This window comes from Lampetra fluviatilis, chromosome 36 (assembly GCF_964198595.1).
Source record: "Lampetra fluviatilis chromosome 36, kcLamFluv1.1, whole genome shotgun sequence".
NCBI lineage: Eukaryota > Metazoa > Chordata > Hyperoartia > Petromyzontiformes > Petromyzontidae > Lampetra > Lampetra fluviatilis.
Genome location: NC_136310.1, coordinates 11,383,508 through 11,455,596, shown reverse-complemented (window position 1 = coordinate 11,455,596; position 72,089 = coordinate 11,383,508). Strand labels below are relative to the sequence as shown.

General features: G+C 52.3%; 2 protein-coding genes across 3 annotated transcripts; one reads left to right on the top strand and one right to left on the bottom strand.

Moving 5' to 3' along the window:
• The first annotated feature begins 27,682 nt into the window (after positions 1–27,682).
• On the top strand, positions 27,683–53,122 carry LOC144945119 (GDH/6PGL endoplasmic bifunctional protein-like). 2 transcript variants are annotated; one of them, XM_078873390.1, is made up of 8 exons: positions 27,683–27,783; positions 35,273–35,827; positions 36,774–36,972; positions 37,742–37,846; positions 43,062–43,179; positions 44,638–44,913; positions 46,484–46,941; positions 47,357–53,122. In XM_078873390.1, exons 2-8 carry the CDS (start codon positions 35,301–35,303, stop codon positions 48,152–48,154), a joined length of 2,481 nt encoding a protein of 826 aa, XP_078729516.1. In that variant the 5' UTR covers positions 27,683–27,783; positions 35,273–35,300; the 3' UTR covers positions 48,155–53,122. The 2 variants fall into 2 exon arrangements, with proteins under 2 accessions (XP_078729516.1, XP_078729515.1); XM_078873389.1 differs by having other exon boundaries at positions 37,709–37,846; positions 47,357–53,121.
• A 5,335-nt stretch (positions 53,123–58,457) lies between these two features.
• Positions 58,458–70,012, bottom strand: LOC144945118 (kelch repeat and BTB domain-containing protein 11-like). Its single transcript, XM_078873388.1, has 3 exons — positions 69,521–70,012; positions 67,030–67,389; positions 58,458–62,325 (listed from the first exon to the last, which is right to left on the bottom strand). The coding sequence occupies exons 1-3, from the start codon at positions 69,563–69,565 to the stop codon at positions 60,925–60,927; spliced, it is 1,806 nt and encodes a 601-aa protein (XP_078729514.1). The 5' UTR covers positions 69,566–70,012; the 3' UTR covers positions 58,458–60,924.
• Positions 70,013–72,089: the final 2,077 nt, after the last annotated feature.

Here is a 72,089-nt window from a genome sequence, read left to right as displayed (position 1 = left end):
CGTGTGTGTGTGTGACAACGTGTGTGTGTGTCTGTGTGTGACAACGTGAGTGTGTGTGACAACGTGTGTGTGACAACGTGAGTGTGTGTGACAACGTGTGTGTGACAACGTGTGTGTGTCAGCGTGTGTGACAACGTGTGTGTGTGTGTCTGTGTGTGTGTGACAACGTGCGTGTGTGTCTGTGTGTGTGACAACGTGAGTGTGTGTGACAACGTGTGTGTGTGACAACGTGTGTGTGTGTGACAACGTGTGTGTGTGACAACGTGTGTGTGTGACAACGAGTGAATGACAATGCGTGTGTGACAACGAGTGTGTGTGTGACAACGTGAGTGTGTGTGTCTGTGTGTGTGACAACGTGTGTGTGTGTCTGTGTGAGTGTGACAACGTGTGTGTGCGTCTGTGTGTGTGTGTCAGTGTAACAACGTGTGTGTGTCTGTGTGTCTGTGTGTGAGTGTGACAACGTGTGTGTGTGTGTCTGTGTGTGTGTGTGACAACGAGTGCGTGACAACGTGTGTGTGTGTCTGTGTGTGTGTCTGTGTGTGTGTGTGAGTGTGATAACGTGTGTGTGTGACAACGTGTGTGTGTGACAACGTGTGTGTGTGTGTGTGTGTGACAACGTGTGTGTGTGTTTGTGTGTGTGTGAGTGTGACAACGAGTGCGTGACAACGTGTGTGTGTGTGTGACAACGTGTGTGTGTGTCTGTGTGTGTGTGAGTGTGACAACGAGTGCGTGACAACGTGTGTGTGTGTGTGACAACGTGTGTGTGTGTCTGTGTGTGTGTCTGTGTGTGTGTGTGAGTGTGATAACGTGTGTGTGTGTGACAACGTGTGTGTGTGACAACGTGTGTGTGAGTGAGTGAGTGTGTGACAACGTGTGTGTGTGTGTGACAACGTGTGTCTGTGTGTAGTGAGTTCAACCGAGTCGCAGACGTACTCTTTGGAGGCAACACATTTATTGATACCAACACAAAGGGGTAGCCGCCCCTTCACCAGATAACACACTGTGGTGGTGGTGGACCATCAGGCTAACCACGCTAGTTACACTGCGAGTAGCTACAACGGACAGGACCCCGGCTTGACTCCAGGTCCACGTGTTGGTGACTAGCTCTTCAAGATGACAGCAGCAACGCTGAACCCCGGTCGCTCTGGGGACCCGGCTTCTAGCCTCACTGGTCGCGGCTGGCTCCACCCTTGGCCACGACCACCTCGAATCCTGGAGCGGGATCTCCCCCCGACACGTGACCATCCTTAGCCCTCACCTGGGGGCCCCTGTGTCGACTTGACCAGTCACGTGTCCTCCAGGGTCAACCAGAGTGCCATGGGCCAAATGTAACCCCATTCCATGGCTGACACTCTCACACCCCATCCTGTAGGGGTCGGCACTGCACGCCGAGCCTGGTGCCACTCAGCGCTATCCATCAGTGCTCGCCGAGCCCCTCCAGGGCCGGTACTACACCCACATATACGGGGTGTCCGCGATGTCAATACATCGCACGCCGTGCCTCTCTAGTGCCGGCATTACACAGTGATGTCCGCGATGTCACTACATGTGTGTGACAACGTGTGTGTCCGGCAAAACAACCCCCTACCTCCTCGTGGTGCCGGACGGGCAACGTTGTTGTGGACAGTGCTGTGGGGGGGAGGCCCAATTCCGATTGGCCTTTCCCCTCAGGGCGTTGGTAACCACCACAGCGGCCAAATGGGGGCTCTGGACGGGTGCGAGGGGCTGGTAACCCCTCCACCTTCAATAAATTACCACAAAACCACGTAAAACATATCTAATGAATAATTTTGTGCTGAAGACCCCGGGGGGACAGGTGTCTATGACGTCTCACAGCCAAACCCCATTTGGCGGAGCCAGGAGATTGAATCGTTACCCTCGGGGCTCCTCCAAAAACAACAAAAAGCCACTATGGATGGCCACGTGGAATGTTCGAACGCTCACTGCGGAGGAGAGGCTACCACTCTTCTGTCGGGAGATGGACCGGTACGGCCTGGATCTCTGTGGCATTCAGGAGGTCCGGTGGACCGCCTCTGGCTCCTGCCACCATGAGGGGTGGACAGTCCTCTACTCGGGGCAGGAGACTACCAAACAACAGGGAGTGGCTCTTCTTCTGAAAAAAAGAATAAAGGGGGCGTGGGAGCGTGGCGGTGAGGTGTGGGAAGCTGTAAGCCCCAGGCTACTTTGGGCTCGCCTTCCCATCAACCGGAGGCGAGGAGTGGTGGTTGTGGTTACTTATGCCCCCACCGAAGACGAACATCCTTGGAGGGATGCAGGCAAGGCCGGTGAGTCAGATACCTTCTATGACCTCATGTCACAGGTGCTGGCTAAAGTGGCCCCTCGGGATAGAGTAATCTTGTTGGGTGACTTCAATGCCCGAGTTGGTCATGATGCTGGCACCTGGTCTGGAGTAATTGGAAGGCATGGGCCAGATCAGCTCAATAACAACGGCTGGAGGCTGCTAGATTTTTTTTCAGCCCATGGGCTTGTAATTACCAACACGCTGTTCCGGCATCGGCGCATCCACAAACATCATGAATGCATGCCGGGTCCAAGCAAGAACATCTACTGGACTACATAGTGATGGAACAGTGGGTGCGGGCCCATGTCCTTGACACCAGGACCTACCGTGGAGCTGATCTGCCCTCTGACCATCGACTTGTCATCTGTAAGATGCGCCTGCCATTCTTCCACTCCGGTGGTGGGTGTACACCCAGGACCCCATTCAAATTCATAGTGGCCTGGTCTCAGCTATCTGATTAAAGTTGCAAGCGAGAATTTCATCATCGCTTGCGGCTGGGGTTAGCATCGTCCCCCACTCCTCCAGATGTCGAGGGTAAATGGGCGAGGTTTAGGACTGTGACTCATGCAGCTGCAATGGCTGCTTTGGGTACGCGGTCCAGACCTCCCTAGAGACCCTGGCTGACAGAGGAGGTGTTCAGGATGGCTGAGAAAAAGCGACAGGCCCACTCTAATCGTCTAAAGCATCCCACGTCAGAGAAAAACTACGTGGCTGGGAGTCGGAGCCATTCCATGTTCACCTTGCGGTGCGACAGGGATGTTCCCTGGCTCCCACATAATTTAACATATTTTTCGACCACGTAGTTCGTGAAGCCTTTGATGGCGGTACCAGAGGAATTTCCATCTGGTACAGATACAATGGGAGGCTGATCGATGCCCGGGTGCGGTCAAGGAATGGCTCCCTATTGTTCAACCACGTTATGTATGCCGATGATCTGGTAATTGCCGCTCACGCAGATGAGGAGTTGGAGGCGCTGCTGCTGAAACTGGAGCGTGCCACTAAGAGGTGGGGCCTTACCATCAGCCCCACCAAAACTAAGCACCTGTCTGGGTATTTTGTACCATCGGGCAACCCACCCCCACAACTCCCAATCGGTGATGGGGTAGTTGTGGAGAGAGTGGGGTGTTTCCCATACCTGGACAGTGTGCTCATGACCGGCTCCGGTTTGACAGCAGAGGTCTCACTTAGAATCAGTCGAGCGGCATTATTTTTTCATCGGTTGCGTAACGCTGTGTGGAAGCTACCTGGTCTGTCGCTCCGCACGAAGCTTCAAGTCTTCTCGGCAATGGTCATTCCATCCCTTATCTACGATTGCAAAACGTGGAGCCCCCTAATGGAGCATCTTCGCCGATTGGAAACATTTAGGTTGGCCTGTCTACGAACCATCCTGGGTTTAACCAGGCTGGATTGTGTGAGGAGCTGACAAATCCTTGAAAGATCCGGGCAAAGTCCTATCGTGAGCTCCTCCGACAGGCAAGGCTGCTTGGCTGGTTCATGTAGCCCGCATGCCAAGTCACCGGATGCCTAAACAGTTTTTGTTTGGCTGGATAAAGGGGGCTAAACGGGCACGGCACAGGCTAGAGAAGAGATGGAGTGATGTGGTACAGGAGGATGTGGAGCTGAGTGGACTTGCTGATGACTGGTACCGGCGGTGTCAAGATCTGCCTCTGTGGAGGAGGCTCGTGGAAGACGCTACTGGGCAGTTGGAGGCAGTCGCCCTCCAACAACAATGGAGGGCGGAAGAGCGGCGCTCACAACAATGAGCGGAGCGCCGGGTTGGCTAAAGCACAGCACGTTGGCACAGTAGAAGGCACAGGTGGTGCATCAGCCAGTCATCTCAGTCAGTCGACCCGTGGCACCTGGGTCTGCCCCGTGACCTCCTGCCAGCGGGCGTTCGACACTTCACGTGGCCTCAAGGTGCACATAGTCTGGCACAAGCGTCGTGGTGACGTCACCGCCACTTAGTGGCGAATTGCGGTTGTTGTTGTTGTGTAGTTTAGCGGTAAGCGCACTGCGCTACGAACCTGGCGACACGGGATCGATTCCCGCTCACGGCCAACAGCAGTGACGATTATCTGAACCGGTACTGGGCCTCCCCTAGGTCGACTCAGCCTCAAATGAGTACCTGGTGCGGTGTGTGAGAACATCACCACTGGGGATACAAAGGCGACCGAGCGTGGTTGCTGACCACCCGTGCCGCCCTTCATAGGTGCGACTCCCTCACAGCCCTTGGCCCAAATGTCTGTTTAGGCTACACGGGAATCTTTGTCTCAGTATGAATGCAATGGGACCGTGCAGTGAGTGAGCGGGGATTTCCAATAAAGTTGCATTTTTTATTATCCAGTTAGCGTCGCATAATCATCGCCCGTGAGCTATCCACTGCTGGATGGACGACGGCCTGCGTGCGATGTAACGATGCGTCGAAGCACCTCGGGTGGACGTTCGTGCGAGCGAGCGGGCCACTTCTCCGTGGGTTCCCACTGCGATGGCGACGACGACGATGAGCAGCGACTCCGTTTGGATGTCTTCTGTGGTAGCCAGATCGCTTCTGAAAACGAAGCCACTGGCCCAGTGGGCTTTAACCTGGTAACATAATGTCATGGTTTATTTTGTTGGAGTGGTTTGATAACCTTTCCTATGCTTGGCACTATCGTGTTTTGTTGTTGCATTGTTGGTGTAACCGTGCCCCGACTGAACATTTGTAAAAACAAAATAATGAGCTTTATAGCTCATCGGATTCCTCCAGGGTAAATAAAGATTGTGATGTGTATCGACCATCACCATCACCACCTTCATTTCTTCGAGCGGCGTATTCTGCCCAAACCCCATTCATGACCTTACATTTCGGCACAGTCAACATTGGATTTGACCTGCATAATAATTAATAATAATTTCATTAACATCCCATTTTTCATCAAGGATCTCAAAGTGCTGCATGTAGGACACAGCAGCAGCAGACACTCAGCTTGAACATTATTATATTATTCATACATTTTAAGAATCCCATTTACTCCAATGAATCATGACTTAAAGCTTTCGTGACTGCAGGAATTAATATTATTTTGGTCTTTCGGTAAAGTCACTTAGATAGGTTCAAAGAAAATAACAAAAAACTACGACGTTTTGATCGCAACACAAGCGGACGTCATCAAGACGACCGCTTGTGTTGCGATCGACTTTACAGAATGACCCAAATAATATTCTAATGAACTAAACGTTTAGTAAGAGGAAGGGTATATTAATAAAAAAAATGCCCACAGGCTCAGAGGGATCACTGATGTCTCGTGGGAGAGCGATCCGTGGCCTGGGGGTCACACGGGGACAACGCCTCGGTCACCCACAGAGCGAAGACGCCTCGTCCTGGGGACACAGAGACAACATCAGCACCACCACGTCTCAGGGGCCTTGAGGGGGGCACGTGCGGGTGCAGCATGGCAATGATGGAGGCTGGGGCAAGATGGTGATGCAATTGTAACTGATATTCTTTATTTGTTTAGTGGGCGCCACGGTGGCGAGATGTCATCTACCTCGCCTGGTATACAGGCCGCCGTGGGTTCGATCCCGACCCTGACGCCTGCTGCTGCTGTATATTTGGAGTTTGCGTGTCTCTCTTCGTGATCGCGTGGATTTTTCTCCGGGTCCTCCGGTTTTTCCCTCCACATTTAGAAACACGCGCTTCGACTATTGAGATGATTTCGCTGCTATAAATGTCCAAATGATGGGCCACTTTGTTGAGCTGTCATTTGTGGCCAGGCCGCTTCTGAATAATATGTTTAAACCTCAGTAAGCTTTCTCTGTGTAGGATGGGGATGGTTTCGTTGCATGTGTATGTGTTTGGGTGATTTGTTTACCTCTCTTGTACGTTGCACTATTGTCGTGTTTGTCTCCCGTTTCTTGTTGTAACGCTCTGACCCCGTGCCGCTATTGCACATCTGTGAAAAAAGAGCTTCATAGCTCATCGGATTCCTCGTGCAGTATAAATACAGATTCTCATTCAAGTTAAAACAATGATCTTTAACGTTATTCTCCGTGAAACTGGAAGGCAGTGCAGGGAGGCCAACACGGGCGTACAGCAGCAGGAATCCGATGAGCTTCATAGCTCATCGGATTCCTCGTGCAGTATAAATACAGATTCTCATTCAAGTTAAAACAATGATTTTTAACGTTATTCTCCGTGAAACTGGAAGGCAGTGCAGGGAGGCCAACACGGGCGTACAGCAGCAGCAGCAGCCGCCCCATGCGTTCTCTGAGGCGCGTGCTCCTCAATTCTGGAGGCCTTCGGATTTTGGGGTCGTGATACAGATCGAGAATCTCAGACGGGTTTTCGAGTCCGGCACGATGCCCGACGTTTCGGCCCCGCGTGCTGCAACGGAATTCGTCTCGGGGGGGGGGGGGGGGGTAGACGGATGGTGAAGATTTCGGGTTGAACTTCCCGCTGGGGAAGTTGAAGTAATTTCGCGTTCAATTGTTTGTTGTTGTAACTTCAACCAGTTGAGAAGTGACGAGATTCAGGATGATCGGGGCGTCACTAAGCATGACAATGAGAAGAAGAGGAATACGACGAAAAAGGAGAAAAGAAGAAGAGGAATAAGAAGAAGAAAATAAATAATAATAATAATAAGATGAATAATAAGGAGAATATTAAACGAATTAGAGCAGCACAAAAAGTCAACCGCATCTACCATCACGATGAGGAATTTGAAACCATTGCACGCGGTTCCACGCCGATTTTTCGCAGTGCAAATCGATTTCCCCCACCCCCTCTCCTCCGTGTTTATTTACCGCAGCACGAGTTGACAACACACCAAGCTGCACAGAAACACGCAGCGTGGGACTTCTCTACTTACGAACATTCAGAGATTCGAACAAAGCTGTCCGTATGTCATGTAGATGCCACGTGAAAAACCAGTGGCATCTATATCTGCAGAACGTGAAGAACCAGTGGCATCTACATCTGCAGAACATGAAGAACCAATGGCATTAACATCTGCAGAACGTGAAAAATCAGTGGCATCTACATCTGCAGAACGCGAATAACCAGTGGCATCTACATCTGCAGAACGTGAAGAACCAGTGGCATCTACATCTGCAGAACATGAAGAACCAGTGCAATCTACATCTGTAGAACGTGAAGAATCAGTGGCATCTACATCTGCAGAACGCGAAGAACCAGTGGAATCTACATCTGCAGAACGTGACGAACCAGTGGCATCTACATCTGCAGAACGTGAAGAACCAGTGGCATCTACATCTGTAGAACGTGAATAACCAGTGGCATCTACATCTGCAGAACATGATTAACCAGTGGTATCTACATCTGCAGAACATGAAGAACCAGTGGCATCTACATCTGCAGAACATGAATAACCAGTGGCATCTACATCTGAAGAACGTGAAGAACCAGTGGCATCTACATCTGCAGAACGTGAATAACCAGTGGCATCTACATCTGCAGAGCATGATTAACCAGTGGTATCTACATCTGCAGAACATGAAGAACCAGTGGCATCTACATCTGCAGAACATGAATAACCAGTAGCATCTACATCTGAAGAACGTGAAGAACCAGTGACATCTACATCTGCAGAACATGAAGAACCAGTGGCATCTACATCTGTATAACGTGAAGAATCAGTGGCATCTACATCTGCAGAACGCGAAGAACCAGTGGAATCTACATCTGCAGAACGTGAAGAACCAGTGGCATCTACATCTGCAGAACGTGAATAACCAGTGGCATCTACATCTGCAGAACATGAATAACCAGTGGTATCTACATCTGCAGAACATGAAGAACCAGTGGCATCTACATCTGCAGAACGTGAAGAACCAGTGGCATCTACATCTGAAGAACGCGAAGAGCCAGTGGCATCTACATCTGCAGAACATGAATAACCAGTGGCATCTACATCTGAAGAACATGAATAACTAGTGGCATCCACATCTACAGGAGATTATACAACTTTTAAAGCCATTACCTGTGTTTAGTGTAAATTTCCATACAGCGTGTTTGGAATCGACAGTAGTAAAGTTGGACTTTACGAACAAATCAACTTACGAACAGACCTCTGGATCTGAACTCGTCTGTAAGTAGAGGAGTCCCTGTAGGGTGATTGGTAATTACTGGGTTGATGCCGGGTGAGCTCCTCGCTCGCTCGCTCGAGATCTGAGCCTCCCCCCACCCGCCCTGTTCACAGCCCAATGATTGCCAGCCAGCGATGTTAAATAAGCTCCAACGTGGGTGCCCGCATGCATTGCTGTGAGATAAATTACTCTTCAACATCAACATTAACCACACATATCCCCTGGTGGTGCTTACCGAAGCTGTGATATAGTTACATGGCCATGTTTGATTTCGTGATTCGTTGGCTATGTCGGCTGAAGGAGGGTTTTACGACAATACAAAGATGACCCTGTATAGCCTATAACAGACTGTTGGGGCAATTGCTGTTAGCGAGCATCTGTGAAGATCGGAACGGCACGCTAGGGGGTGGGTGGCCAGCATCACGCCCGGCCGCCTTTGTGTCTCCAGTGGCGATGTTTACACACCGCGTCAGGTACTCATTTGGCTGCAAAATTGGAGATTAGGACAAGATGTGGGCCCCACACATATGCTCCAACACTTGTGCAACAAATCTTCACCAGTGGTTGAACAGGAAAAGAAAATATATGCTTTTTGCAGTGCCAATGATTTGGAGAGAGCCAACAGATCATATCAGCCATTGTTACTTCTGTGTGTCAAGAACAAAAAGTGGACTGTGCACTATCCAAACATTCCATGAGCTATACGCCAAGTACTCTATGGAGAAGGACTGGCGGTTCCTGAGGCACCAGAATCATTCTCACTTGAGTTAGACGAGGAAGAGGATGAAACCTCTGGTCCTGAACCATCAAGGTCACATGACCCAGAATTTCTCCCATACTCCTCCTCTGAACCACACAGAAGGTGAACTGAAAGACCTTGTCAGGGATTTGGAACTCCCAAGATTAAAGCAGAGTTGTTGGGCTCCAGACTGCAGCAGTGGAATCTCCTGGCAGGTGATGTTAGGGTTTCCATGTTCCGTGACAGTCAAAAGGATCTTGTCCCATTCTTCTTCATGGAAGGTGATCTTGTAGCCTGCAAGCCCTCAACATCGTTCGTGATCCAGATGAGTTGAGACTGTTAATTGATTCATCGATGATGAGTCTTAAATATGTTTTGCTGCATAATGGCAATGTTTTGCCATCAATTCCAGTTGGTCACGCAGTCCATATGAAGGAAACCCATGAGAACATGAATCAACTTTTGAGGTGCATAAACTATGACCAACATCAGTGGCAGCTTTGTGGCGATTTAAAGTTGTTGCTCTCTTGCTTGGTCTGCAGACTGGATACACAAAGTACTGCTGTTTTCTCTAAGAATGGGATAGTCGTGCGAGAGATTCCCACTACATGAAGATAGATTGGCCACTCCGACAGTCATTGGAGCCTGGGAGGAAAAGTGTTCAGCATCCACTACTTGTTAAATCAAGGAAGATTTTGTTACCACCCTTACACATCAAGCTGGGTCTGATGAAGAACTCTGTCAAAGCCATGGACAAAACACAAGCAGCTTTCAAGTATCTCCGTGGAAAATTTCAAAGGTTAAGTGAAGCTAAGATAAAGGAAGGTGTCTTTGTTGGTCCTCAGATTCGTGAACCTCTTCGAGATGATGCAGTTGACAGCGCACTGCGTGGCAAGGAAAAGACGGCATGGAACCCCTTCTAGTTAGTGGCAACAAATTTTCTCGGAGACAACAAGGCAGACTACCAGGACATTGCAACAATGGAGAAACGCTATCAGGGCAAATGGAGCCCATCAATGCTCGCAGACTTTTGATGGACAGTGACACGAGATGCTCCGTTTAATGAATACAAGAGACAAGCCAAAAAGCGCCGAGTAGACACTGCATAAGGACTAAACTACGTGCTTATATATACACAGAATAATTGTGTGCCTTTTGTTTAATAATACATTGTATTTATATAATCCTTTTAACAGATTTTTAAAGTGTCACATGAACAGGACAGGTGACATGTTATCATGTAAAGCAACCATAAACACTTGAAAACACCGAGGTTTACAATTTATGAGTAAAACACAATATCCATAGACGTACAATGTAAAAACTGAAATATCTTGGGAACAGTAGCCGATCGGTTGTTTTAATTGTCATATTTGAATTCAGCACATCAACATCCATAATAGACAGCACATGTCATCTCTGAAGCAGACGACGGCTAAAGAATTGTAGACCACTGTCATTGAGGCGGTTGACGACTCGCGGTCGCTGGCGATCGACCCGCCGTTGGCTCTTGCGTCTGCCGAACGAGCGAGGTGTGTCATTATCACTACGTGTACAGTGTGTATGTATATGTTTATATACATTCAGAGGTATGCATCATCATCATCCATTTGGGGGAGGGTGGATGGAGTTATGAGTTACACGTCGAGTTGCTATCAAAACCGCCATGACCGGCGTGGTGAAGTATGGTCAAACAATCCCACGTATCCCAGCAGTTTAATTTACAAACGAGATGCGCGTTCACATTACATTAATACAAACTATATGCACGCGTACGTGTGTGTATGTACACGTGTGTTTGTGTGGGGAGCGGTGGTGCAGCGGTTAGCACGCTGCGCTATGAACCCGGCGACCCGAGTTCAATTCCCGCTCACAGCCACCAACACCAGTGACGATCATCTGAACGGGTCCTGGGCCTCCCCTAGGTCGAGTCAGCCTCAAATGAGTAACTGGTGCAGTGTGTAAACATCGTCGCTGGGGAGATAAAGGTGGCCGGGCGTGGCGTTGGCCACCTACCCCCGTCGTGTTTCGTGCCAGCCTTCATAGGTGCTGCTCGCTAACAGCACTTGCCCCAACAATCTGTTAAGCTATATGGGGGATCTTTGGCTTTGGGGAGCGGTAGTGCAGGTCCTAACACGCTGCGCTATCAACCCAAAGACCATCAGGAGGACATCGTCATCATCATCTTTCACCACGACCACCACCGCCACCACCGCTACCATCGTCATTGGGTCTGCGAATGGTCTTGGTGGATGAGTGGTTGAGTGAGTGAGTGGATGAGTGGTTGAGCGGATGAGTGGTTGAGCGGATGAGTGGTTGAGCGGATAAGTGGTTGAGTGGATGAGTGGTTGAGTGAGTGAGTGGTTGAGTGAGTGGATGAGTGGTTGAGTGAGTGAGTGGATGAGTGGATGAGTGGATGAGTGGTTGAGTGGATGAGTGGGTGAGTGGGTGGTTGAGTGAGTGGTTGAGTGGGTGGTTGAGTGAGTGGTTGAGTGAGTGGTTGAGTGAGTGGTTGAGTGAGTGGTTGAGTGAGTGGTTGAGTGGTTGAGTGAGTGGATGAATGGTTGAGTGAGTGGTTGAGTGGATGAGTGGTTGAGTGAGTGGTTGAGTGGATGAGTTCAATTCACGGCTACTAAACTGGCCAATATTTTGCACAGGTCCCAGGCTCTCCTCTATGTCGACTCAGCCTAAAATCTGCATCTGGTGCGGTGTGTAAACATCAAGCATTGTGGAGACAAAGGCGGCTGGGTCTGGTGGTGTTGGCCACACAACCACCCTCATCCTGTGACGTTCCGGTCTTCATTGGTGCTGGCGAACAAGAACTTGCCCCAACAGTATTTCAAAGGCTACCCAGGGGATCTTTGCCTTTGTGTACTCGTTTGTGTGGCCACGTGTACACGTGGACGTTAATAAAAGTGGTGGTTGATGACGGTGATGATGATGGTGCGTGCACTCTCTGTGTGCATGATGGCAGCCTGTCCTATGAACGGGGTGACCTACATCACACCTGCGGTCACTACTTTATAGACGTTCTGAGCCCCCGTCATGGGAACATGGAATGTCCAGTATGGGCTGAGGGCCGCTAGTCGAGATAAACGCCGCCATCCGTACGAGCAGTGCGGGCGCGCCGTTTTGGTTGAGGGATTTCTTTTCATTTTCTAAATATATATTTTTCATGGAAATTCCACATTCCTGCGGCGGGGGATGGTGGGACGGGCAGGGAGGGCGGGGGGGCTGAGTAACAATGTGAGCGCAGTCGCTAAGGGGTTTGTTGAAGTTGCCGAGTTTCGTGGGAACACGCGCTCGCACCCCGGGGGGTCGAATCGGGCAAGCCGCGACTCGCCCCCAGCTCCCCTTTAGTTCCCCTCCTCTACCCCCCCCTCTACCCCCCCCCCCATCTCCTCCACCTCCCTCTGAACCCTCTCTCCTCAGGCTTACCTCTCGCACCTCCATCTCCCTCCTCACTTTTAACTCTCCCCCCGCCCACCACCGACCCCCTCCATCTCTCCCCTCACTTTGAACTCTCGTCTCAATACCCTCGGCCCTCGCTCCTCACCCCCGACATCATCTCGCTCCACTCCCATCTCTCTCCCATCTCTCTCTCACTGCAAACTCTCTCTCACCACACCGCCGTCGACCCTCTCTCTGTACTCACTCTCACCAACACATCTCTCCTCTCTCTTCTCCCTCTCTCTGTTTTTACGATCAGAGGAAACAAGAAGATGCTCGGTGTAGTCGGCACTTTGCTTCGTTCATCATTTTTTTTGTTTTTTATAATGCTTTGCTTTGTGTCACCCCCCCCCCCCCCCCTCTTTTTAAATGAAAGACTTCACAAAAGATGTCTCGCTCTGCTCTCCGTACCCCTTCCCTCTCTCTTTACCCCCTCTCTGCCCCCCTCTCTCTCTACCCCCTCCCTCCCTACTCCATGTCTATGTTCTCCCTATGTTTTCTATGTAATACAGTATTTGTAATATTACTATATAATTTGTTTTACGACAAGTGCTGCATCTGCACCCAGCCCTTCTCACACTCTCTCTTCTCCCTCTCTCTAAATAATATTTTCCTCCCCCCCTCCCTCCATCTCCCCCTGTGCCTTTCATCTCCTCTCTCTTCTTTATCTTCTTCTCTCCTCCCTCTCTCACCTCTATCCTCTCCCCCCTCTCTCTCATCTTTCTCTCCCCCCTCTCTCTCCCCTCCCCCTTCTCACCTCTTTATCCCCCCCCCCTTATCTCTCCTCTTTATCTCCCCTTCCTCTCCATCGACCCCCTCTCCCTCACCTCTCTCTCTTCCCTCTCGATCCGGCAGCCGGGTTCTCGAGTGAGGGCCTCAGCCCGGTCACTGATGACTGCACAAACAAAATTAAACAAATCCCTGATCACGGTTTCATTTTACTCTGCACTTCATTTTGCCTAAATTTCAACTTCGAGAATTTGAAATACGCATCGAAAATAATGTTGTGTTGTTGATACTGCTACTGCTGCATTGGCAGTGGTAACGCAACCACAATTAAATATCAACAAACAATTAAATAACTCAACACAATCGTGAATAGCAACACACATATTTTTTAAATAGACGACGTTTCGGGCAATCGCACCCGTGGTATGCGGGAAAGTGCTGCCACCTACAGTGTTGAACAGACGTCACTTAAAGAAGAAGGATAACTCAGAGGTAGCTCTATGATATCCGCTTCCGCAGATCGTTCTGTCTGACGAAGGGGGGTGCGGGGGGGGCGGGGGAGTTCACAACGGATTTATCATCTCTTGACACCGATGTGTGTGCACACCATTGTGATAACATTGGGTGGGACAATGGATTAGACAATGGATGGGACAATAGATGGGACAATGGATGGGACAATGGATTGGACAATGGATGGTACAATGGATGGGACAATGGATGGGACAATGGATGGGACAATGGATGGGACAATGGATTGGGCAATGGATGGGACAATGGATGGGACAATGGATTGGACAATAGATGGGACAATAGATGGGACAATGGATGGGACAATGGATTGGACAATGGATGGTACAATGGATATGACAATGGATGGGACAATGGATGGGACAATGGATGGGACAATAGAGGGGACAATGGATTGGACAATGGATGGGACAATGGATGGGACAATGGATGGAACAATGGATGGGACAATAGATTGGACAATGGATGGGACAATGGATGGGACAATGGATGGGACAATGGATGGGACAATGGATGGGACAATAAATTGGACAATGGATTGGACAATGGATGGGACAATGGATGGGACTGCGTCAAATCACTGCACACCCTGAAATCCTTTGCAAACGAGATGTTTCCATCTCAAGGGATTAACCCCGTGCAGGTGAGGTGTATTCATTTATAAATAACGGTGACAATAGTGATTGTTTTGGCGACCAATATCATGATACGTTTCTGACTTTTGGCTCAGATCACGCGTGTGTATGTGTCATATGCTGCCCTCGAAACGCGTGACGTCGATTCTAAATGTGAAGGGAAAACTGGAGGACCCAGAGAAAAATCCACGCGACCACGGGGAGAACTTGCAAACTCCAAATATACAGCAGCAGGCGTCAGGGTCGGGATCGGACCCACGATCTCCTGCATACCACGCGAGGTAGTTAACATCTCGCCACCGCGGCTCTGTGAGTTTCACAGAGCCACCTCTCGATTATTATTATCTCATTATGAATGTTTTATTCCGATTATTGACCCAACGTGAGCCTCAGTGACCCTCAAGACTTCTTCATTAGGAGGGTTGTGCCAAGTTTCCGCAGTAGGGAGATGGTGGCGTTGCTGCTGCTGTTCCTGCTACTGCTGCTCCTGCTGCTGCGTGATCCCATTGGAGTCGTTTGTTGGTATTTCTTTCAGCATTGGGATGTTTGGTTAATGCCGGTTACCTTGCGTGCGTTTGTTTCGTAACGAGGGAGGAGGAGGAGGGGGGTGGAAGGGGAGGAGGAGGAAACCCACGAACCACACACCAAGATAAAGACCCCCCCGTACAGCCTTAACAGACTGTTGGGGCAAGTGCTGTTAGCGAGTAGCACCTACGAATATATGTATGCGATCTAACCCCCAAAAAACCTTTATTATGCATAATATTGCTCGCGAAAGCCTACGTGTTCCATAAGCACGCATGAAGGCCGGTATGGCACACGAGTGGGTGGGTGGCCAACACTAAGGACAAAGATCCCCCGTGTCACCTTTACCAGACTGTTAGGTCAAGTGCTGTTAGCCAATGGCACATATGAAGGCCGGAACGGCACACAAGGGGGAGGGAGGGGGAGGGGCAGCACAACGCCCGGCTGCCTTTGTCTTCCCCAGCAAGTACTCATTTAAGGCTGAGTCACCCTCGAGGAGGCTCTGGACCGCCTCGAGGGGCCGCAGTGCGCTGTAACCACTCCACTGCCGCTCACCACACTCACTGCCGAACAGGGGGAGGAAGGGGAAGAAACATGAAACTCCACACAGATAGAAGGGCACCCGGGTCGGGGAATCGAACTCAGCCTTCCGTGAATCGTCTCAATGAGCCACAGCTCCGTGTAGTTAAGATTCGTACGGTGCAGTCGCAAATGCGCGACGCTGCACGCAGAAGCCGAGCTGAGACATTAAGGAGGATTCATTAGTAAGCAAACAGACGCCCCAGACAGACACGTCAGCCTAAGCGGCAGCCCTGCCTAGCCCGAGCCACTCATCCTGGCACTAACACTCACCCTGTCACTCACCCTGTCACTAACCCTGACACTCACCCTGTCACTCACCCTGACCCTGACACTCACCCTGTCACTAACCCTGTCACTCACCCTGTCACTCACCCTGACACTCACCCTGACACTAACCCTGACACTCACCCTGTCACTCACCCTGTCACTCACCCTGACACTCACCCTGACACTAACCCAGTCACTAACCCTGACACTAACCCTGACACTAACCCTGTCACTAACCCTAACACTCACCCTGTCACTAACCCTGACACTAACCCTGTCACTAACCCTGACACTCACCTTGACACTAACCCTGTCACTCACCCTGACACTAACCCTGTCACTAACCCTAACACTCACCCTGTCACTCACCCTGTCACTCACCCTGACACTCACCCTGACACTAACCCTGTCACTAACCCTGACACTAACCTTGACACTAACCCTGTCACTAACCCTAACACTCACCCTGACACTCACCCTAACACTAACCCTGACACTAACCCTGACACTCAACCTGTCACTAACCCTGACACTCACCCTGACACTCACCCTGTCACTCACCCTGACACTCACCCTGACACTAACCCTGTCACTAAACCTGACACTCACCCTGACACTAACCCTGACACTCACCCTGTCACTCACCCTGTCACTCACCCTGACACTCACCCTGACACTAACCCTGTCACTAACCCTCACACTAACCCTGTCACTCACCCTGACACTCACCCTGCCACTAACCCTGTCACTAACCCTGTCACTAACCCTATTACTCACCCTGACACTCACCCTGACACTAACCCTGTCACTAACCCTGACACTAACCCTCTCACTCACCCTGACACTCACCCTGTCACTAACCCTGTCACTAACCCTGCCACTAACCCTGACACTCACCCTGTCACTAACCCTGACACTCACCCTGACACTAACCCTGTCACTAACCCTCACACTAACCCTGACACTAACCCTGTCACTAACCCTGACACTCACCCTGACACTCACCCTGACACTAACCCTGTCACTAACCATGACATTCACCCTGACACTCACCCTAACACTAACCCTGTCACTAACCCTGACACTAACCCTGTCACTAACCCTGTCACTAACCCTGACACTCACCCTGACACTAACCTTGTCACTAACCCTGACACTAACCCTGTCACTAACCCTGTCACTAACCCTGACACTAACCCTGTCACTAACCCTGTCACTAACCCTGTCACTAACCCTGTCACTAACCCTGACACTAACCCTGTCACTAACTCTATTACTCACCCTGACACTAACCCTGTCACTAACCATGACATTCACCCTGACACTCACCCTGACACTAACCCTGTCACTAACCCTGACACTAACCCTGTCACTAACCCTGTCACTAACCCTGACACTCACCCTGACACTCACCCTGTCACTAACCCTGACACTCATCCTGACACTAACCCTGTCACTAACCCTGTCACTAACCCTGACACTCACCCTGTCACTAACCCTGACACTCACCCTGACTCTCACCCTGACACTAACCCTGACACTAACCCTGACACTAATCCTGACACTCACCCTGACACTAACCCTATCACTAACCCTGACACTAACCCTGACACTCACCTTGTCACTAACCCTGACACTCACCTTGACACTCACCCTGACACTAACCCTGACACTAACCCTGACACTAATCCTGACACTCACCCTGACACTAACCCTAACACTAACCCTGACACTAATCCTGACACTCACCCTGTCACTAACCCTGACACTCACCCTGACACTGGCACGAACCCTGACACTAACCCTGACACTCACCCTGACACTACCTCTGACACAAACCCTAACACTAACCCTGACACTCACCCTGACCCTGACACTAACCCTGACACTCACCCTGACACTAACCTTGACACTCACCCTGACACTAACTCTGACACTAACCCTAACACTAACCCTGACACTCACCCTGACCCTGACACTAACCCTGACACTCACCCTGACACTCACCCTGACACTCACCCTGACACTGACACTCACCCTGACACTCACCCTGACACTAACCCTGACACTCACCCTGACACTCATCCTGACACTAACCCTGACACTAACTCTGACACTAACCCTGACACTCACCCTGACCCTGACACTAACCCTGTCACTCACCCTGACACTCACCCTGACACTAACCCTGACACTAACTCTGATACTAATCCTAACACTAACCCTGACACTAACCCTGACACTGACACTAACCCTGACACTAACCCTGACACTCACCCTGACCCTGACACTAACCCTGACACTCACCCTGACACTCACCCTGACTAACCCTGACACTAACTCTGACACTAACCCTAACACTAACCCTGACACTAACCCTGACACTGACACTAACCCTGACACTCACCCTGACACTCACCCTGACACTAACCCTGACACTAACTCTGACACTAACCCTGTCACTAACCCTGACACTCACCCTGACACTAACCCTGACACTAACCCTGCCACTGACCCTGACACTAACCCTGACACTAACCCTGACACGAACCCTGACCCTGTCACTAACCCTGTCAATCACCCTAACACTCACCATGACACTAACCCTGACACTAACTCTGACACTAACCCTGACACTAACCCTGACACTAACCCTGTCACTAACCCTGACACTAACCCTGACACTAACCCTGCCACTCACCCTGACACTAACCCTGACACTAACCCTGACACTCACCCTGACACTAACCCTGACACTCACCTTGACACTAACCCTGTCACTCACCCTGACACTAACCCTGTCACTAACCCTAACACTCACCCTGTCACTCACCCTGTCACTCACCCTGACACTCACCCTGACACTAACCCTGTCACTAACCCTGACACTCACCTTGACACTAACCCTGTCACTAACCCTAACACTCACCCTGACACTCACCCTGACACTTACCCTGACACTAACCCTGACACTCATCCTGTCACTAACCCTGACACTCACCCTGACACTCACCCTGTCACTCACCCTGACACTCACCCTGACACTAACCCTGTCACTAAACCTGACACTCACCCTGACACTAACCCTGACATTCACCCTGTCACTCACCCTGTCACTCACCCTGACACTCACCCTGACACTAACCCTGTCACTAACCCTGACAATTACCCTGTCACTCACCCTGACACTCACCCTGCCACTAACCCTGTCACTAACCCTGTCACTAACCCTATTACTCACCCTGACACTCACCCTGACACTAACCCTGTCACTAACCCTGACACTAACCCTGTCACTCACCCTGACACTCACCCTGTCACTAACCCTGTCACTAACCCTGTCACTAACCCTGACACTCACCCTGTCACTAACCCTGACACTCACCCTGACACTAACCCTGTCACTCACCCTGACACTCACCCTGACACTAACCCTGTCACTAACCCTGACACTAACCCTGACACTAACCCTGTCACTAACCCTAACACTCACCCTGTCACTAACCCTGACACTAACCCTGTCACTAACCCTGACACTGACCTTGACACTAACCCTGTCACTCACCCTGACACTAACCCTGTCACTAACCCTAACACTCAACCTGTCATTCACCCTGTCACTCACCCTGACACTCACCCTGACACTAACCCTGTCACTAACCTTGACACTCACCTTGACACTAACCCTGTCACTAACCCTAACACTCACCCTGACACTCAGCCTGACACTAACCCTGACACTAACCCTGACACTCATCCTGTCACTAACCCTGACACTCACCCTGACACTCACCCTGTCACTCACCCTGACACTCACCCTGACACTAACCCTGTCACTAAACCTGACACTCACCCTGACACTAACCCTGACACTCACCCTGTCACTCACCCTGTCACTCACCCTGACACTCACCCTGACACTAACCCTGTCACTAACCCTGACACTAACCCTGTCACTCACCCTGACACTCACCCTGCCACTAAACCTGTCACTAACCCTGTCACTAACCCTATTACTCACCCTGACACTCACCCTGACACCAACCCTGTCACTCACCCTGACACTCACCCTGTCACTAACCCTGTCACTAACCCTGTCACTAACACTGACACTCACCCTGACACTAACCCTGACACTCACCCTGTCACTCACCCTGTCACTCACCCTGACACTCACCCTGACACTAACCCTGTCACTAACCCTGACAATAACCCTGTCACTCACCCTGACACTCACCCTGCCACTAACCCTGTCACTAACCCTGTCACTAACCCTATTACTCACCCTGACACTCACCCTGACACTAACCCTGTAACTAACCCTGACACTAACCCTGTCACTCACCCTGACACTCACCCTGTCACTAACCCTGTCACTAACCCTGTCACTAACCCTGACACTCACCCTGTCACTAACCCTGACACTCACCCTGATACTAACCCTGTCACTCACCCTGACACTCACCCTGACACTAACCCTGTCACTAACCCTGACACTAACCCTGACACTAACCCTGTCACTAACCCTAACACTCACCCTGTCACTAACCCTGACACTAACCCTGTCACTAACCCTGACACTGACCTTGACACTAACCCTGTCACTCACCCTGACACTAACCCTGTCACTAACCCTAACACTCAACCTGTCACTCACCCTGTCACTCACCCTGACACTCACCCTGACACTAACCCTGTCACTAACCTTGACACTCACCTTGACACTAACCCTGTCACTAACCCTAACACTCACCCTGACACTCAGCCTGACACTAACCCTGACACTAACCCTGACACTCATCCTGTCACTAACCCTGACACTCACCCTGACACTCACCCTGTCACTCACCCTGACACTCACCCTGACACTAACCCTGTCACTAAACCTGACACTCACCCTGACACTAATCCTGACACTCACCCTGTCACTCACCCTGTCACTCACCCTGACACTCACCCTGACACTAACCCTGTCACTAACCCTGACACTAACCCTGTCACTCACCCTGACACTCACCCTGCCACTAACCCTGTCACTAACCCTGTCACTAACCCTATTACTCACCCTGACACTCACCCTGACACCAACCCTGTCACTCACCCTGACACTCACCCTGTCACTAACCCTGTCACTAACCCTGTCACTAACACTGACACTCACCCTGTCACTAACCCTGACACTCACCCTGACACTAACCCTGTCACTAACCCTCACACTAACCTTGACACTAACCCTGTCACTAACCCTGACACTCACCCTGACACTCACCCTGACACTAACCATGTCACTAACCCTGACACTAACCCTGTCACTAACCCTGTCACTAACCCTGACACTCACCCTGACACTAACCCTGTCACTAACCCTGACACTAACCCTGTCACTAACCCTGTCACTAACCATGACATTCACCCTGACACTCACCCTGACACTAACCCTGTCACTAACCCTGACACTAACCCTGTCAGTAACCCTGTCACTAACCCTGACACTCACCCTGACACTAACCCTGTCACTAACCCTGTCACTAACCCTGACACTCACCCTGACACTCACCCTGTCACTAACCCTGACACTCATCCTGACACTAACCCTGTCACTAACCCTTTCACTAACCCTGACACTCACCCTGTCACAAACCCTGACACTCACCCTGACACTCACCCTGACACTAACCCTGACACTAACCCTGACACTAATCCTGACACTCACCCTGACACTAACCCTATCACTAACCCTGACACTAACCCTGACACTCACCTTGTCACTAACCCTGACACTCACCCTGACACTCACCCTAACACTAACCATGACACTAACCCTGACACTAATCCTGACACTCACCCTGACACTAACCCTAACACTAACCCTGACACTAATCCTGACACTCACCCTGACACTAACCCTAACACTAACCCTGACACTAATCCTGACACTCACCCTGTCACTAACCCTGACACTCACCCGGACACTGGCACGAACCCTGACACTAACCCTGACACTCACCCTGACACTACCTCTGACACAAACCCTAACACTAACCCTGACACTCACCCTGACCCTGACACTAACCCTGACACTCACCCTGACACTAACCTTGACACTCACCCTGACACTAACTCTGACACTAACCCTAACACTAACCCTGACACTCACCCTGACCCTGACACTAACCCTGACACTCACCCTGACACTCACCCTGACACTCACCCTGACACTGACACTCACCCTGACACTCACTCTGACACTAACCCTGACACTCACCCTGACACTTACCCTGACACTAACCCTGACACTAACTCTGACACTAACCCTGACACTCACCCTGACCCTGACACTAACCCTGTCACTCACCCTGACACTCACCCTGACACTAACCCTGACACTAACTCTGATACTAATCCTAACACTAACCCTGACACTAACCCTGACACTGACACTAACCCTGACACTAACCCTGACACTCACCCTGACCCTGACACTAACCCTGACACTCACCCTGACACTCACCCTGACACTAACCCTGACACTAACTCTGAGACTAACCCTAACACTAACGCTGACACTAACCCTGACACTGACACTAACCCTGACACTCACCCTGACACTCACCCTGACACTAACCCTGACACTAACTCTGACACTAACCCTGTCACTAACCCTGACACTCACCCTGACACTAACCCTGACACTAACCCTGACACTGACCCTGACACTAACCCTGACACTAACCCTGACACGAACCCTGACCCTGTCACTAACCCTGTCACTCACCCTGACACTCACCATGACACTAACCCTGACACTCAATCTGACACTAACCCTGACACTAACCCTGACACTAACCCTGTCACTAACCCTGACACTAACCCTCTCACTCACCCTGACACTCACCCTGACACTAACTCTGACACTAACCCTGACACTAAACCTGACACTCACCCTGACCCTGACCCTGACACTCACCCTGACACTAACCCTGACACTAACTCTGACACTAACCCTGACACTAACCCTGACACTCACCCTGACCCTAACTCTGACACTAACCCTGACACTAACCCTGACACTCACCCTGACCCTGACCCTGACACTCACCCTGACACTAACCCTGACACTAACTCTGACACTAACCCTGACACTAACCCTGACCCTGACACTAACCCTGTCACTCACCCTGACACTCACCCTGACACTAACCCTGACACTAACTCTGATACTAATCCTAACACTAACCCTGACACTAACCCTGACACTGACACTAACCCTGACACTAACCCTGACACTCACCCTGACCCTGACACTAACCCTGACACTCACCCTGACACTAACCCTGACACTAACTCTGAGACTAACCCTAACACTAACGCTGACACTAACCCTGACACTGACACTAACCCTGACACTCACCCTGACACTCACCCTGACACTAACCCTGACACTAACTCTGACACTAACCCTGTCACTAACCCTGACACTCACCCTGACACTAACCCTGACACTAACCCTGACACTGACCCTGACACTAACCCTGACACTAACCCTGACACTCACCCTGTCACTAACCCTGACACTCACCCTGACACTGGCACGAACCCTGACACTAACCCTGACACTCACCCTGACACTACCTCTGACACAAACCCTAACACTAACCCTGACACTCACCCTGACCCTGACACTAACCCTGACACTCACCCTGACACTAACCTTGACACTAACCCTAACACTAACCCTGACACTCACCCTGACCCTGACACTAACCCTGACACTCACCCTGACACTCACCCTGACACTCACCCTGACACTGACACTCACCCTGACACTCACCCTGACACTAACCCTGACACTCACCCTGACACTTACCCTGACACTAACCCTGACACTAACTCTGACACTAACCCTGACACTCACCCTGACCCTGACACTAACCCTGTCACTCACCCTGACACTCACCCTGACACTAACCCTGACACTAACTCTGATACTAATCCTAACACTAACCCTGACACTAACCCTGACACTGACACTAACCCTGACACTAACCCTGACACTCACCCTGACCCTGACACTAACCCTGACACTCACCCTGACACTCACCCTGACACTAACCCTGACACTAACTCTGAGACTAACCCTAACACTAACGCTGACACTAACCCTGACACTGACACTAACCCTGACACTCACCCTGACACTCACCCTGACACTAACCCTGACACTAACTCTGACACTAACCCTGTCACTAACCCTGACACTCACCCTGACACTAACCCTGACACTAACCCTGACACTGACCCTGACACTAACCCTGACACTAACCCTGACACGAACCCTGACCCTGTCACTAACCCTGTCACTCACCCTGACACTCACCATGACACTAACCCTGACACTCACTCTGACACTAACCCTGACACTAACCCTGACACTAACCCTGTCACTAACCCTGACACTATCCCTGACACTAACCCTGACACTCACCTTGACACTAACCCTGACACTAACCCTGACACTCACCCTGACACTAACCCTGTCACTAACCCTGACACTAACCCTGTCACTCACCCTGACACTCACCCTGACACTAACTCTGACACTAACCCTGACACTAACCCTGACACTCACCCTGACCCTGACCCTGACACTCACCCTGACACTAACCCTGACACTAACTCTGACACTAACCCTGACACTAACCCTGACACTCACCCTGACCCTAACTCTGACACTAACCCTGACACTAACCCTGACACTCACCCTGACCCTGACCCTGACACTTACCCTGACACTAACCCTGACACTAACTCTGACACTAACCCTGACACTAACCCTGACACTCACCCTGACCCTGACACTAACCCTGACACTAACCCTGACACTAACCTTGGCACTAACACTCCTACTAACACGATGGCCCTTGTACTAATACTGCCCACTATCAGTACTTGCCCTGGCAGTCTTTGGAGGTTACACGTCGGGGCCATCTTTGTCTTTCCTGTCCTCACCGCCTACGTGTGCCACGTGAACCTTAATAGGTGCTCGCAGACAGCTCTGGCACCTTCATCGTACACGTCTCTGATTGGTACGGTCGGCTACGTACGGCGCGCAAGAAGTTCAACATACATGCCTACCGATGGGACTTGATGCCTAGAAAAAGGTATCCATTTGGTGTTTGAACATCTTCACACCTGTTCCATTGCCAGAAAAGATTAAACCTATTCCTACTTTTCATCATTGCCTATCGATCCAAGTCAGCTGGAGCCTCCCGTATATCACGTGACTTCCGTGTGGCGACACCCACTCTCAACCGCTCCCCTCTCCCCGCCCACTCTGAAAACAGACACCGCTCCCCTTCCACGCAGCAGCAGTGTCGAGGCCCTGATGCGGCCTCTCCCTCCTCCCTCTCATCTAATCCCGAACCCTCTTGCCTCCTGCCTTCTCCATCCCTGTTCTCTCATTCCCCGTTATTTCTCCTTTTTTTCCTCCTGCGTCCCTCTTTACATTTCTCATCCATTCCATTGCAACATCCGCGACTCTACCCAAACTAGCCGTGCTGTAGCCGCCATGGGTTAACGAGCTGCTGGTGTAAGCCTAAAACCACGGGGAGTCATCATTCTTCACATTTCACCAACTGAAGCGCGTAGACATTCTCGAACGCACAAAATAAAATAATTAAAAAAGTGAGCGTTGGATTTTTAGAATGCCTTGCGAGGTTGCTGCACGCTGATGCTCACTCGCCTTTGTGTGACTGCGCTATACGGGGGATCTTTGTCTTTGCGGCTCTGGGGAGCGGTGGCGCAGTGGTTAGCGCGGTGCCAGACGAACCCGGCCACCCGAGTTCGATTCCGGCTCAAGGCCAACGCCACTGACGATTATCTGAACCGGTCCTGGGCCATCGCCTAAGTCGACTCAGCCTCAAATGAGTACCTGTTGCGGTGTGTAAACATCGCTACGAGGGAGACAAAGGCGGCCAGGCGTGCTGCTGGCCACCTATCCCCTCATGTGCCATGCCGGCCTTCATAGTTGCTCGCTAGTAGCACTTGTCCCAAACGTCTATGAAGACTATACAGTACGGGGGATCTTTGTCTGTGTAAGTGCGCGCAGGTGTGTGCGTGTGTACTGCATATACGCCCCTGTGGTTGTACGAGTCAGTGCTGCACAGGTATGGAGCATGAGTGCACGCAGGTGTGCGTACGTCGTGTACGATGGGGTATACGCGTCGTTGTCTTTGTATACATTATTTGTAAACGTAGACAAAGGCGGCCGGGCGTGGTGCTGGCTACCCACCCCCTCGTGAGCCGTGCGGGCCTTCATAGGTCCTAGCTAACAGCACTTGCCCCCAATGGCTGTGAAGGCTCTACGGAGGATCTTTGTCTTTGCGTGCATCCACTTTGACAAACTCAAGTCACCCACTCTGACCTCACCTCTCCACCCCGCCCCCCGATTACTCCCCCCCTCCCCCCACTTACTCCCTCCACTCTCATTCACCCCCCCCGCTCATCCCCCATTCTCCCTCCCCCCGCCGCCCCCCCAACTATCAAACCCCCGCATCACCCCGCAATCCACGCCGTCGCCCCCGTCCGCACACGCGGTGACGTAACGCCGAGGTTACGTCACCGCCGACGGGACGCGGTGGCGGAATGAGCCCGGCTTCCCCTACCTCCCCTCCCCCTCACCGCCCCTCCCCTCCCCCTCACCGCCCCTCCCCTCCCCTCCACCTCGAGCACCCCCACCCCACACTCCCCCATTGTGCGTGAGCAGCGAGGCACGTTGAGACACAGACCCCAACCATGACCCCGACCCTGACCCTACACTGACCCTGACCCCAACCCTGACCCTACACTGACCCCGACCATGACCCTACACTGACCCCGACCATGACCCTACACTGACCCCAACCATGACCTTACACTGACCCCAACCATGACCCTACACTGACCCTGACTCCTCATGACCCTACACTGACCCCAACCATGACCTTACACTGACCCCAACCATGACCCTACACTGACCCTGACTCCAACCATGACCCTACACTGACCCTGACTCCAACCCTGACTCTACACTGACCCCGACCATGACCCTACACTGTCCCTGTCCCTAACCCTGACTCCTCATGACCTTACACGGACCCCAACTCTGACCCTGGAAATGGCCCCTAGCACTGACCCGAGCATTCCAACTGATCCTACCCGTAAACGAACATGAGCTTTGACCCTTACCCTGATCGTAATAGTACAGCACTATCCCCGTACCTAGCACTGATTATTACCTAACATTGGACCTTAACACTAGCCCTTAAGCTAAGACTGACACTAACCATGACTCTCACCTGGTTAAATTGGAACTCACTCAATCACGTCACCGCTCACTCACCCACTCACCCACCCACTGACCAACTCACTCACTCATCTACCCACTCATTCACCCATTCTCTCACTCACCCACACACCCATTCACTTCCTCACCCACACACTAAATCAAACGGAGACCGATTCAGCCACTCACTCACTCGCTCACTCACCCACCCACTGTTCAACTCACTCCTCCACTCACTCATTCACCCACTCACCCACCCACTAACTCACTCATTCATGCAGGTCACGCTGGCAAACGAGGCTACTGTGCCTTGACTTGTCTGGTTCAACAAAATCGACTTGAAACCTGAACCTTGAAATCCCGCTTGGGGGCGTGGCGGTAGGGGGCGTGGGGGGAGGGCAGTCTGGGGGGGGGCCGTGAAGGGGGCGGGGCTAGAAAATCGGGGTGAGGGGCTAGGCAATCGGGGGGAGGGGCTAATAAGGGGGTGGGGCTGGGCAGTGGGGGCCCGAGCAGAGGTTTCCCTGCAGCCCCGCCTTCCCTCGTGGCCACGTGACCACGAGGGAGTTCGGGGGCGTTGCCAACATGACGTCACTGGGACCCGGACTTCCTGCTCTGGGTAAGTAGTCGCACCACGTGGGGCGCGATGCACGTGGGCCGGATGGACGCGGCGGCGTCCGCTGTCCATATGTTAAGTTTTTTTTATTTTTAAAAATAAAAATTCTGGTCGCAATGAACCTCCTAAGCTGAGTTCGAACATTAGCCACGTGCCAACGTGGGTGGTGGCGCGTGAATATCAGAACCGATGACCCTGGCGTTTCCACCCCCCTACCCCCCACTTTGGCTGCCAGCCGTAACGGGTCTGGCAGGGACCGTCCCACTGGTTGAGGCGTCTGCTGCTGCTGGGGGGGGGGCATCTTGCCCGGCCGCCTGGGCACATTTGCGTCCAAGTGACGGGGTGGGGGTAGGGGGCACTTTGTTGAGCTGTCATTCGTGGTGGACAGGTCTCTTCCTAAAAATACATTTTTTCCCTTGAGTGAGCGTTTTGCCGGGCAGGATGGGGATGGTTTCGTCTTTGGGTGATTTGTTCACCGTTGTACGTTGCACTGCCGTCGTGTTTTTGTGCTGTTGTAACGTTCGTACTCCGTGGCTCGACTGGACATCTGTGAAAAAGAGCGTCACAGCTCATAGGATTCCTCCCGCAGTATGAATACAGATTCTGATTAAATGTCCCAGGTTTTTGTGTGTCAAAATGTCTCCCCCCCCCCCCCCCTCTTAATGAGTCTGTGAGAGAGATAAATATCCCTTCGCCCATTGAACGCACACGAGTCGCGGGTGTGTTTTCTTGCAGCTCAAATGGTTGCAAAAACCCGACGCGGTCACCCCCTCGGGCGAAGAAGGCCCGAGCACTCGCAGCCGGCGTCGGTGAAGTGACGGCCGCACGGCCACCCCTGTGGCCGATGCAGGGGGGGGAGTGGGGTCATCCAGCAGGGGATTGACAAAGAGAGAGCAGCTGATGGTTGACTCTACCCTCCGATGCGTCTCATCTCGCCTGCCAAGGCCGTAGCCATGGAGTCAACATTGGGGGGGACCAAATCTTACAGGGGGTCTGGGTGGGGTCCCAACCCAGAAAAAAATATCTAAATTTGAAAACTAATTTCCTGCCTAAAATATGTTTAAAAATTACTAACACATGGGATGGACTTTTTATTTTTACAATAATGTCAAATAGTGTATTACATTGCTTTGTTTTTATTTTTTTTACCTTTTCTTGTTTCATTGTGTGTAATGACAGAGATTAGGGATTAATACTGGTAGGAACCTCCTGGTTACACGAGCCCACAGGGGATTATTGTGTCCGTCGTGCAGGGAGGGGCTGGGTGGGGAGGGTGGGATTGAGTGGGGAGGGTGGGGAGGGGCTGGGTGGGGAGGTTGGGGTGGTGCTGGGTGGGGTGGGGCTGGGTGGGGAGGGGCTGGTCACCCCGTGGTGCCCTTATAAAACTCAACGTTTAACCTACTCACGCCGGCTTGTGCCCGCCCTCACAGTCGAGCATATTTGCGGAATACACCACGCCGCCGTTGACCCTGGCCATTGACCGAGCAACGCAACGTTACTACCAGCTCCCTCCGCAGGAATGTGTTAAAGTACAACCATAACCACAATCATATAAACAAATCTGCATTGATTTATATGAAGACAAGTCCAGATATTGTGGCCAAGGTTTAGCAAGTTGTTTTTATTTACATAGCATTGCAATGATTTTATAGCAATATATTGGGGGGGACATTTTCAGCATATTTGAATATTGGGGGGGGGGGGATGTGGCCGTAATTATAATATATATTGGGGGGGGGACACCTGCTGACGGGTGGGCGGGCAGGAGATGAACTGCAGCGAGTAATAAACACGATGAACCTCATGGCGGGACCCCGGGGTCCCCGAATAAACGGAAGTCAAAATCGTAATTGATTGTTGGCGACTCCGTCCCACCGCGCACACAAACGCCGCGACCCGCCTGGCCGCGGATCGTTCTGGCGTCATGTCCAAGCGCAGCAGCAGCAGCGAGGACGAATGCGCAGGAGAAACACAACTGTGACACTTTGATGAGCGCATCGTGTAGAGCTCGTCGAGAGGGACAGATCGCCGTGTCGTTCGCCTTCGACAGACACAATGACGTCGCAGCGCAGTCGATGCGACAGCCGGGGGCTTAAGGGAGCCCCGGCAGTCCCGCCACGAGATTCAGATGTTGAATCCATTTGGTGGACTGCTGCTCCACGATCCCACGTCTGGGCTCCGGGCCTTCCGACAACTCGCGCTGACCAGCGTGGTGAAGTATGGTCAAATGTTTTCCCCACGACGAGAACGGCTTTTGTCGGGGGGGGGGGTCGGGGGTGCTCATCCAACAGTGGATTTGACAACTCCGCGTGTGTCCATGGAGACTCCCTAAAGCACAAACTCTGGGACGCGTTTCTTAGAGAACGCCGTGGCCTTCAAAGGAAAGCAGCAGCATAAATAGGTGACGATGATGTGCAATGAAGAAGGGTAATTTACCGAAACGTCGCCTATTACATATGTTGTTCCCTTTTAAGGCCACGTACACTTTGTGTTTAGTTTGGTGTCCTTACCGATTAGCATGGTTGGCTACGTAGGGTACGAAGGAAGTTCAACGCACACGGTGTTGCCATTCAAACTATTACTACATTTTAAAGATATTTTATCTTGTAAGGCTCCAATGAGCTGTAGAGCACCTTTTCAGAAGCGACCTGGCCACAAATGAAAGCCCAACGAGAAGTGGCTTATCGTGCGGAAATGCATAGCAGCCAAAAATTACTCTTACGTGCTTGTTTTTATAATGTGGAGGGACAAACCCGGAGGACCCGGAGAAAATCCCACGCAACCACGGGGAGAGAGCAAGAGAGAGAGACACCGCAATCTCCAAAATATACAGCAGCAGGCGTCGGGATCTAACCTACGACTTACTGCATACCAGGCGAGGGAGTTAGCATCTCCTGGCCACCGTGATGATGATGAGAGACACGGAAACTCCAAATATACAGCAGCAGGCGTCAGGGTAGGGATCTAACCCACGACCTCCTACATACCAGGCGAGGGAGTTAACATCTGGCCACCGTGGCATCCAATGGTCGCGAGCGGTGATGCCGAATTGTGCGCATCACTGCCAACGCTGCCTCCCCACCCCCACCACCACCAACCACCAAATATAAGGGTTCAACATCGAGTTGTAGCCCCGCAAAGAACCCGCGTCAGACCCGCACAGATCATAATCTATGCTCGCGGCCTTGCTAAAATATAAAGGGGCCAACTTTAACCCGGTTCAATAAAAGTTGCGTTAATCATTTGAAGCGTCACGTGGTGCGCGTGGCGTTTTGTAGACCTTGGTGTGCCTGGTTCCCGATCTTCGTGTCAGGTAAGCAACGTGGCCCTTTGAGATCCCCCCCCAACCCCGCTTTGTGATTTGTAATTAGTAAACTATGTTTGATCTTTTTCACGCAGAGACCGAATCGTGCTGATGAACACGAATAAGCCAATTTACAGATGTGTAACCCGTATGCGTGTTAAATAAATAAATAAGAGTGTAAATGTTGGCGTTTGCTTTTTGCTAAAATTAATTTGCAATCTCGTGTTACTGATGTCACTACTCACTGCCTTGCGCTGTGATCTCTTGATTCTCTATGTAACTCTATGGCTTTGTCTAACTCTATGGATCTCTGTGTCACTCTATGGATCTCTGTGTCACTCTGTGAGTCTCTGTGTAACTCTGGCTCTCTTTGTGACTCTATAGATCTCTGTGTCACTCTGTGAGTCTCCATGTAACTCTATGGATCTCTGTGTAACTCTATGGCTCTCTGTGTCACTCTGTGAGTCTTTGTGTAACTCTATGGATCTCTGTGTAACTCTATGGATCTCTGTGTCACTCTGTGAGTCTCTATGTAACTCTATGGCTCTGTGTAAGTCTATGGATCTCTGTGTCACTCTGTGAGTCTCCATGTAACTCTATGGATCTCTGTGTAACTCTATGGCTCTCTGTGTCACTTTGTGAGTCTCTATGTAACTCTGGTTCTCTGTGTGACTCTATGGAGCTCTGTGTAACTCTATGTATCTCCGTGTCACTCTGTGAGTCTCTATGTAACTCTATGGATTTCTGTGTAACTCTGTGAGTCTCTGTGTAACTCTGTGAGTCTCTGTGTAACTCTATGGCTCTGTGTGACTATGGATCTCTGTGTCACTCTGAGTCTCTAAGTAACTTTATTGCTCTGTGTGACTAAGGATCTCTCTGTCACTGTGAGTCCCTCTGTAACTCTATGGCTCTATGTTATTCTATGGATCTCTGTGTCACTCTGTGAGTCTTTATGTAACTCTATGGATCTCTGTGTCACTCTGTGAGTCTCTGTGTAACTCTATGGCTCTGTCTAACTCTATGGATATCTGTGTCACTCTGAGTCTTTATCTGACTCTATGGCTCTCTGTCTAACTCTATGGATTTCTGTGTCACTCTGTGAGTTTCTATGTAACTCTATGGCCCTCTGTGTCACTCTGTGAGTCTCTGTCTAACTCTATGGATTTCTGTGTCACTCTGTGAGTCTCTATGTAACTCTATGGCTCTGTCTAACTCTATGGATCTCTGTGTCACTCTGTGAGTTTCTATTTAACTCTTTGGATCTCTGTCTAACTCTATGGATCTCTGTGTCACTCTGTGAGTCTCTATGTAACTCTATGGCTCTGTCTAACTCTATGGCCCTCTGTGTCACTCTGTGAGTCTCTGTCTAACTCTATGGATCTCTGTGTCACTCTGTGAGTTTCTATTTCACTCTTTGGATCTCTGTGTAACTCTATGGATCTCTGTGTCACTCTGAGTCTCTATGTAACTCTGTGGCTCTCTAACTCTATGGATCTCTGTGTCACTCTGTGAGTCTCTATGTAACTATATGGATCTTTGTGTAACTCAATGGCTCTCTGTGTTACTCTGTGAGTCTCTATGTGACACGATGGCTCTCTATGTGACTGGATCTCTGTGTCACTGTGAGTCTCTATCTGACTCTATGGATCTCTGTGTTACTCTGTGAGTCTCTGTATAACTCTATGGATCTCTGTGTAACTCTATGGCTCTCTGTGTCACTTTGTGAGTCTCTATGTAACTCTGGTTCTCTGTGTGACTATGGATCTCTGTGTAACTCTATGTATCTCCGTGTCACTCTGTGAGTCTCTATGTAACTCTATGGATCTCTGTGTAACTCTGTGAGTCTCTGTGTAACTCTGTGAGTCTCTGTGTAACTCTATGGCTCTGTGTGACTCTATGGATCTCTGTGTCACTCTGAGTCTCTAAGTAACTTTATTGCTCTGTGTGACTAAGGATCTCTCTGTCACTGTGAGTCTCTCTGTAACTCTATGGCTCTATGTTATTCTATGGATCTCTGTGTCACTCTGTGAGTCTCTATGTAACTCTATGGATCTCTGTGTTACTCGGTGAGTCTCTCTGTAACTCTATGGCTCTCTGTAACTCTATGGCTATCTGTCTTACTCTGTGAGTCTCTGTGTAACTCTATGGCTCTGTCTAACTCTATAGATCTCTGTGTCACTCTGTGAGTCTCTATATAACTCTTTGGATCTCTGTGTAACTCTATGGATCTCTGTGTCACTCTGAGTCTCTATGTAACTCTGTGGCTCTCTAACTCTATGGATCTCTGTGTCACTCTGTGAGTCTCTATGTAACTATATGGATCTTTGTGTAACTCAATGGCTCTCTGTGTTACTCTGTGAGTCTCTATGTGACCCGATGGCTCTCTGTGTGACTCTGGATCTCTGTGTCACTGTGAGTCTCTATCTGAATCTATGGATCTCTGTGTTACTCTGTGAGTCTCTGTCTAACTCTATGGATCTCTGTGTTACTCTGTGAGTATCTGTGTAACTCTATGGCTCTCCATGTAACTCTATGGATCTCTGTGTCACTCTGTGAGTCTCTATGTATCTCTATGGCCCTCTGTGTCACTCTATGGATCTCTGTGTCACTCTCATGGGTGGCCCTAGACGAGCTGCCAGCAACTGGCGCCCCCTTAAGGTGAACCTTGCAATCGGCACCCCACCCCCACATTTTTATTATTACAAATCCAAAATCATCCATGGCGCTATCCTGCTTTGACCTCCATGACCACCACGTCCAATATAGAAATAACTAAGACAACTCTTGAATTAACTTCAACCTGGAATTACACAATCCTCCGAATAAAAAAAAAACACTCTGTGCTCATAAAACATAACTTATCTCGCATTAAGTTTTGAGAAATGAATTATAATTAATATTCCCTCCGTACGCGCACGGGAATTGAAATAATTCCATCTTCATATTCTTGGTTCTTTCGGTAAAGTCACGTAGAAGGGAAACAATAAAATGATATATTTTTTTGTTTTATTGTTTATTGTTTTCCTTTTACGTGACTTTACCGAAAGAACCAAGAATATGAATCCCTGCAGTCACGAAAGCTTTAAATCTAAATTTAATTCCATCTTCGTTATTTTATTTGTATTTTTTATTTGTATTTCCCCCTCGAATTGGGCACCCCACTTAACTTGGCGCCTTCGTTCGCCTGTATAGGCAGGCCGCTCCTGGTCACTCTGTGAGTCTCTGTGTAACACTGTGTGTCTCTAAGTAACTCAATGTGTCTCTGTATAAGTCTTATGCGTCTCTATGTGACTATGTCTCCATATAACTCAGCGAGTCTCTACATAACTCTGGATATCTCTATGTAACTATAAGTCTGGATGCAATGCTATGGATGTGTGTGTAACTGAATTTCATTGTAACTGTATGCGTCTCTGTAACTACGTCTCTATGCAACTTTCTGGATCAGTAACATCCTGACTGACCCACGATGCCGAGCAGAGACCGAAGATCGGAGAGACGTAGCGCCGAGGGTTGATTCCAGAGTACAGCCACGAACGCTCCCGGGACTGCCCCTTGATGCTCCTGAGCGTGGCCTCGCTCCGCCCTCGGCCACACTTCTTCGGGATCTTTCCCGAAGGATCCCGAGCGAGCATCACGTGTCCCTCAAGCCCCCTTCGCTACCCTGTCCCGGTCACGTGCCCTCTCGGGTTCACCGAGACTACCCCGTCCTCACTTGCCCTCTCTCAGGCCGTCACCAGGACGATGCCCCTAGGGCCCCCTCACTTTCCGTTCTCACCCTGGCCCCCGAGAGAGGTTCCAGACGCACAGTAGCACTTGTGTGACAGTGGCTGGCACTAACACCGTAGTGACACCATTAACATCTCACTACAAAAGTACAACTTTACTGCTGGCGATTCCAACACGCTGTATGGCATGTACACTAAACACGGGGAATGGCTTTAAAAGTTGTATAATCTCCTGTAGATGTAGATGCCACCGGTTCTTCACGTTCTGCAGATGTAAATGCCACCGCTGCCATCTATTGCGTGGAGGTTGAACTTTCGGTCAGAACAGGACAGGTTTTTTCGTATCTATGAAAGTTTCTAAGTCGAATGTTCATAAGTGAAGGAGTCGCTCTGTATTTTACTCGGCATGGCTCCATTTAGATTCATCGCTGCCCCCTTGTGATCCCCTTTATTGAACCAGGTGACGTCCCCGGTGAGACTTGTCGTGGATGAACAAAACCAAGAGGGAAATAACAACGAGACGAGGACCGATATCTGGAAGCAAAGGAGGAGGAGGGGGACGAGGAGGTGACAAGAGAGCGGCAGCGGCAGCATCAGGAAGAGGAGGGACAGGAGGTGGCGGAGGAGACGTCGTCGTCACCACAATGGCACGTTTAGCGGGGGCGGCCGTGCGATGGCTGCTCGTGACCTTTGCCCTGCGCCCCCCTGTGCTGACCCAGGGTGGTCACCACAGCGTGGTGTTGCTGGGTGCCACGGGGGACCTGGCACGCCGCCACCTGTGGCCGGCGCTCTTCAGCGTCTACGCCCAGCGGGCGAGCGTGCCGGCGCCGCCACCACCAGGAGGAGGAGGAGACGATGGCGCGGGGGGCGGGGGGTGGCGGCGCGACACGTTCTCGTTCCACGGCGCGGCGCGAGCGGAACCTGCGCAGGGGCGGCCCGCGATGTTCAGCGCGTTGGGGCCGGGGCGGCTGCGGTGCCCGCGGAGGGTGGCTCCGGCACTGTGCAGCGTTCTGAGGTCCCGTCGCTCGCCCACTCGATCGCTCTTCCGCTCGCTCTTCCACTCGCTCTTCTGCTCGCTCTTCCGCTCGCTCTTCCGCTCGCCCGTTCGCTTGTCCACCCGTTCGCTCGCTCTCTCCCATTGCTCACCCCCGCTCGCATACTCCCACTGTCACTCGCCCGCTCCATCGCTCGATCGCTCCATTACTCGCCCACTAACTCACTTGCAATCTTGCCTGCTCGATCGCTCGCCCACTCCCTTGCTTGCTCCATCGCTCAATCACTCGCCCTCTCAATTGCCCAATCGCTCACTCGATCACTCGCCCTCTCAATTGCCCAATCACCCGCTCGATCGTTCGCCCGCTCGATCGCTTAATCGCTCGCCCTCTCGCTCGTGTGCCTCTCCATTCACTTGTTCACCCATTTCCGCTGATTGAGTGTATGCTGGTTATTCTAATCGTTGAGTCCCTTCTTCGTTTGTTAACACTGCCCAACCCGTGCAGGAGACGTTAACGCGTTGGCTGTGTTAACGTGTGCGGCTCTGTTAAATACTCCAAGAGATTCATAGAGACTTATAGAGACCCATACTTATAGAGATCTATCGATACACAGAGACCCATAGAGACCCATAGAGACCACTTCAGTGGTATGGCTTTTGTGTTTAATGTTGTGAGGCATTCCACGGCGGCATCCTGGTGGTGCTGATGCTGACAATGACGATACTGACGATGTTGCTGATGATGCCGATGTTGCTGATGATACTGCTGATGATGCTGACGATGCTGCTGAGGATGACGATGTTGCTGATGATGCTGCTGATGATGACGATGCTGACGATGTTTCTGACGATGATGTTGCTGATGATGCCGCTGACAATGATGCTGACGATGTTGACGATGCTGACGATGTTGCTGATGATGCCGCTGATGATGTTGCTGATGATGCCGCTGACGATGTTGCTGCAGGCATCAGTTTGTGATGCTCACCTCCTACCACCGCCTGTCGACGGAGGGCGACTTCCTATCGCTGTGCCGGGACTTCCTGTCGGCGCGGGCTGAGGAGGAGGGCCTCGTGGAGAGCGGGCGGCTCTTCTACCTGTCGGTGCCGCCGCACGCCTACCCCGCCATCGTCGCCCACCTCCACAGGCACTGCCGCTCGCCACAGGTGAGACCGCGGGTGGATGGCGAGTGACACGATTCATGGTGACAGAGGAGGGGCGGACAGGTGAGACGTAGGTAGACAGGTGAGATGAGACGGTAGGGAGAAATGGGTGTACAGGTGAGATTATTGGGTGAGCGGACAAAGGTGGATAAAGTGAGACCAATGTGGACAGGTGAGATGAGATGGAGGTGTGGACAGGTGAGATGAAGGGGTGCGCCTGCTGCGTGTGAAGGCCAGCACATTACTACGTGTGTGCACGTGTGTGTGCACGTGTGTGCACGTGTGTGCATGTTGGGGAGCGGTAGTGTAGCGGTTAGCATGCTGTGCTGCGAACACGGCAACCCGAATTCGATTCCCGATCACGGACACCACCAGTGACGATTATTTTATGGGGAGACATCGTTGCTGGGAAGACAAAGGCGGCCGGGCGTGGTGTTGGCCACCCACCCCTTCGTGTGCGGTGCCGGCCTTTATAGGTGCTCGTTAACAGCACTTGCCCCAACAGCCTGTTAAGGCTATCCGGGGGATCTTTATCTTTGTTTCTGCATGTATGTGGGAAGTGTTAGTGTAGCGGTCAGCGCACTGCACTATGAATCCGTAGAACCCAGTTCGATTCCGGTGCGGTGCACGAACTTCACCACTGGGGAGACAAAGGCAGCCGGGCGTGGTGTTGGCCACCCACCCCCTGGTCCGTTTCGGCTGTGCGGGTTGACCTTCGCGCGCGTGTGCGTGCACCCAGCCCGGCGCGTGGCTGCGCGTGCTGCTGGAGAAGCCGTTTGGACGGGACCTGGCGTCGTCGCGGGAGCTCGTGGCGTCGCTCGCTGGCTCGCTGCGCCACGACGAGCTCCACCTCGTCGACCACTACCTCGCCAAGCCGGTGCGCAACTCCGCCTTGCCACGCCCGGGGGGGCGGCCAGGCCCATCCGGCGGTGTCGTCTAGCCGTTTACGCGTTTAGTGGTTTACGTGTGTGGTTGTTGTGGTCTACGTGTGGTTGTTGTGGTCTACGTGTGGTTGTTGTGGTCTACGTGTGGTTGTTGTGGTCTACGTGTGGTTGTTGTGGTCTACGTGTGTTTGTTGTGGTCTACGTGTGTGGTTGTTGTGGTCTACGTGTGGTTGTTGAGGTCTACGTGTGTGGTTGTTGTGGTCTACGTGTGGTTGTTGTGGTCTACGTGTGGTTGTTGAGGTCTACGCGTGGTTGTTGTGGTCTACGTGTGTGGTTGTTGTGGTCTACGTGTGGTTGTTGTGGTCTACGTGTGGTTGTTGAGGTCTACGTGTGTGATTGTTGTGGTCTACGTGTGGTTGTTGTGGTCTATGTGTGGTTGTTGTGGTCTACGTGTGGTTGTTGTGGTCTACGTGTGGTTGTTGAGGTCTACGTGTGGTTGTTGAGGTCTACGTGTGTGGTTGTTGAGGTCTACGTGTGGTTGTTGTGGTCTACGTGTGTGGTTGTTGAGGTCTACGTGTGGTTGTGGAGGGCTACGTGTGGTTGTTGTGGTCTACGTGTGTGGTTGTTGAGGTCTACGTGTGGTTGTTGAGGTCTACGTGTGTGGTTGTTGAGGTCTACGTGTGTGGTTGTTGAGGTCTATGTGTGGTTGTTGTGGTTTACGTGTGGTTGTTGTGGTCTACGTGTGGTTGTTGTGGTCTACGTGTGGTTGTTGAGGTCTACGTGTGTGGTTGTTGTGGTCTACGTGTGGTTGTTGTGGTCTACGTGTGGTTGTTGTGGTCTACGTGTGGTTGTTGTGGTCTACGTGTGGTTGTTGTGGTCTACGTGTGGTTGTTGTGGTCTACGTGTGGTTGTTGTGGTCTACGTGTGGTTGTTGTGGTCTACGTGTGGTTGTTGAGGTCTACGTGTGGTTGTTGTGGTCTACGTGTGGTTGTTGTGGTCTACGCGTGTGGTTGTTGCGTGCGGATATGTGCTCGTGGTTGTACCCATGTACGGTTGTCGGTGTGTGCGTGTGGATGTGTGGTTGACGTGTGGTTGTGTTTGTATGTGTTATTGTTTTGTTAATGTGTGGTTGTTTTAGTGTGTGTGTCCAGCAAAACAACCCTCTACCTCCTTGTGGTGCCGGACGGGCAACGCTGTCGTGGGCAGTGCCGTGGGGGGAGGGCCAATTCCGATTGGCTTTTCCCTTCACGGCATTTGTAACCACCACAGCGGCTAAATGGGGGCTTTGGACGAGTGCGAAGGGCTGTTAACTCCTCCACCTTCAATTAATTACCACTAAACCACAACACAAAATTTAATAAATAAGATTGTGCCGGAGGCCCCGGGGAGACGGCGTCTATGACGTCTCCTGCCCAAACCCCATTTGGCGGAGCCAGGAGACTGAATCCTTACCCTCGGGGCTCCTTCAGAAACAACAAAAAACTACTGCGTGTGGCCACGTGGAATGTTCCAACTTTCACTGTGGAGGAGAGGCTGCCACTCCTTTGTTGGGCGCTGGACCGGTATCGCCTGGATCTCTGTGGTATTCAAGAGGTCCGGTGGACCGGCTCTGGCTCCTGCCACCATGAGGGATGGACAGTCCTCTATTCGGGGCAGGAGACTGCCAAACAACAGGGAGTGGCTCTTCTTCGAACAAAAGAATGAAGGGGCGTGGGAGCATGGCAGTGAGGTGTGGGAAGCTGTAAGCCCCAGGCTACTTTGGGCTCGCCTTCCCATCAACCGGAGGCGAGGAGTGGTGGTTGTGGTTACTTATGCCCCCACTGAAGACGAACATCTGTGGAGGGATGCAGGGAAGGCTGATGAGTGAGATGCCTTCTATGACCTCCTGTCACAGCTGCTAGCTAAATTGGCCCCTCGGCATAGAGTAATCTTGTTGGGTGACTTCAATGCCCGAGTTGGTCATGATGCTGGCACCTGGTCTGGAGTAATTGGAAGGCATGGGCCAGATCAGCTCAATAACAACGGCAGGAGGCTGCAAGATTTTTGTGCAGCCCATGGGCTTGTAATTACCAACACGCTGTTCCGGCATCGGCGCATCCACACCACATCATGGATGCATGCCGGGTCCAAGCAAGAACATCTGCTGGACTACATAGTGACGGAACAGCAGATGCGGGCCCATGTCCCTGACACCAGGACCTACCGTGGAGCTGATCTGCCCACTGATCATCGACTTGTCATCTGTAAGATGCGCCTGCCATTCTTCCACTCCCGTGGTGGGACACCCAGGACCCCATTCAAACCCTTAGTGGCATGGTCTCAGCTAGCTGATGAAAGTTGCAAGCGAGAATTTCATCATCACTTGCAGCTGGAGTTGGCATCGTCCCCCACTCCTCCTGATGTCGAGGGGAAATTGGCAAGGTTTAGGACTGTGGCTCATGCAGCTGCAATGGCTGCTTTGGGTACACAGTCCAGACCTTCCCAGAGACCCTGGCTGACATAGGAGGTGTTCAGGCTGGCTGAGAAAAAGCGACAGGCCCCCACTCTCATCGGCTACAGCATACCACGTCGGAGAATGAGGAGGCTTACCGCAGCCTTCGCTCAGAGGTTCGGAGAGCCGTGAGGCTCTGCAAGGATGGTTGGTGGTTGCGGGTTGCTGAGGAGATGGAGTCTCCCTCAGTGGCCTGCGATCACAAATCGCTCTTTAATTACATCAAAAAGTAACCTGCAGCGCCACACCTATTACCATCATTAGGGGAAAGAACGGTGATCCAATCTCCGACCCCCAGGAACAGGTTTGCTGATTTTCTGAGCATTTCTGTGAGGTCCTGGGGGAGGGGAAATCCCTCAGCCAAGAAAACGTGGGACAAAGTGGGGATGACCCTGCTGAGGCTGCGATGCCTCAAATATTGGAGGAGGAAGTCACCCCCTGTGAGTGGCTGGCTGAGGTGCCATCTGTTGAGGAAGTACTGAAGGGGATCCAGAGTCTGAGACCAGGAAAGGCACCGGGCAGAGATGATCTCCCAAGCGAAATGCTGAGGGAGGGTGGCTTTTGTGCACAGACTGCCCTACATGACATCATAACAACAGTCTGGACCACTGGACGGGTTCTGCAGGACTGGAAGGATGCCCTGGTGGTCCCCCTCTTTAAGAAGGGAGACCGCACAGACTGTAACAACTACAGAGGCATCTCACTCCTCAGTGTGCCGGGAAAGGTCCTGGCAAGGATTATTCAACATCGCCTTGCTAGGCACGCTGAGGAGAGGCTTGCGGAGCCCCAATGCGGTTTCAGGAAAGGGCGGTCCTGCACGGATGCCATATTTTCTGTCCGTCTGCTACAGCAGAGGTGTAGGGAATTTCAACAAGACCTGCATCTCTGCTTCATTGACCTGGTGAAGGCCGATGATACCATCAGTAGGCCTGGGCTCTGAGTTGTTCTTCGTGCTTTCGGAGTCCCTGACCCTCTGCTCACGATCATTAAGGACCTTCATGATGGTGAGCGGGCCCGGGTAAAACTACGTGTTTGGGAGTCAGAGCCATTCCCTGTACACCTTGGGGTGCGACAGGGATGTCCTCTGGCTCCCACATTATTTAACATTTTTTTTGACCACATAGTTCGTGAAGCCTTCAATAGCTGTACCGGGGGAATTTCCATTTGGTACAGATATAATGGGAGGCTGATCGATGCCCGGGTGCGGTCAAGGGATGGCTCCCTATTGGTCAACCACGTTACGTATGGCGATGATTTGGTAATTGCTGTTCATTCAGAGGAGGAGTTGGAGACGCTGCTGCTGAAACTGGAGCGTGCCACTAAGAGGTGGGGCCTTACCATCAGCCCCACCAAAACTAAGCACTTGCCTGGGTATTTTGTACCATCGGACACTCTACCCCCACAACTGCCAATCGGTGATGGGGCAGTTGTGGAGAGAGTGGAGAGTTTCCCATACCTGGGCAGTGTGCTCATGACCGGCTCTGGTTTAACAGCAGAGGTCTCACTCCAAATCAGTCGAGCGGCAATATCTTTTCATCGGTTGCGTAACGCTGTGTGGAAGCTACCTGGTCTGTCGCTCTGCACGAAGCTTCAGGTCTTTTCGGCCACGGTCATTCCCTCCCTTCTCTTCACTTGCGAAACGTGGACCCCCCTAGTGGAGCATCTTCGCCGGTTGGAAACATTTAGGCTGGCCTGCCTACGATCCATCCTGGGTTTAACCAGGCTGGATTGTGTGAGGAGCTCACAGGTCCTTGAAAGATCTGGGCAAAGTCCCATCGGTGAGCTCCTCCGGCAGGCAAGGCTGCATTGGCTGGGTTATGTAGCCCGTATGCCCAGCCACCGCATGCCTAAACAGCTTTTGTTCGGCCGGATAGAGGGGGCTAAACGAGCGCGGCACAGGCTAGAGAAAAGATGGAGTGATGTGGTACAGGAGGACGTGGAGCTGAGTGGACTTGCCGATGACTGGTACCAGCAGTGTCAAGATTGGCCTCAGTGGAGGAGGCTCGTGAAGGACGCTACTGGGCAGTTGGAGGCAGTCGCCTTCCAACTACAACAGACGGCGGATGAGCGACGCTCACAACAACGAGCGGAGTGCCGGGAGGCTAAAGCACAGCAAGTTGGCACAGTAGGGGGCACAGGTGGTGCATCAGCCAGTCATCTCAGTCAGTCGACCCGTGGCACCTGGGTCTGACCCGTGACCTCCTGCCAGCGGGCGTTCGACACGTCACGTGGCCTCAAGGTGCACATGGCCTGGTACAAGCATCGTGGTGACGTCACCGCGTGTCCATGTGCAGTTGTGAGTGTGTGGATGTGTGGTTGACGTGTGGTTGTGTTTGTGTCCGTGTGTGGCTGTGCGTGTGTGTGCCCTGTCTGTGTGGAGTTTGTATGTTCTCCCGTGCCATTCTGCAGCGAGTGCGGTTAGTAAACATCACCACGAGGGAGACAAAGGCGGCCGAGTGTGGTGCTGGCCACCCATCCCTGCTCCGGCCTTCATGGGTGCTCACTAACAGCACTTGCCCCAACAGTCTGGCTTCACGGAGGCATCTTTGTCCTTGTGATTGTTAGTGTGTGGATGATGTGTGTGTGTGTGTGTGACCACGTGGTTGCCACGTGGTTATGTGTGTCTGTGTGGCTGTTAGTGTGTGTTTGTATGGTTGTGAGTGTGTGGATGACGTGTGGTTGTGTGGTGTGTGGCTGTGTGTGGTTGTGCGGTGAAGGCGGTGGCTGCGATCCTGCCGTTCCGAGCACTCAATGCTCCGTCTCTCACCACCGTCTGGGGCGGCCCCAACGTCCGCAGGGTGGAGGTCACGCTGATGGAGGCGCACGGGGTCAAAGGTTAAACTTTAAACTATTTTTTTTTAACAGGTGTAAGGCCCCATTGAGCTGCTATGTCATCGTGTGGAAATTTACGGAAGCCAAAATGATCTGAACGCTTGACGTTGATTCGAAATGTGGAGGGAACAACTGGAGGGACCCGGAGAAAAGTGACCGCGACCACGGGGAGAGAGGAGGTTCAGAATGGCCGTGTTCGAGGCGCTGATCCGGCAACCGTTGAAACCAATCCCTGAATTGGTGGTCTGCCTGGGGAGTTCATAATGGTCGTGTCACAGGACACCAAGCAAGCACCGCTGAGACCTGAGTTCAACCTCTGTGTCTGGTGTCTCTCCCTTGAGGGGCTCAACCTCAGCAGTACCATCTCAGTGTCTCTGACAGGGCCAGGATGAACCCCCCTGGAAGAAAGAGACACCGATACCCAGGCTCTCGGGGTCACGGCCTCGGTGTGTCGTTAACACCACCATCACGGACCCCCGACGGAGACACCCGGTGCCTGGTCTCAAACCCACAGCCCCCTCAGCAGTTGCCACCGACACAGCCATTATGAACGGAGACGCACTGGGCCGGAGCCCTCCGACTCGCACTCGGCATCTTGCAGCTTTACAGCCGACACGGCCATCACGAACCGGCGGCTCGAGAAGGGCACCGGCCACCTCTTTACCATCATCGTCATTGCCGTCACGCCATCCCCCATCCTCCCCACCCCCAAAAGACAAAGATACCCCGTGTAGCCTTAATACACTGTAGGGGCAAGTACTGTTAGCGAGATGCACCTAAGAAGGCCAGCACGGCACACGAGGGGGTGGGTGGCCAACACCACGCCCGGCCGCCTTTGTCACCCCAGTGGCGATGTTTACACACCGCTACCATCATCACCACCATCAACATCAACCGCCACTTGAAACATTACCATCAACATCATCACTTTCAACAGCACCAATACCAAAGACAAAGATCCCCCGTATAGCCTTTTGCAGATTGTTAGGTGAAGTGCTGTTCGCAAGTACCTATGAAGGCCGACACAGCACATGAGGGGGTGGGTAACCAACACCACGCCCGACCGCCATTGTCTCTCCAGCGACGATATTTACACACCGCACTAGGTACTCATTTAAGGCTGAGTCGACCTAGGGCAGAGGCCCAGGACCGGTTCGGATAATCGTCACTGGCGGCGTCGGCCGTGAGCAGGAAATCGACCCCAGGATTGCCAGGTTTGTAGTGCTAACTGCTGCGCCACCGCTTCCCACCCCCCTCCATCCCACACCCCCACCCCCCTCCATCCCACACCCCCCACCCCCCTCCATCCCACACCCCCCACCCCCCTCCATCCCACACCCCCCTCCATCCCACACCCCCCACCCCCCTCCATCCCACACCCCCCACCCCCCTCCATCCATCACCCCCCCACCCCCCTCCATCCCACACCCCCCACCCCCCTCCATCCCACACCCCCCACAGGGCGGATGAGCTTCTACGACAAGTACGGGGTGGTGCGCGACGTGCTGCAGAACCACCTGACCCAGGTGGCGGCCCTCATCGCCATGGAGATGCCCCCCGCTCGCGACCCCGTCACCGCGGCGATGCTGCGGGCCGCCTCGTTGGCCGAGCTGCTGCCCCCGGATCGCTCGAGCGCCGTGATTGGCCAGTACGAGGGCTACGGGGAGGAGCTTGCCCAGGAGCTGGGGCTGGCCGGGGTCGCCGAGGGCAACGGCAGCCGCACGGCGACCTATGCAGGTGTGGCGCCTCCCCGCACGTCTCCTCGCGCCCGTGCACGGGGCCGGCCCTTGATGGAAAAGTACGGTTGATCAATCGATTATCCGGCACCGCGCGCTTATCCGGCCTGCTTACAACATTATCCGGCTGTTTCCCGGGGGGGCCGATCCGGCGAAGCTGGCAAAACATCGCACCGAAGGCTGTGACCCAGTTCCGGCGATCGGCACCGTGTGCGTGACAAAACAACGGAGCTATTCTTGATTTCAGATGTAAAATATATATGGTACATGATACACTACATACAACTTAATGAAAATACTGCACCCGTATACATCACCCCATGATGCAGAGTATTAAAGATTGGAGTGGTAAGTACGGTACAGTAAATATCGTAACATTTTAAAATAGAAGGATGCTTATTTTTGTCTTTGTATGTTTATTTATGCCACTTTTCACACAGTAAACAAATTGAGAACACTAAACAACATGCGGCAACACCTACACATAATTGTCATGCAAGAAGTTGTAAAAATAAGCTATTTTAATTAACGACGATTTAGCGATTATTCGGCTTTTAAAAAAATCCGGTGCCCCCTCCCCCTCACCCCCCCGCCCCCCGAAGCCACCGGATAATCGATAATTATCGATGATAGATGATAATGAATGGATTATCGATAATCGACAGTAGAAGCCCTCCTCCTCTTAACGACGGTAATTGGTTTCCACGAAACCAGTCGTTAAGTGATTTGGTCGTTAAGCGAGTGTAGGGGATGCACGTTAAAGGCTTAATTCATTCCGACAGCATCGAAAGTTACTCCCTTCTTCACCCAAAAAAACGTACTTTATAATATTTAAACAATGGATATTAGTGCATAAAGATACTAACAACATTATAAACACATAATATTAAAAGAAACACGGTTAATCGATGCATTCATTCACTATTTACTGTACCTACAACAGCCCGTCGTTAACAAAGGAATGGTTGGTAAGCGAACACATTGGGGTTTATGGAGGCACTACACTACTATACACTACACTACTATACACTATACACTGCTATACACTACACTATACACTACACTGCTATATACACTACACTATACACTACACTACTATACACTACACACTATACTATACACTACACTACTATACACTACACTATACACTACACTGCTATACACTACACTACTACACACTACACTGCTATACACTACACTACTATACACTACACATTGGACTCAATGGAGGCTCGTCGTTAAGAGGGGTTCGGCTGTAATTCTTCTCGAGTGTAGCGATAACAACGTTGCTTTGTGCAACTGGGGACGATAAGACACACCTTTTTTTCTGCCTATATTTTAAACCAACAGGTGGTGATGATGGTTGTGGTGATGTGTCTAATAGTTGTGTGTGGGAGCAGCCGTGTCGTGGTTAGTGGACTCTGCACGATTACAATGCATGAACCGGTGCAATGCCATCTATGGGAATGAGGAGCAGGGGGGATGGGTCTTGTTCACTCCACCCGGCTTCACTCATCGCTCGTTCGTTACCCCCCTATCCCCCCGACGTCCCCTGCCCCCCCCCCATGCAGCGGTGGCGCTGCGCTGGTCCTCGCCGCGCTGGCGCTCCGTGCCCTTCGTGCTCGCCTCGGGCAAGCTGTCGTCACGGCGCCGCGTGGCCCTCGCGCGCCTGCTCCTGCGCCGCCCCCGTGGGGCCCAGATCGTCTTCCTCGTTGGAGGCGGCGGCGCCCACGAGCCGGAGTCTGAATCCGGAGCCGGAGCCGGATCCGGAGCAGGCCATGAGTCGGCGCTGCTCGTGAGCCGCTCTCTCTTCCGGCCACACGTCGACGAGCGGCTCTGGAGGGAGGCGCGGAGCCTGGAGGAGCTCGGCCTCGGAGACGACGACCTGGAGCCCCCCCCCGGGGGGGAGGAGGGGGAGGCTGTCGCCGCAGCAGGGAGGAGAATCCGATGGCTGGGCGCGCCGCTCGACTCGTTCCACGCGTTCGTGCTGCGGTCACAGCCCGGCGGCGGCGGCGGCAGAGACGGCGCGGTGAGTCCCGGTGGTGGTGGTGGTGGTGGCGGTGGTGGTGGTCGGCGCTCCGCTGCGCTACGAACTCGACGACCTGAGTTCGATTCCTGCTCACGGCCAACACCGGTGACGATTATCTTAACCGGTCCTGGGCCTCCCCTAAGTCGCCTCAAATGAGTACCTGGTGCGATGTGTAAAACATTGCCACGAGGGAGACAAAGGTGGCTGGGCGTGGTGCTGGCCACAGACCTCCTCGTGTGCTGAACCGGCCTTCATGCCTGCTCCTCGCTAGCAGCCCTGAGTGCAGCTGTGATGCTCACCCCGGTCGTGGCTTTGTACCAAGCGCTCGCCGTAGGCCAGGCGGCTCGTGCAGCAGCAGCAGCGATGGTGACGATGACTCGACGGCAGCGTCACCGCCGTTCTTGTCGATTCCCAGTCCAACCGCGACCCCGACAACATCAACGGCGACGACGACGACGAGGTGGCGCTGGAGCTGGCGCTGGAGGGCAGTGCCCACGCCGTGCTGCTGGACGCCGCCCTGCGTGGCCGCAGCGCCGACTTCGTGTCGCTGGGCGAGCTGGAGGCCGCGTGGGGGGCCTGGGACCCGCTTCTTGCGCAGCTGCAGGGGGCCGCGCCCATACTTTACCCTCCCGGCACGCACCCCCCTCTGCACCCCGCGGCGTATGGTGGGGACGATAGTGGGGACGACGCCAATGGTGGCGACGGTGGCGACGGTGGTGGTGATCACGGTGATGATGAATTTAACAAGGGTGGTAGCATTGATGAGATAGATGATGATGATGAAGACATTGGTGGTGGTGGCTTTACGAAGAGAGATGATAATGATAGCGGCAATGGTGATGGTAACGATCATGATGGTGATGATGGTAACGATCATGATGGTAATGATCATGATGGTGACGATGATGATGGTGATGATGGTAATGATCATGATGGTGACGATGATGATGGTAACCATCATGATGGTGACGATGACGATTTTCACAAAGCAGAAAAAGCTCATGATAAAAATGGTGGTGATGGTTACGAGAGCGATGAAGATCAGCGAGATGACGACGACGATGGCTCTGATGATGGCGATGATGATGATAGAGTGAACATCATTACAAGCGACCCGTTCTATGATTCCATCGCCAAGGTGAGGCTTTGGCAGGGAATGTGGAACGAGTCCCATATTCCCGTCCACACCAATGTCTCCACTTCACCCCCATGAGTCCTCCTCTTCCTCTTTACTTTACCAGGTAAGGCCCACTGAGCTGTAGAGCTCTTTTTTCTGAAGCGATCTTGGCCATCACAAATGCGTGACGTTGATTCGAAATATGGAGGGGAAAACCAGAGGACCCGGAGAGAAATCCACGCGACCACGGGGAGAGAGAGAGACACACACAAACTCAACATTTACAGCAGGCGTCAGGGTTGGGATCGAACCCACGACCTCCTGTGTACCAGGCGAGGTCGTTAACATCTCCTAGCAACCGTGGAGCCCCCACCACCTTATTGTAAGCCTCCCGCAGTTGCAATAGACTCACCCACAGACCCGTACACTCACACAGAGACCGATAGACTCATATAGAGATCCGTAGACTCACACAGAGACCCATAGACTCACACAGAGACCCATAGACTCACACAGAGACCCATAGACTCACACAGAGACCCATAGACTCACACAGAGACCCATAAACTCACACGGAGACCCACAGACTCATCCACAGACCTGTACACTCACACAGAGACCCATAGACTCACACAGAGACCCACAGACTCACCCACAGACCCGTAGACTCACACAGAGACCCGCAGACTCACACAGAGACCCATATACTCACACAGAGACCCATAGACTCACACAGAGACTCGTACACTCACACAGAGAACCATAGACTCACACAGAGACCCATAGACTCACGCAGAGACCCATAGACTCACACAGAGACCCATAGACTCGCACAGAGCCCATAGACTCGCACAGAGACCCGTAGACTTGCACAGAGACCCGTAGACTTGCACAGAAATCCGTAGACTCACACAGAGACCCATAGACTCACAGAGACCCACAGACTCACACAGAGACCCATAGACTCACACAGAGACCCATAGACTCGCACAGAGACCCATAGACTCGCACAGAGACCCATAGACTCACACAGAGACCCATAGACTCGCACAGAGACCCGTAGACTTGCACAGAGACCCGTAGACTTGCACAGAGACCCGTAGACTCACACAGAGACCCGTAGACTTGCACAGAGACCCGTAGACTCACACAGAGAACCATAGACTCACACAGAGACCCATAGACTCACGCAGAGTCCCATAGACACACAAAGACCCATAGACACACAAAGAGCCATAGACACACAGAGACCCATAGGCTCACACAGAGACCCATAGGCACACAGAGACCCATAGACACACACAAACCCATAGACATATACAGAGACCCATAGACACACAGAGACCCATAGACACACACAGAGACCCATAGACTCACATAGAGAACCATAGACTCGCATAGAGACCCATAGGCTCACACAGAGACCCATAGACACACACAGAGACCTATAGACACACACAGAGACCCATAGACTCACAGAGACCCTGTCGCAGCTCTGGTCGTCTGTTGTTCCCTCCGTCCTGCTGCCTCACCACCCCAACATCTGTGTGTTGTCAGTGCGATGACCTCTGACGGAATCTGGTGATTCGTTTCGCCGTCATTTATGCTCTCGTGCCTCTCTGCGTCTTTTTAAAAGTTCTATTTTGTGCGCGTTACAAATTTTATAATGAGCTCGTTCATTTAAAGCCACTAAGTGTTAATTAGTTAGCGTATTATGTTAAGTACGTGTACATATAATTAAAATATAGTAATTTAACAATATTTACTTACAGTGCCTAGAAAAAGTTTGTGAAACCCTTAGGACTTTCACATATTTTACATATTTCAGACCTAAAATGTTATTAGCTCTTAATCTAAGTCCTAATAATAGATAAAGGTAACCTGATTAAACAAATGACACAAAAACATGATACTCTTTCAACATTTATGTATCCCCAAATTATTCTACATTTAATCACCACGTGTGAAAAAGTAGATTCAGTAACCGGTTACACCCCCTTGAGCAACAATGACTGCCACTAAGCGTTTCCTGTAACCGCTGGTCAGTTTCTCTCACACCAGATTTGAGGAGTTGTGTTTGTAACCCTTTCCGGACTGATGAGCATCAATAACTCTTTTTCTGAGGTCCTCAGATTTATTTTGATCGTGACGTGAGTTGTTTCCACTCACCGACGTGGTGAAGACCCAACTCACAAACTTTCTGATCTTTATATTGGGTGGGACCTTCAAAACTCACCTTTAAAGATCTACCTCATTATTTAAACACCTGATTCTAATTATTCCCTTAAACCAGGGATTCACTTACTTTTTCACATGCCCTGAACCTTAATTACTCATTGTTTAATTCCTACATGGAATTGGCGAATATAAACCCTGTTGGATATTTAAGAAAAGGCCGGTTTTTATTCAAGAAGGCTCTCGTAGTAAAACTATGGAATTTCCATAATTATCAATGGGTTTAACACGTAGGCTTTCGCGACCAATATCTACAATACAGGCTTTTTTTGGTTAGATAGCGTAAATATGTAATTAGTAAGGTTTGTCACGTAAACAGAACGTGCCAATTCGTTACGAGTACAGCACACCGGTTGTGTGTTGGGCAAATCCACAACATTTACAATCCGAGTACGACGTTTCGGCAGTATTTACGACTAATTGCAACTAGCTTCATTAGGCAACGGCCAAATTTGGCTGTCGCCTAAGGAAGCTAATTTTCTCTCCAACAAATAACTGGTGTGCTGTACTCGTAACGAATTGCCCAAGTAAAGTGATTAAAATACCATACATTGCGGCAGTAACTGATAAACTAGCCAGATGTTTGGAAAAACAAAACATCTGAGTCAGATTTGGTACGGTACGTAAAATAGAGAATTGTATATCTATCAACAGAAGGTGTGTACAGGATTAACTGCACGTGTGGTAAATGCTATGTTCGGCAAACAAGAAAAATGAGACTAAAGCACGAGACTAAACGAACATCAGATAAATATTAAATTCTCCCAAATGCAACTGTCAGCAGCAGCAGAACACGCTTGCCAACGAGGACACTCAATTGATTTTGATAATGTTGAAGTTTTGTGCAAAACTAGCTACTACTGGCCAAGACTAAATTAGAGAATCTATCGAAATTGAAATAAATAAAAAATAACTTTCACCGTCCGGATAGCGACTGCCTTAGTGTTGCGTGGAAGCGAATCATCAAATACTACATTGTTTAAATGCATGCCTACAAAGGACAGCGTACTTCAATAGGGATTATCGTTGGTAGGGCTAATTTAACACACAATAGACAGGAAGGACAAGATCAAAGGGCTCGCATAATGCACATGCATAATGTACGTTGCCACAGTAATCTCGCCCCCCCCCATCATTGTGCAAGAGCGCAGAAGGGTGGTCACCACATCTACGCCTCTGTATAAGGAACGAAACAGTAAGACTTGTCCACAAATCTGGCTGTCGCCTGATGAAGCTAGTTGTAATTACTGGCGAAACGTCGTACTCAGTTTGTAAATGTTGTGGCTTGGCTCTCCAACACACCGGTTAGTGCTGTACTAGTGACGAATTGGCCACGTTCTGTTAACGTGACAACCCTTACTAGTTGGCTGTGTCGGGTGGTGGCAGGTTTTAACGACACATTTATATATTTACGCGATCTAACCTAAAAAAAGCTCAATTATGAATGATCATTGGCGTCCATAAACTTTTTCTCGGCACTGTTTTTTTTTGCAGTTTTTGCCGGACACGAACCAGAATGGGGGCGAGTCCGGCTTTGACACGAGCGCGCACACGAACACGTACGCACGCGGGCACGCGCACGTGAGCACGTGCGCGCACGTGTGTTGTGTACGATTTTTTTAAATCTACGGGTACATTTTGCAAGTGACTGCGGCTAAAAAATAAAAAATTCCCCCGTTTGGGAATAATCGCTGCAATGATGACAATTCATGATGACGATGCGGATGATGACAGCGACGACAATCGTGATGGCTCCACAATGGTGAAGTCCTGTCGTTAAAAAAAATATATATTAAAAAAATAACCACCCCCCCCTGCTTAGTGAAGTGGGTTTTTATTTTATTCAAGCGGCGGCGAGTTGGCAGGACCCCCGCTGAGACACAAACAGCGTCGCTGCGTGCAAACCGTTCCGCGCCGGGGCCCATGCTAAGCCAAACCAGCCCAGTTGTTTTTCCACTTGCCGGGAGCCGAGCCGTGCCATCGACGTCACGCGCGCAGTTTATCGAGCGAGCGAGTGACGTCGTCATCATCCATGCAGCCGGAGAGCAAATGGCACGCCGTGCCAAGTCGTGAAAGTTAAACACAAAGATCCCCCCGCCCCCTCGTCCAGCCTTAACAGACTGGTGGCAGCAAGTGCTGTTGGCGAATAGCAACACGATGAAGGCCGGGGGGGGGGGGGGGGGGCAGCACCCCACGCGCTCGGCGGCTTTTGGCCTCCCCCCCCCCGGGGCAAAGTTCTACAAACCGCACCCAGCGTACTCATTTGAGGCCGAGTCAACCTAGGGGAGGCCCAGGACCGGTTTCAGATAATCGTCACCGGTGTTGATGGCCGTGAGCGGGAATCGAACTCGGAGGTTCGAGCCGGATTCGTGGCTCAGCGCGCAAACCGCTGACACTACCGCTCCCCGAGTCGTGCAGACGCAGACGGCTGAGAGCCACGACCCGCTGGGGCAACTTGAGGGCAACCGTCGCCGGCGACTGGCCAACATCTGGTTTCCCAGAATCTGAATGAATCTGATCGGCAACTGCCCCGAGTGGCCAACTTGGGACGGTGACGTCCAATCAGATCGCAGACGGGGCTCACGTCACTGCCTGATGTCCAAGCTGTCTTCATTTGAGACTAAATGGCTGAACGTCGGTGCGTAACAGAGATTCATCTCTTTTCACGGAAATCAAAGCTTACAATATTTCAAACTTACTTTACCAGGTAAGGGGCCGTCCATAAATGACGTCACGCGATTTTGGACGATTTTTGACCCCCCCCCCCCTTCGTCACACGACGTCACAAAAAGCCAGACCCCCCTCAAATATAACGTCACAAAGCTCTGCCTCCCCCCCCCAAAAAAATAAACCATGCTTCAAATCGCTTTAAACTATTGTCATTGTTGTGTGTATTTGATGTGGCGCTGCACTCTGGTGTAGGAGAAAAAAATATTAAAAGTCTATTTAATTAAGTAGAACGTGTTGTCTATATCTATTTAAAGTTGCGCATTTTGATGTGACGTCACATTTCTCAACCCCCCCCCCTCCTCGTAACACATCGTCACAAATGTCTGACCCCCCCCCCCCTAGGTGCGTGACGTCATGAGCTGTGTAGAGCTAAATTTCGATTTAAAGCTTTCGTGACTGCAGGGATTAATCTTCTTGGTTCTTTCGGTAAAGTAACGTAGAATGGAAATAATAAAATAATAAAAATAAAACATAATTAAATAATTCTCACGGACGTTTCGGCCACAACGCAAGCAGCCGTCCTCAGGTGGAGAACAGGTCTGTCGAGAAGAGAGTCTGAATGACACACTCCAGGCTTGGAGCGACTATTTAAGCTGGGATGGAGGGGGGAAGGGCGCCTTGACAAAATAATTTGCATATCAAGAGGAATTTAGCATATTTATGGGAGCTCTTTTTTCGGAAGTGACCAGGCCATCACAGATGATAGCTAGTGGCTCATCAATGCGGAAATGTATAGCATGCACATTTGCTCTAAAACGCATGGCGTTGATTCTAATTGACTTAAAGCTTTCGTGAGTGCAGGAATTCATACTCTTTGGGTCTTTCGCTAAAGTCACGTAGATAGATAAAACATTTTAAAAAATGACTTGAGATTTTTTATTATTTTTATATCTCCGTGACTTTAGCGAAAGACCCAAAGAGTACGTTCATTCTAAATGTGGAGGGAAAACCCGGACTACCTGGAGAAAAATCCACGCCGCCACGGGGAGAGCGACACTGCAAACTCCAAATAGACAGGGGTCAGGATGTTGTTTATACTCACAATTGACTGATCGAGTGAATGACCATGTGAGTGAAAGGGTGAGTGATGAAGGGACTATCAAGGAATGGCTCTCACTCCAATTCGTTGTCCACAAAGCTGCCAATGTCGCTCGTGGCTCATGCGTTGCTGCTAACGGTTGTTGGGAACAATTGCCCTCCAGTTGCTCCCGTGGATCGTAGTCTTAGGGTTCAGGGGAGGTGACCGTCGTGTCCTTACACACACCGGAGGATCTCGACCAGAGGTGAGGAACCCGACGGCCCTGGGGCCAGACAGCCCGTGACGTCACTTCATCCAGCCCGTGACGTCACTTCACACAGCCCGTGACTTCACTTCACCCAGCCCGTCACTTCACACAGCCCGTGACGTCATTTCACACAGCCCGTGACGTCACTTCACACAGCCTGCGACGTCACTTCACACAGCCCGTGACGTCACTTCACACAGCCCGTGACGTCACTTCACACAGCCCGTGACTTCACTTCACACAGTCCGTGACTTTATTTCACACAGCCCATGAATTAATCTCACAGCCCATTAATTCATCTCACACATTTTACAACCGCACGAGGCCTAACCACTTTGCACACAGCTGGCAAACCATTATTTATCCATCACCACAAACATCCGAGCCGCACTAGCCGGGAATATGTCCCACCTGGCAACAAGGGCCGTAGGTTTTCTAATTCAAGGTGGTGCTCGGTCGCTCGCGTCTGGGTTTCACTCCCAAGGTTGCTGGAGGTGCTTCCGGAACCTCGGCCAGGGAGAGGGAGGTCCCCCCACCCCACCGTGATCTCGACGTCCCGCGCGAGGTCTCGACACGTTTGCACACATCTCGTCCCTATCTCGTTGCTCAGTGAAGACGCCGTGTGACGAATCTCAAGACGTGGTGCCAAGTCTCCAACACCCGGTGCCAAATTTCAAGATGTGGCGCCGAATCTCCAACACGCAGTGCCAAATCTCAAGATGCTATACCAAATCTCCAACACAGGGTTTCAAATCTCAAGACACGTTGCCAAATATCAAGACGTGGTACCAAAACTCTAACACACAGTGCCAAATCTCCAACACGCAGATACCAAGTCTCCGACACGCAGTGGCCGAGCGCTGGACGTGGGGCTCTCCCAGTGGTGTGTCCCACCGGTCATGTGCTAAGAAGCAAGGTGCAAAGTTCAGGACCGCACTCGGGAATTGCAATTCCAAACCAGAATTTGTCATCGTCAACGGCTCTTGGATTGATCGACAGTAGAAGCCCTCCTCCTCTCTCTTAACGACGGGAATTGGTTCCATGAAACCGGTCGTCAAGCGAATTTGGTAGTTAAGCGAGTACAGTGAATGTACGTTAAAGGCTTAATTCGTTCCGATAGCATCGAATTACCCACCTTTTCACCCCATAAACGTACTTCATAATATTTAAACAATGGATATTAACACATATAAACTATCAACATTATAAACACATAACATTAAAATAAACGCGGTTAATGCATTAATTCATATTTATTGTACCTACAACAGCCCGTCGTTAACAGGGGAATGGTCGGTAAGCGAACACATTGGGCTCTATGGAGGCCCATCGTTAAGCGATTAGTTGTTGACAGGGGTGGTCGTTATAAGGGGTTCTACTGTACCGTAATCCCAGGATTTTGTAATCACGAGTCTTTGATTATTGATTTTGTTTGGTTTCCTAGAATCGAAGTACAGTATATTGCTGCTTTCTTATTCATCTTAGGACCATAGCGGTGTTGGAATGTTGGAATCTAGAAACTGATTTCTGTACGAGATTCTAAATTCATGAAAATCAAATACACGCTATTATGAATCATTTCCCGTTTCACGTGGTTGCAGAATTCACACAACTGCGATTATTAATGGGGTCAATGCGCGCGTGGAATTGCGGTTGATGGGAATCGGCAATTCCCCATTGTGCGCGACGGGGGCTTCAGTGCGATCAGAGTTTTAGGATTTCGAGACGCACGGTCCGGCCCGAATCGCCTGGCACTAAACGTCGCCGTGCGAGGGATCGGTCATTAAAGGGGTCCTTCATTCAGCGTGGTCAACGCGTTACGATGCGTTTGCATTACGACGCATCTGCAAAGTGCCCCTGGCGCCCGCTGCCTCTTTCCCCACTCGTCTGTGTGGCCTCCTCGCGCCTCTGAGTCGGTCCGCCTCTCTCTCTCTTTTCGAGAGTTGAAATTATGATTCAAGCACCTGAGCAATCAAATGGCTGAGCAAATCGTCACTGGAAAAGTAAATAAAGCCTGTCCGCATTTTAAGCAACCGGTTGCAGCGATGTCCACAACATCAGCAATGCCGCTGCGTGAAACTGGTCGCAATGCATTTGCGTGTGCGTGCAACCGATTGCGATGCAGTTGCATGCAACCCGTCGTGATGCAGTAGCCTGGATTGGTCACGATGCAGTTGCATGGAACCGATCGCGATGCAGTTGCATGTAAATGGTCGCATTGCAGTTGCGTGCAATCAATCGCGATTAAGTTGCGTGCAACCGCTCACAATGCAGTTGCGTGAAACTGGGCGTGATGCAGTTGCGTGCAACCAGCCGCGATGCAGTTGCGAGTGAAACCGAGGCTGCTTCCACTACCGTACGGCCCGCCACAGGTGCTTTTATACAGGGACTCCTCTACTTATGATCGTTCGAATTACGAACTTTCAGAGATATGAACAAACCTGTCCGTATGTCATGTAGATGCCACATGAAGAACCGGTGGCATCTACATCTGCAGAACGTGAAGAACCAGTGCCATCAACATCTGCAGAACATGAAGAACCGCTGGCATTTACATCTGCAGAACATGAAGAACCAGTGGCATCTACATATGCAGAACATGACGAACCATCGGCATCTACATCTGCAGAACATGAAGAACCATCGGCATCTACATATGCAGAACATGAAGAACCAGTGGCATCTACATCTGCAGAACATGAAGAACCAGTGGCATCTACATCTACAGGAGATTTTATAACTTTTAAAGCCACTCCCCGTGTTTCGGGTACACATGTTTGGAATCGACAGGAGTAAAGTTGGAGTCTACGCGGCCGCTCAAAGTGCACTCTTTTCATCGCATTCTTGGCTTCTCAGTACAAATCCAGCCGCGCGTGCCCGAACCATACCACGCAATCTCAAAATAGCTTTCTGTTTAGTGTCTACGCGTTTCAAAACTACTATGTACAAAAAATAGCATTTCATGGCTTTGCAAACGATAAAGCACTCTTTAGCGAGCTCCCCCCTCATCTTGTGACAAACAGCCCTGAGCAGAATGGCCTGCTATGTGCAGAAAGCAAAGAGTGTGGAGGAGACGTTGCAAATCCATCAGGAGGGCCTCAAGGCCAAAGCTCGGCTTCTGAGGATGAGCAAGTTGGGCCCGTGGGGCCACGTGTAGTGCACTTTAAGCCTGGCGCAAGACTTCTGGGGCCATGCAAATGGCCACCAGGGCTGGGAATTATAACCCTTGAATCAAGCAGACGAACTCTTAGGCCAAGTCGGGAAAAAAAGCAAATGTAGGCCCATGCAATGTGTCTGCTATCGCTAGGCTGAGCAAGAGAGATTCAGAATGAGATGCCGGTTATTTAGGCCTAAAAAATACTTTTAGTAAAGAATGTGCCCTTCTTGCCAATACCATGACCTTCATATATCGAGAAGGCTCGTTCGAGGTAAGCTGGGACAAATGTGGACCATGCAAAGAGCCTTCTGTCTCTGCTCTGAAATCTATAGGCCAAGTAAAAAAATATATCGAGATTGAAGATTATTCAGGCTAAGCCTTGTGCACTTGAGGCAGGCCCTGGTCATACCAGTTGCCAATCAGTGAAATACCGCAGCAGTTTGTATTCACGTGTACCAGGCCTTAGCGTTTCTCTTAGGCCAAATAGAAGGCCTCACAACTGCATGCGCCTTAGGATTTAGGCCTAGTTGAGGATCGTATAGCAGTGCATTGGGGCCGAAGTGATGCAAATTTCAAACGATGGGATTAAGCAGAGGCCGTTTTGGTGATGGGAGAAAGCCGTAAGCCAGAATTCTTTACTCGCTGATAAGACATTATCAGTCTGAGGGTCGCCACCACATATTTAAAAGACCATTGGGGTTTGACAATGCTCGATCATCAACCGAATCAGGACCAGGCCATGTGGCTGATGCGGCCACCTGATGCCATAAATAGCGTCATGAAAGATTCGGCGGCCTGTGAGTGGTACGGCCACGAATCCCAAACCATCGACCCACATCGTGAACACTTTCCCGCCGCCGCCGCTGCTGTCTCGATAACAACATCTAAAATGACGTCTTTAATCTGCTGCTATTAATCCATACGAAAGAAGAAGCATGTTGATGATGGGGGAAGGGGGGTGTTTTCACTATTTGTGTATTGTTGAGGGGGCCGCACCGTCAGGGGCCACATTCAAAGGCTACTGGGGGTCGCCCGTGAGCCCCATCAGGGCGTTGCAAAACGTGGAAGAGTAGGCCAAGCGCCTTCTGGCTCTTGGGGCTCCCTCTAGTCGAGGCCTACATTCCGCCAGCAATGACATGAGACGGCAATATTGCAGGGCCACTCCACTGGTAGCCAGCCACGAGCCACCGGCCCTCTTGATGATGCACCGTCAAGGCCATCAGGGGCCGCCAGTGGCCCCATGGGGACCCTTGCAATGAAGAACACTGCTGCTGTAAGCCATGCAGAGGGCAGTTTTGGCCTACCAAAAAGAGGCCTTTTGATCAAACAAAGTCTTCAGCCAAGCAGCAAGAAGCCTCAGCTGACAAAGGGCCTTGGAGGGGTAGAGGTGGTGGGGGGTGGAGGTGGTGGTGGTGATGGGAGGATTGTGTTGTGCCCAACGAGGTGCGGTCAAGTATGGGTTGCACAGACGTTGAGCGAACAGCAGTAGCAGCAGCGGCACTGCATCAGCATCATTTTGGCACTCGAGACGACATTCTATTCGTAAAGGCAAAAGTATTTTTTTGTTTTCAAAAAACCTCGGACCTCTCTAATGCCCCATTACAAACATCGCCTACGTTCAACCAGGCCAAATGCCTTCGCCCCTCTTTTATCATCATTATTCTTATTTTGAACGCTTTCATGGACGAATGATAAAAAAAAGCTTTGCCCATCATCTCGCCTGACAATGGTGCGGCATGGCACGATAACTCTCATGAAAAAAGCGATCCAATACGAGCAAACACTTTTGTGTTGTTGTTGTGTATCAGCTTGTGTTGTTGTTGTGTATCAGCTTGTGTTGTTGTGTATCAGCTTGTGTTGTTGTGTATCAGCTTGTGTTGTTGTTGTGTATCAGCTTGTGTTGTTGTGTATCAGCTTGTGTTGTTGTTGATGTGTATCAGCTTGTGTTGTTGTGTATCAGCTTGTGTTGTTGTTGATGTGTATCAGCTTGTGTTGTTGTGTATCAGCTTGTGTTGTTGTTGTGTATCAGCTTGTGTTGTATATCAGCTTGTGTTGTTGTTGTGTATCAGCTTGTATTGTTGTGTATCAGCTTGTGCTGCTGTGTATCAGCTTGTGTTGTTGTTGTGTATCAGCTTGTGTTGTTGTTGTGTATCAGCTTGTGTTGTTGTTGTGTATCAGCTTATGTTGTTGTGTATCAGCTTGTGTTGCTGTTTCTGGTGGTGGATTTAACGACACATTTATATTTATGTGATCTAACCAAAAAAACTATTATGAGAAGGAGGAGGTTTGGGATGGGGAGGGCATGCACGGAGGATGGAGGATAAGCGGTTGAGCAACTTGGAAGTGCTGCATATGACGTGGCAGGAAAGCGTAATGCAGAGTCTGTTCCCCTACAACATGGTGATAGTAGTTGCGTTCCTCAAGAAAAATCACATTGTAATGAATGATAATATAGGGTAAAGCGAAGTCCGCGACAACACGTGAGATGCGTACGCAAGCCAAACAAAAACCGAGTTCAGGGTTGCATCTAGAAGCATCCAGCAGCATCCCGCCTTGTGCGATGATGATGCTACGCCGAGGCAGCCGTACGACCGCTCGTTCCTACTCGCGTGACGTAGTTCCGTTCGCTCAATCGCGTTACATCCAATTCGTATCGTCTTTATTTAAACACAGATTGTGTTCCCTCATACATTCATTGCGTTCTATCCACTTGGCATTATTAAAACTATAACGCGTTACAGGAGAGCAGAGTGTGCAGTATGTGTAATCAGCAAAATGTAAGGAGCAGTCTCTGGATGGGTGGGGCACGTGTGCAGGGTGGAGGAGGTCAGCTGACCATGCCAGGTGTTTGGGAGTGGCACCCAGAGGTCAGCGACCAATGGGAAGACCTCGAGCCAGAAGCAAGAGGCCGCTCTTGGAGGCCACATGCCAAGCCCCCAGCGAAAGCTGCGGGATCAAACGTACCGTGGCGACGACCCGCACGCGTCTAAGTTGAACACTGGCACGTGTTGACGTTTCAGAGCCGTTTTGTAGACGAGCACAGAAGGCAACGGATCCACCGGGCCTGGTGTGGCTGGGTCACGTGACCCACAAGGCCGGCCTTCCTTCCATGGCCAAGCAGCTTTGCTTTGTCCACATAGTGGTGGGGGGGGGGGGGTTAAATGGGCACAGCACGGTTAGGGCACGGCATAGGCTAGAGAAGAAATGGGATGGTGTGGGAAAGGAGTGCACAGGGTGGTGGTGTGGTACGTTGGTTTGAGTGGACTCGCGCCCAGCCACTTCTGTCAGCTGTAATGAGGCGCGGCCTCTCTGCGCCAACTCGGCTCGTGAAGGACACCAGTCGGTGGCTGACGGCAGCCGACATTGCGGTCACGACAACGACAACCAGAAAGGCGTAGGAGGAGGAGCAGCGTCGCTCACAGCAAACAGAGCGACGGGTGCCAGCGAGGCACTGCTCCCTACGTCTCCCGATGGCCACCGCCAGCTCCACCGCCGCCGCCGAAGATGTGCTCGGGCAAGCACAAGATGAACGGCACGGGCAGGCCTCGTCCGGACGGCACCGGCCCCAAGGCCCGCACGGCGACGGTGGCAGCGAGCGCCGGGTCCGGCTGCGCCGCTGCGGCCGCCCTGTCTCTCGCTCCGCCGACGCTGCTGCCCCCCCACGTCGGCACCGCTTTCAGGGGGCCCTCGTCGCCGGCTTCGAATCGCATGGCGCATGAGCGGCTCACGCAGAACACCTCCTCTTCCAGCGCGGCGCAGCGGAACGGCGGCGCCAGCGACCGCGTCGGCCGCTCGTCGGGCTCCGGCACCTCCGCCGGTGGCGCCATCTCGCCGGCAAATCCGGAACCGGCGTGCAGGATGGCGCGCGGGTCGCCCAGTGTCCCGAACGTGGACCACGTCTTGGCGTGCGTGTTGTAGCGCTGGACGGTGACAATCTGTGTCGCTTCATTGCTGCTGCTGTTGTCGGCCGTAACACCGGTAGCAGCACCGGCATAAGCAGCTGCAGCAGCACCATACGCGATGCTTCCAGCACCAGCGGCGGCAGCGGAACCGGCGGCCGCCCTTTCGCTCTCAAACCGCAGCAGCCACCTCCCCACGCCGACCATGTCGGCGGAGCGGCGCCGGCCGGGCGCCATTGGGCACTCGCTCCAGGCGTCGTGCCGCGGCGAGTAGCGCAACAGGCGGCGGAAGAGCGAGCCGCCCGACACGTACAGCTCCCCGCCACTCTCGGCCGCCTCGTGCGCCACTGCGAAGCAGCCACGCGGTAGCGGCGCGACGGGGCGCCAGCGGCCCGCCCGCGGGTCGTAGCGCTCGACGCTCAGCAGGCACTCGCCGCCCACGGCAAACAGGGCGCCGTCGCACGCCACCAGCCGCAGCTGCGCCCGCGCCTGCTGCATCGGGGGCAGCGGCGCCCACACGCCGGTGCTCGGGTTGTAGCTCCACACCTGCGCCGACGGAGTTCCGGCGGTGGCGGCGGTGCTGGCGGTGCTGCGAGCGGCGGAGGGCTGCGCTGGTGGACCAGCGCTGCCGCTGCTGTTGTTGTTGCCGGTCGAGTTGTTGCTGGCGGTAGAGTTGTTGCTGCCGGTGCGGTGGTGCTTGCTGGTGTCGTGGCGCGCGTCGCTCGTGCAGGGCATGGTGGCAGTGGCCACGGAGCCCTGGTGCGTGCCCCCTGTGCCAGTGGTGGTGGTGGCGGCGGTCTTCGGCTGTGTGGCGGTGGCGGCGATGGCGGCGGTGGCACCCTTGCCGGGCCGGGTGACCCCGCCGGCCACGATGAGGTAGTTGTAGAAAACGCAGAGAGCGCAGCCGCTCAAGTTCACGTAGGGCGGCAGTGGGGACAGCGGCACCCATGCCGCCTCCTCCTGGCGGGACGGGAAGGGCATGAGGGCGTGTGTTTGGTGTGAAACACGGACAAACAGGCACGTGGCCAGCCAGGCAGACAGATGGACAGGCAGGCACATTGACGAGATGATTGACAGACAGGCAGACGCATGGAGAGGTATACAAGGTTGATAGACAGACCGAGAGGCAGGCAAACAAACAGGGAGACAGATTTACGGACAGGCACACAGTTACGTGGAGCGGCAGACAGACTTGACTGGAAGGCAGACAGACAGGTTAAACACAACAACAACAACCACCATTCGCCACTAAGTGGAGATGACATCACCATGGCGCTTGTGCCAGGCTAAGTGCACTTTAAGGTCATGTGAAGTGTGGAATGCCCACTGGCAGTTCACGGGACAGACCCAGTTGCTATGGGTTGAATGACCGAGATGACTGGCCGATGCATCACCTGTGCCCCCTACTGTGCCAACTTGTTGTGTTTTAGCCGCCCGGCGCTCCGCTCGTTGTTGTGAGCGTCGCTCCTCCGCCCTCCGTTGTTGTTGGAGGGCGACTGGCTTCAACTGCCCAGTAGCATCCTTCACGAGCCTCCTCCACAGAGGCCAATCTTGACACCACTGGTACCAGTCATCAGCAAGTCCACTCAGCTCCACATCCTCTTGTACCACATCACTCAATCTCTTCTCTAGCCCGTGCCGTGCCCGTTTAGATCCCGCTATCCGGCCGAACAGAAGCTGTTTAGGCTTCATGTAGCCCGCATGCCCAGCCACCGCAGCCTTGACTGCGGGAGGAGCTCACCGATGGGACTTTGTTCAGATCTTTCGAGGATTTGTGAGCTCCTCACACAATCTAGCCTGGTTAAACTCAGGATGGATCGTAGGCAGGTCAGGCTAAATGTTTCTAACTGGCGAAGATGTTCCATTAAGGGGGTCCACGTTTTGCAAGCATAGAGAAGGGAGGGCATTACCATGTGAAGCGACAGACCAGATAGCTTCCACACAGGGTTATACAGCTGATGAAAAGATGATGCCGCTCAACTGATTTGGAGTGAGACCTCTGCTGTCAAACCGGATCTGGTCATAGCACACTGCCCAGGTATGAAAAATTCTCCACTCTCTCCACAACTGCCCCATCACAAATGGGGAGTTCTGTTGGTCGAGTGTTTGATGGTACAAAATACCCATTCTAGATTTGAAGCTTTCGTGACTGCAAGGATTCATACTCTTAGGCTTTTTCGGTAAAGTCACGTAGGTAAAAAATAAAATTAATAGAAGTAATAATAGAAATACAATAATAAATCACGACGTTTCGGAGGCAACACAAGTCTCCGTCATCAGGTGGGACCGTCACAGCTAAGATTACTGCATCAAGTGAGGCAAAATTCCCTGTCAGTCCCCAAGGTGAACAGGGAATTTTGCCTCACTTGATGCATTAATTTTAGCTGTGACGGTCCCACCTGATGACGGAGACTTGTGTTGCCTCCGAAACGTCGTGATTTATTATTTTATTTATATTATTACTTCTATTAATTTTATTTTATTTTTTACCTACGTGACTTTACCGAAAAAGCCTAAGAGTACAAAATACCCAGGCAGGTGCTTAGTTTTGGTGGGGCTGATGGTAAGGCCCCACTTCATAGTGGCATGTTCCAGGTTCAGTAGCAGCGCCCCCAACTCCTCCTCTGAGGGAGCAGCAATCACCAGATCATCAGCATACATGACATGGTTAACCAATAGTGAGCCATCCGTTGCCTGCACCCGGGCATCGATCAGCCTCTCATTGTATCTGTACCAGATGGAGATTCATCCAGTACAGTGATAGAAAGCTTCCCGAACTACATGATCAAAACGATGTTAAATAATGTGGGAGCCAGAGGACATCCCTGTCGGTCCCCAAGGTGAACAGGGAATGGCTCCGACTCCCGGCCACGTAGTTTTACCAGGGCCTGCCCACCATCATGAAGGTCCTTAATGATGGTGAGCAGAGAGTCAGGGACTCCAAAGGCACGAAGAACAGCCCAGAGCCCTGTTGATTGTATCATCAACAAGCAGAGATGTAGATCTTTTTGGAATTCCCTACACCTCTGCTGTAGCAGACAGAAAATATGGCGTCTGTGCAGGACCGCCCTGGCCTGAAATCACACTGGGGCTCCGCAAGCCTCTCCCCAGCGTTCCTGGCAAGGATATGTTGAACAATCCTTCCCAAGACCTTTCCCTCCACACTGAGGAGGGAGATCCCCCTGCAGTTGTTACAGTCTGTGTGGTCCCCCTTCTTAAAGAGGGGGACCACCAGGGCATCCTTCCAATCCTGCAGAACCTGTCGAGTGGTCCAGACTGTTATCTACTTATATAAGAGGGAAATTTGTGAATATGTGTGTCTGTTCGAAACGTCTAGCATACTTCCCGACATGCAACAAACTGGAAAATTGGCATGTAGGTACAAAGTATAAAAATAGACTTTTGTATTTGGGTGGGGGGGGCGCAATCATGCATATATTTTGCACGCAAGTGAGCGGTGACGTCACATCTGTGATGTCACCCGCATGCGTAATCGTTACGCAGTGTGCCTGCTGACGTCACGCACCCCCACAACCCTCTGCGTAGGCCGTGTATTAATCCAAGACAAGAATCCATGTCACGGGCGAAGCCGGGTAGTAAAGCTAGTTATGTCATATAGGGCAGTCTGCACACAAACGCCAACCTCCCTCAGCATCATCTCTACCCGGCGACTTTTCCTGGTCTCAGACTCTGGATTGCCTTCCGTACTTCCTCAACAGATGGTACTTCAGCCAGCCACTGACAGGAGGTGACTATTTCTTCCAATATTTGAGGCACGGCAGCCTGAGCAGGGTCATCCCCACTTTGCCCCATGATGTGTTCCAGGCTGAGTGATTTCACCTCACCCAAGACTTCACAGAAATGCTCAGCAAATCTGAAAACCTATTCCTGGGGGTCGGAGATTGGATCACCGTTCTTTCCCCTAATGATGGTGATAGGTATGGCGCTGGAAGTTACTTTTTGATGGAATTAAACAGTGATTTATGATCGCGGCCCACTGAGGCAGATTCCATCTCCTTAGCAACCCGCGAACATCACCCATCCTTGCAGAGCCGCACGGTTCTCCGAACATCCGAGCAAAGGCTGTGGTAAACCTCCTCATTCTCTGGCGTGGGATGCTGTAGACGATGAGAGTGGGCATGTCACTTTTTCTCAGCCAGCCTGAACACCTCCTCTGTCACCCAGGGTCTCTAGGGAGGTTTGTGTACCCAAATCAGCCATTAGAGCTACATGAGCCACAGTACTTAACCTCGCCCATTTCCCTTCGGCATCAGGAAGAGAGGGGGACGATGCCAACCCCAGCTGCAAGCGATGATGAAATTCTCGCTTGCAACTTTCATCAGCTAGCTGAGACCAGGCCACTGTGGGTTTGAATGGGGTCCTAGATGTACACCCACCATTGGAGTGGAAGAATGGCAGGCGCATCTTACAGATCACAAGCCGATGGTCAGCGGGCAGATTAGCTCCATGGGAGGTTCTGGTATTAAGGACATGGCATCCGCTGTTCTGTCACTATATAGTCCAGCATATGTTATTGCTTGGACCCGGCATGCATCCATGATGTTGTGTGGATGTGCCGATGCTGGAACTGCATGTTGGTAATTACAAGCCCATGGGCTCCACAAACGTCTAACAGCTTCCTACCGTTGTTATTGAGCTGATTTGGTCCATGCCTTCCACTAAGGCATTAAAAGCATCCAACAGGATGACTCTATCCCGAGAGGCCATTTTAGCCAGCACCTGTGACAGGAGGTCATAAAAGCCATCTGACTCATTGGCCTTGCCTGCATCCCTGCACTGATGTTCATCTTTGGTGGGAGCATAAGTAACCAACACCACCACTCCTCGCCTCTGGTTGATGGGAAGGTGAGCCCACAGTAGCCTGGGGCTTACAGCTTCCCACACATAACCACCATGCTCCCACGCCCCCTTCATTATTTTGTTCAGAAGAAGAGCCACTCCCTGTTGTTTGGCAGTCTCCTGCCCCGAGTAGAGGACCTCATGGTGTCAAGAGCCAGATCCAGTCCACCGGGCCTCCTCAATACCGCAGAGATGCAGGTGGTACCGGTCCAGCTCCAGACAGAGGAGTAGCAGCCTCTCCTCCACAGTGAATGTTCGGACATTCCACGTGGCCACTCGCAGTGGCTTTTTTCTGTTTCTGGAGGAACCCCGAGGGTAAGGATTTAGTCTCCTGGCTCTGACAAATGGGGTTTGGCCAAAACACAATCAGACAGATTGACAGACATAGGCATGCCAATATGTAGATAGGTAAGACAGTTACATGGAGGGCATACAGACTTGATACAGACTTGCACACTGTGGAGATGCGGACAAACAGCCAGACGACCAAGATGGAGGAATACGCAATGGGACACGGATGGATGGACACAGACTGATGGCTGGATGTTCATGTAATAGGTTTTACCCTTTATAGAAATGAAACAGGTTTTAAGATGTTCAAAGACCAAATAGATACCCTTTGCAAGGCATCAAGTCTGCATTAACCACACATTTTTGTGGCAAAACGTGTCAAGCATGATGAAAAATAATCCTAGGCTTTACCCTTTCTGGCAAAGAGGTCCGATAGGTATGGATGTACACATGGTATACGGACGGACGACGGATGGACAGACAGACGGCACACCGGCCATGTCACCCCCTCACCTCGTTGTAGGCGTACATCCACCTCGCCTTCCCCCTTGCCACCGCACCCTCCCCCCCCTCCTCGTCCTCATCCTCGTCCCCATCCTCAGCCGTCGTCAGCGACGACGACGCCGAGGACGCATCGCTGGGCACGGGGCTCTGCGGGCGACTGCCCGCGCGGCTGCCCGCGCGGCTGCCCCCACGGGCCGCCACCGTGGCCGCGGCGGCCGTCTCGAGCGGGGCCACGACGAGGGAGGGGCAGCCCTGGGCGGCGCGGCGAGACAGCACCAGGTCGCGCTCGCACGCCGACAGGCGGCCGTACAGGCTCGGCTCGCGCAGCGCCTCCAGGTAGTGCTCGCTAATGAAGCTGTACACCTGCTCCTGATTGGGGGGGGGGGGTTTAGGTGAGAGAAGGATGAGGGGTAGAAGAGGAGGAGGTTGGAGGAGGTAGTATAGAGGAGGAGTGAGGATAGCGCTCTGGTGGACAGGAGGAGGGAGGATGGAGAGAGGGGAGACGAGGGTGGGGTAGAGGGAGGGAGGATAGAGGAGTGGGGGCGAGAAGGGTAGAGAGGGAGAGAGGAAAGAAGAGGAGTGAGGGTAGATGAGAGGGGAGGGGGGTGGAGGAGCAGGGGATAGGAGGATAGAGGATAGAGGAGAGGGCATGGAGGCGGAGGGAGGAGGAGTGGGTAGAGGAGGAGGAGGGTAGAGGAGGGAGGGAGGATAGAGGAGAGGGCATCGAGGAGGAGGGAGGAGTGGGTAGATGAGGAGGAGGGAGAGTCACACCAAGCGGTAACACGATTTCCGCCTGTTGTGGATGTTCGCGGTTTAAGCCCCGTGGCCGCCCTGGTTAACTCTGTGTGGGCTGTCTTCGCCGTGGAGTCTCGCTCTATATGTTTGCCAACGTTGAGATGACCCACGAATGGCTGCATGAGTTAGAACCACATCGCAGCATTGCCCCTTGTGCCCCCCACCCCGCCCCCGACCCCCCGCTACTGGCAGATTATAGCCATCTGTGCAACACTGTGCTCTCGTGACAGGCATGCAATGTGGATGTAGGTCTTCCTCCTCGCCACTGATCTCAGGGTGCCACTTCAACGTCTGCCTCGGCAATCGGCCCTCCTCCACTCTCCACACCACGTGTCCCACCCATCACTACCTCCAAGTCGCTTACCCCACCCTCCTCCACTCTCCACACCACGTGTCCCACCCATCACTACCTCCAAGTCGCTTATCTCATCCTCCTCCACTCTCCACACCACGTGTCCCACCCATCACTACCTCCAAGTCGCTTACCCCACCCTCCTCTACTCTCCACACCACGTGTCCCACCCATCACTACCTCCAAGTCACTTATCCCATCCTCCTCCACTCTCCACACCACGTGTCCCACCCATCACTACCTCCAAGTCGCTTATCTCATCCTCCTCCACTCTCCACACCACGTGTCCCACCCATCACTACCTCCAAGTCACTTATCCCATCCTCCTCCACTCTCCACACCACGTGTCCCACCCATCGCTACCTCCAAGTTGCTTATCCCATCCTCCTCCACTCTCCACACCACGTGTCCCACCCATCACTACCTCCAAGTCACTTACCCCATCCTCCTCCACCCTCCACACCACGTGTCCCACCCATCACTACCTCCAAGTCGCTTACCCCACCCTCCTCCACTCTCCACACCACGTGTCCCACCCATCACTACCTCCAAGTCGCTTATCTCATCCTCCTCCACTCTCCACACCACGTGTCCCACCCATCACTACCTCCAAGTTGCTTATCCCATCCTCCTCCACTCTCCACACCACGTGTCCCACCCATCACTACCTCCAAGTCACTTACCCCATCCTCCTCCACCCTCCACACCACGTGTCCCACCCATCACTACCTCCTCCTCCTATGATTTACACTCACCAAGTTTCCCTGCCTACATTCTATTCACATTCCTAAATGTCACGTTGCTTAACCCGACCCCCCTCCATGCGATTCACCAGCATCCGACCACACAACAACAACGGCCGCCAATCGCCCCTAAGTGACGATGACGTCACCACGGTACTTGTGCCAGGCTACGTGCGCGTTAAGGCCACGTGGCGTGTCGAACGCCCGTTGGCAGCAGGTCACGGGACAGACCCAGGTGCCATGGGTCGACTGACTGAGATGACCGGCTGATGCACCTCCAGTGCCCCCTACCGAACACAACCTTAGACTGTAGGGGCAAGTGCGGTTAGCGAGCACCTATAAAGGCCGACACGGGGGTGAGTGGCCAACACGACGCCCTTGGCCGCCTTTGTCTCCCTAGTGGCGATGTTTACACATCGCACCAGGTACTCATTTGAGGCTGAGTCGACCTAGGGGAGGCCCAGGACCGGTTCAGATAATCGTCACTGGTGTTGGTCGTGAGCGGGAATCGAACCCGGGACACGCCAGGTTCCTTTGCGCAGCGCGCTAACCACTCCACCACCGCTCCCCAAGACCGAACGCGCGCACGTGCGCGCACCCCCCCACCTACCCAATGGCCAACCGAGGTCTCCCAGTTTCCAGTCGCGTCGTTCATCTGGCAGCGTCCTCCCGCGGGACGTTAATTAAGGAGGCGAAAATAAATGAGCGCACAGTTACAGTCCTCCAACCCACACGGGGGGCCATTAGCCTGCCGCACGACGACGCACTCAGCGCCTTCGCCTCACCCAGGAGATTCTCCGTTACGTGCCGCGCCTCGTTTAACACCTCGCGACACATTTGTCCGTGAGAATCGTTGACTCGTCAGCCGTCAGCCCGTCGCTGATCCGTCCGTCACGTGTGCGCTAGGTGGGGTCGCCGAGCAAAGACGCCGCACGCGGCTCGGCGTGGCGTGGCTCAAGACGCCTTGGCAGTCGACAGCTCCTGGAATAAACCGGTGGGGTTCCCTATCCGCCGGTCGGTGTGTTGAGTCCGGTGTTGTTATTTAAACTCAACATTGTTTTTGTTATCTTACCAGGTAAGGCACCGCTACTTCAGTGTACCGTTATAGCTCTTATGCAGAAGCGGCCTGCCCATCATGAATGACAATTAACAGCTCAACAAAGTGGCTCATCATCATCATTCTCGTGTGGAGATTTAAAGCAGCAGTCATCAAATACTATAAAATATTCTGAACGTGCGATGTATAATGGTGTGGAAATGTTTAGCAGCAGACGTCGTTTCTCAATGAACCTGGAGGGGAAAATCCACGCGTCCACCACGGGGAGAGAGAGAAACACGCAAACTTCAAATCTACAGCAGCAGCAGGCATCGTCAGGGTCGGGATCGAACCCACGACCTCCTCCTGTACACCAGGCGAGCTAGTTAACATCTCCTAGCCACCGTGACGCCCGCATGGAGGGGTCAGGTGGGTGGGGGGGGTAGGGCTGGTGGGTGGGGGGGGGGTCGGATGGGTGGGGGCTCAGGTGGGTGGGGGGGCTCAGGTGGGTGGGGGGGGGTCAGATTGGTTGGGGGGGGAGATCGGGTGGGGGTGGGATCAGGTGGGCGGGGGCGGGGGTCGGGTAGGTTGGGCAGGGTTCTGGTGGGTGTCGGTGGGGTCTGGTGGGTGGGGTGGGGGTCAAGTGGGTGGGGGCTCAGGTGGGTAGGGGGGGCTGACACCTTGAGCTGGGAGAGCGCGTGGCTCTTGGCGATGGCGAGTAGCTGCGTGCAGCTGCTCAGGTCGAGCCGGGAGCCGAGGGCCTCCAGGGCCGCTCGCTCCACGCCGGGCATCTGCAGCGAGCGAGCGGCCGTCATCACGTCCAGCAGGAAGGGCGGAACGTCGGCCCGTGGGAGGCCGCCCTGCACACGCGGTGGAAGAGGGCGGGTGGGGTGGGGAGGGGGTGGGTGGGTGGGGTGGTGTGGGGAGGGGGTGGCGGGGTCAAGTTTGGTCAGATCGTCGTCTTGGTCATTGTTGTTGTTACGACTCTTCAATGAAACCATCACCACCACCACAGTGATAGCATCACAACCACAATAACCACACCACAACCAGACGTCCTATAACATCACCACCACAATCACACCACCTTCACCACGTTCCCAACATCACCACCACAACCACCATCGTTCGCTACTAGATTCATAACATCCCCATCACTACCACCACCACCATCATCATCACAACCATCATCCAAATAAAATTACCACCACAATCACCAAATTCACAACACCATAGACAAATATCCCCCGTATAGCCTTAACAGACTGTTAGGCAAAGTGCGGTTAGCGAGCAGCTATGAAGACCGGCACGGCACAAGAGAGAGGGTGAGTGGCCAACACCACGCCCGGCCGCCTTTGTCTCCCTGGTGGCGATGTTTACACATCGCACCAGGTACTAATTTTAGGCTGAGTCGACCTAGGGGAGGCCCAGGACCGGTTCAGATAATCGTCACGGGTGTTGGCCGTGAGCGGGAATCGAATTGGGGGTCGCTGCTGCGCCACCGCTCCCCACAAAGACAAAGACCCCCCCCCCGTGTAGCCTTAACAGACTGTTGGGGCAAGTGCTGTTAGCGAGCAGCACCTATGAAGGTGGACAGCACCGGGTTCGTAGCGCGAGCCGCTGCTGCGCTGCCGTTCCCCCACGATCACCAAATTCCCAGCGCCACCGTCCTCACCATCTGCTCACCTGTGGACGCACGCGGCCCGTGTAGGCGCACCGCACGAGCGCACTCGCCGTTCCCGGGCCGAGTCCCGGCACGGCCCTGAGTGCGATCACGCGCCTGGACGCGCGCGCCCTGAAGTAGTCGCTGGCGGCGCCGAGCACGGCCGCGTGGGCGCCCAGCGGCCGGTGGAGGCCCCGCACCTCCAGCACCACGTCGGGGCGGCCCGCGGCACGCCAGGCCCTCAGGGCCACCGCGTCGTCGTCGTCGTCACCATCATCAACATCAGCGGGAAAACGAGCAGCCGCAGGAGGAGCAGCAGCGCAGGGGTTGGTGGTTGTGACAAGGCCTGACGGAGTCGCGATCTGGACCGTGGACGAGGCGATGGAGTCATCGTCGTCACCACCATCGCCGACATCATCACCAGCATCAGCGGGAGAATGTGCAGCAGGAGCGCAGGGGTTGGTGGTTGTGGCAAGGCTC

What these genes read in the sequence shown, in the direction of transcription:
- LOC144945119 (XM_078873389.1), top strand. Translation starts at nt 35,301, where the DNA reads ATGAACAAAACCAAGAGGGAAATAACAACGAGACGAGGACCGATATCT. An exon ending in GGCACTGCCGCTCGCCACAG is followed by an intron (nt 36,973 to 37,708) that starts GTGAGACCGCGG and finishes GCGTGCACCCAG; the next exon opens with CCCGGCGCGTGGCTGCGCGT. An exon ending in ACCACTACCTCGCCAAGCCG is followed by an intron (nt 37,847 to 43,061) that starts GTGCGCAACTCC and finishes TGTGCGGTGAAG; the next exon opens with GCGGTGGCTGCGATCCTGCC.
- LOC144945118 (XM_078873388.1), bottom strand. Translation starts at nt 69,565, where the DNA reads ATGAACGACGCGACTGGAAACTGGGAGACCTCGGTTGGCCATTGG. An exon ending in AGACCTCGGTTGGCCATTGG is followed by an intron (nt 67,390 to 69,520) that starts GTAGGTGGGGGG and finishes CCCCCCAATCAG; the next exon opens with GAGCAGGTGTACAGCTTCAT. An exon ending in GGATGTACGCCTACAACGAG is followed by an intron (nt 62,326 to 67,029) that starts GTGAGGGGGTGA and finishes CCGTCCCGCCAG; the next exon opens with GAGGAGGCGGCATGGGTGCC.